The sequence below is a fragment of the Gymnogyps californianus genome, chromosome 1 (assembly GCF_018139145.2).
Source record: "Gymnogyps californianus isolate 813 chromosome 1, ASM1813914v2, whole genome shotgun sequence".
In the NCBI taxonomy this organism is placed as follows: domain Eukaryota; kingdom Metazoa; phylum Chordata; class Aves; order Accipitriformes; family Cathartidae; genus Gymnogyps; species Gymnogyps californianus.
In genome coordinates, this window is record NC_059471.1 from 196,653,266 (window position 1) to 196,714,213 (window position 60,948).

A 60,948-nucleotide genomic window follows, 5' to 3' on the forward strand; every position below is an offset into this window, starting at 1 on the left:
AGTCTAGCCCTTCTCCTACGGGTTTCAGCTGCCTGCAATCCAAGACCTAGTTCAGGTAGCACCAGCTCTGAGAAACTTCTGAAAAAATCGCTCCATTGTGGGGAAGTACACAGAGTCATGCGAGAGAAGAAAGGCAAAACAGCAGCGGCTAGTTTTGAGATGTGGATAGTTAGCAGTGCAAGGATTCAAAAGGAAAAAACACTGCTATGACAAGGTGTAAAATCCTAAGAGAAAAAACAGGTGGTTGGAAGATGGCAACGCAGCAATGATCAGCCCATTCCAAGGACAGCAAGGACTTTTCCCCGCATGGCCGACAACTGCCTGGCCAGCAGAGACTCGCTGCTTCAGAAGAAACATAGCTTCATGAATGTCACCTTCAGAGCCTCCCAACACTGTATGTTCACTTAGGTGTGAAACCGTGAAAACCATTACCTTTTAGCCATTGCTTATGAAATTCCACACCTGCAGACCTCTAGTTTGTCTTTGACATGAGCTTTTATTCTTCACTGTGGATATTAGTCATACGATTTAGTGCTAAAATGGGTAATATAATGCAATGTAGTGGGGAGTGTTTCTAGAGCATGGAAATCATCATTTCTAAATCATCTTGACATGAAGATCTGATAATCAAAGGAACTAGCTCAGACTTGGTCTGTCAAGAAAGTGATGAAGAGCTTAATGTTGTAAAAAGGCAAAAGAAGAGAATCTGTAAAATGCAGGAATGATAACTGTCTCCTGCTAATTATATTATTAAGGCCTCTAATAAAGAACAGATGATGTTTCAATGATGATTATGCTATATTAATGTTTTGACAACTATGAGTTTCTGGTTGTATATTAAACGGATGTGTTAAAATGTGATACATAAAGCACCTCCTTTCCTTCCATGATTCTGTAACAGAAAGTAACCAACAAAATGTTTTTCTCAAACTTCCACACAAAAATTACCATTGGAACACAATTAAACCTCAGAATTCAGTCCCAAAGGAGTTTGATAAAGATGTGAACAACGGGGTACTCTGACCTGATTTTTTGGTATGACTATTGCATATACAAACTAAAACCCCCAATTTCACTCAAAGTTATATCAGTGAAAATTCAAACGAGAATAGTATTGTCCCAGGATAAGGAATTATAGAAGAAAAAAAAAAGACTGACAGTTTGAAGTGCACAGTGATCCAGTAAACTGCACAGGTTAAAGATCTTTCACCAACTAATGAAACTGTAATAATAAACATTTTATTAAAACATTTTTAAAAAGCAATATAAACATTTTATAGAAGTCTGATAATATGTTAGTATATAACAAATTTCATTTCTTGAGCACCTGAAGACATATGAAAGTCAACTCCGTGTCTCGCAATGCCGTTGAGTAGTTCCTGTATTCAGTGCAAAGACCCATAGTAATGAAGATGGTACAAAATCTTGAACTGAAGAGTACTACATACCTCTTGTGGTGCTGTCAAGAAATGCTAAAGAGAAATTGGTCACCTAGCATGGTCAAAGACTGACTAAGCAATGAATTACCGCTGGGGATGCTATTTCTACCTCTGCCTGAGATCCTGCCTCATTTATGGTTTCCTTTTCATCTTTTTCTTATCTGGAGTAGCTTATCTTTTGCAATGAGACTGTACGGATGGTGGGATCTCATAGCAGACCTTCCTGGGCCACTTGTTATATAACAGTATCTATCCGTGGACATTCCTGCACGGCCGTTTAATGCCTTCTCTGTGGCTCAGTGTTATCATGGGCTAAATCAAGTGAATATTTAACAGAGTCGGGTCACTTGCAAAATAGTTTCCAGCTGGGAAAATCAAGACTGACGGACTGACTGACTGACTGAGTAGTTAGTTAATATATAAATAAAAATAAAACCTCTCATTTAATAGATTTCTTATGCTTCCTGTGGATTATTTGTGGGGTTTTTAGGTGCTGCTCCTAATGCTCACAAGAAAAAGTTCAGTCCCTTGCCCAGGGTAAACCTGGGCTGCAGCATATTCCAGTAAAAGTTAACCTCGAGCTTTCAGCTTGCTGAACCTTTTCACCTGAGGGCCCGCAGTGCCGCGGACAGCGGGAACTGCCGGTCCACACGCACTCACCCGTTTACTACGCCCCAACCCTCGGAACAGAGCGCTAAGGAGTGTATGGATGTGCTTCTCCCTCCGGGTATCGCAGTTCGCTGGACAGGCGCTAACGTGAGGCGGCTGCTCGTTTAGAAGCGGACGGCCCGGGGAGAGGGGAGGGGACCCCCGGCCCGGCCCGGCCCGGCCCGGCCCGGCCTCTGGGGGCCGGCTCGTCCCGTCCCGCCGAGCCCCGCAGGGCGGACAAGCGCCGCCGCCGCCGGCCGCGCCCCCGCGCCGGGCACTGAAAAAGGGGACGGGGCGGAAGAGCGGCGCGACTCGCACCGGCTGCCGCGGGGGGGAACGCTGCTGCCGGGTTCCGCACCGAGGGCTGCCCCGGAGACCCGGCGGGACCCGCCCGCACCCCGAGCACCGCCAAGGCGCCCTGTCCTCCCCGCCGAGCGCCGCGGCCGCGGACCGGCACCCTCGGGGAGCGGTGGCACCGACGGCCGCGGGACTCCCCCCCCCCCCCCCCCTCACCGCCCGGCGGCAGCGACGGCCGCGGCACCCCCTCACCGCGACCGCCACAACCCACCTGCCGGGGCCTGAGGGCACCATGACCGTGCTCAAGCTGTCTCTCATGGCCTTCAGCTTCGTCTTCTGGGCAGCGGGGCTGACCATGCTCATCATCGGCCTCTGGGCCAAGGTGTCTCTGGGGAGCTACCTGGCACTGTCGGCCAACGACTACCCCAGTGCCCCCGCCATCCTCTTGGCCACCGGCGCTGCGGTCATCATCTGGGGCTTCCTGGGCTGCTTCGGCGCTGCCACGGAGCACCAGGGCCTCCTGCGCGCCTACAGCACCTTCCTGATCGCCGTGCTGGCGGCTGGGCTGACGGCGGGGCTCTCGGCGCTCTTCTACCGCCAGAACATTGCGCAGGGTTTCCAGGATGGGCTACGCCAGGCCCTGCTTGCCTACGGGGAGGACGAGGGGATGGCGGACACCCTGGACGCTTTGCAGCGTGCCTTGTCCTGCTGCGGTGTGGAGAGCTACCGTGACTGGCTCACCTCGCCCTGGGGGCTGCAGCAAAACGGCTCGGTGCCCCTCAGCTGCTGCCGGGCCCGCCAGGGTTGCCAGCACAGCCCACCCAACGCACGCGGGCTGCACCGCGATGGTTGCTTCAGCAAGGTGACAGCCTTCGTCAGCAGCAACATGTTTTATGTTGCCACGGCTGCCCTGGGGCTGGCACTGCTGCAGCTCATCGGCATTGTGCTGGCCTGCATGCTGGCTGCCCGCATCCCTGACCACCTGCTGGCCATCGCCACCCCTCGCTGAGATCCCCCCCCGGTCCTACCCCTTATGCCCTCCAGCTCCCTTCTTTCCCCCAGACCTGGGTGCACCCCATTGGGAAAATCCTCCCTTCATATTCCCCACTTCCACCTGTGCTTCCTCCTCCAGACTCCATTCCTCCTCTGGAGCCTGTGTCAGGTGTGTCAATGCCACAGACATCTCCACAGCCCCTCAGAGCTGGGAAAGTGCCTCCTGGCCTGGCCGTGCTCCCTGCAGGGCAGCAGGTCCCCACTGCCCCCCTGGAGCCTCTGGACAGCTTCTGCGGAGAGTGGTGGCAGCATGGACAGACATCACCCTCTGGGGCAGCAGGGACACCTGGGTCAAGGCTGACCAGTTTTCTGGGTGATGGAAACATCCCGAGGCACTGAAATGGGGTCCAGGAAACAGGAGAGGGTCTGGGAGAGCAAGAGCGGTGTCTCTCAGCATTACAGCGGGTGAGTGTTCTTCTGAGACTGGAAAATTATGTTACTGGAAAATGATGTTACTGGAAAACTGTTGGAGTGCACAAGGGGCAGGTCTGGTCCGGGGACACCCAGGTAGCCATGCCAGCAGCTGCCGTTGGGGGCTGCTTGAGGGACTGCCCAGCGGCGTGCACCCCTCCGCCGCAAAGATTTCCTCCCTTCGCTGTGTGCAGATTCAAGCTGTCCGGCTGCCGCGGGTGCCTTTCCCGCTGTGGCGTTTCCGATGCTGATCTCCATCTAAAGGTGGAGCTGCAGCTCTAAGTCCTACTCCTTCCCTCAGGATGCGCCTGTCGTCTTAGCCAGCGCGTCGCTGGTTGTGTCTTTGCAGGGCTGAGAAGACCTTAAACCTGGGTCCCTCTCATACAAGAGGATGGCAAAAGCTGTGGGATCAGACCTGACTAGGGATGGCAAGGGGAGGGAAGGGCGCATTGCCCTTCAGAAGTTTCTTTTGGACTTTCACTGTTAACTTCAGGGTGAGCGGAACAGACTCTTTTTTATAGAAGGGTTTCTCAAAACCCGCCCTCAGACTCTTTGACACATTTTTCCTTTCTCAAAGGATCTGTCTCTGAAGTGTGCCCCCACCTACGTTTTTGAAGCCAGATCTATACAACCTGAGAGTAAACAGAGGACCCCAAGACTTGCTGTGTAGTCCTGGGTGTGTGCAGGTCAGACAGCAGTGTAAATCTACAGGATTTTGTTTTTCCCAACAGTTCTGGGCTTGCATTTGGAGCTTTAGGAAAAGCAAGCCCTGCACTTTAGAGGGTCCTGAACTTTCAGAGCTTCACCCCTGCTTCTTCCCACTTCCTTAAAACCTGTGAACTGGACTTTTACATGTTTCTCTGCCTCACAGCACAAAGACATGCTGAATACCCCCGTTACCCAGCAAACTGGGGAGGGAGGATTTCAGAAAAGAACCAAGAACCACAAAGGAACTCCAGGACGTGGTGTCTTTTAGGAACGTGACTAGCAAAGCTGTGGAGAATGGTCAAATGCCAACAAATATGAGCAGGACAGGAAATCTTGAACGAAGAAGATGACTGATAGCTTCATGGGAAGAGTGGAGTACCCTTGGGGGAAAGGGGATTAGCAGTGAAGCTCTGGTGCCCGGGCAATGAATGCATGGGGTGAGGGGCGAGGAAGGCCTGGCCCATTTTCTTCCTTGCTTGCCTTTACTACTTTTGACTACCTTTGTGGCTTTCTCTTTTCCTCCCACCGAAGAGCAACTGCTTGGCTGCAAGGATGAGCCAGGCAGAGCCTCCGTCCCACCGGTGTGGGAGGCGAGAGCCTCTCCTCCCGCTCACTTTGGGAGATGGAGCTTTCCCCCTGCTGAAAATAAGCTTCTAGGGTTTTGTTTGACAATGCTCCTGGGGGTGAAAACAGGGCAAAATGTGTATTCACTTTGAAAGATTCTGATTTCAGGTATCTTTACTGCTTTTAATGGTTTATACCATTTAAAAATACCTAGAAATGCTACCACTTCCTTGTCTTTTGTGATAGTGAAGCCCTTTTTTTTTTTTTTTTCTTCTCCCATCAGTCTTCTTTTTTTGGGAGAGGGATTGCTCAGTTCTATGGTGCATTTGTTCCACCTGCAGGATTGGAACTATTTCTGACCTGGGGATAGTGCTGCAATTTGACCTGCTACTAAAAGCCCCCGACTTGTTGGACTGCCCTCAGAAAGGTGCTGTACTCCTGCAGAGCGAAGCAGGCTTGTCCAGGGAACATAAAAGGAATTCCCTCAACTTATATTAACAATTGCACAAGCTTGATGGTAGTTGAGAATGTAAAAAAACCCAACAGACCAAAACAATGTAAATAGGTGTTTCCATGGAAAAGTGTCATTTTACTCTCCAGATATGCAAAGTAGTCTAAAGTTTAAATCAAGTTTCAGCTGAGGACTGCTGAATCCAGAATGGTATTTACAGGCAAAAACCTGCAAGGACCAGCAGGGAGTATCCAGCACTCACTGGAGTCCAGCCACACAGACTGATTTTACTGAATTTATAAAAATGATCTTTGCTCATGGAAATAATTCCCTCGGGGTCAGTTCTCTCAACCAAAACTCACAAGATCAAAAGTATAAAAAGAGAAACTGGGGTTTCATTTTTGGAGAGCGACTCCAGTCCACATGGATGGAACTTCAGATTCTGGATTAACAGTTGTGTTGTGCTTGGGTGTTAGCTGTGGCTTTATCTTAACTGTCTCCTTTTGCAGATAGTAGGTGGCTATGTAACTATGATAATTGCATTCCAGGTGAAGAGTGCAATGTAAACAGGCTTCTTGGTCATTTGACTATTCATCTGCATAGGTGAACTCTGCAAATGTATTGGGAATCTCTCTTTATAGAGAAAACAATGCTTCATTTTTTAGCAATGATGTTTATTGTTTTACGTAATATTTTTTATCTTTGTTTGCAAATGTCTCTGTAATAACACCACTTTTTTGGAGTTATGTACTAGTGGAACTCCTGTTATTTTCTGGAAATCAACGTCAGTTACAGTTGTAACAGTGGGCAAAAAGTGTAGTTTGTATTGGAAATGATACTTCAGAAATAAAGTTTAGCAAGTGCTACAACCAAAACAGGTGATTGTTTTGAGTCCAACTCAATATTTGTATTTCTGTATGATGTCTCCACATGGTTCAACTAAGTGCAAGTGAAACGAAGTGTACACTGAAATGTAAAGACAGAAACATATTGTGGGTTTTTATTCAGAAGATCCATTAAAGAAGCAATAGAATAGGTGTTGTGGAGTGTGTGGGAAAGGGACATGGAGTTGCACTGGGTTTATCACAACGATCTTCTTTATTGGAATCAATAAGCTCTGAAAATTTACAAGAATATGGCATTGCTCCTTTTTTGCTCTGCTGATTACTAAAATTATTTCTGATCCTGACCCTGATTACTTTATATGACACATAGTCGGTTAGTCAGAATGAACGATGCTGTTAAAACACATTCAACCAAAAACCTTGCGTAGATACTCACTTCAGTGGATTTGTTGTGTTTTTAAGTTGCTAGGAATATCAAAATAGGAATGATAAGACCAAGTTTTAAGCATACCAGTGCATGTTTGTATGGTGGCCAGGCCTGAATCTCAGGACATCAACTTAATGTAATGAATAATTCAAAATGTAAACCATCACTCTGCACGCTTGACCTACACTCACTGAAACAGGATAAACCTTGGCAATGACCATGTAAATGTTAAGTATACTTACATCACCGAAGATTTCATGGACTCATGACTGTGAGTTTTAGTTGAATGTTTATTGCCAGTTCCTAGAATAATAATTAACAACATTAACTTTTGTAGATGTATGGAAGAAATGTCATTCTTCTCTAATTAATTCCCAGATCAGCAGATTCCCAGTAGCTGTTTCAGTTGTCTTGAATTCTTTGTGCTCAGTGACCAAATTTTTATTTAATTTTTAGAATTATCTAGATTCAATGTTAATTTTGTTCTGGATGGTCAGAATGGCTGTAACTGGAAAATGTTACACCGGACAGCACCATCTACCCCTTGCTGGAACAGGTATTTGTTTTCTGTCATCCTCTTCAGTGTAAAGTCACTTATATAGTATACTTTAATAAAAGCTGATCCCATCTTTTACAAAAAGCTAATCTCAATTTTAACATCGCTGGTTATTTAATCAATTAAAAACCACACCAAATTAAGTATAGGAGCAAGCTGTGTTGCAGTTGTAGAAACAATAGCTCTGTTGTTTGGACAAACTGAGATTTACAGGGTGGTAAGATTAGGCCCTTGTTATGAAACAAGGACTATTTTATAACATTGATCTAGAATGCCAAGAATATAACTCTTTCAAACTTCAAAAGTGTTTTGATATTTTGTCCAACGTCAATTATTTACTCTGCTTGTGTGTAGCTGAACTTCACATTACAGATAACCAGAACTAAAAATGACCTTTATAATGGATTGTGAATTTTTAGAGAAGAGATGGCTTTCCTGGGGTCAGAAAACTTAAACAATAGCAGTAAGATTGGGTAAATCAGAGAAGAAAAAAGATTTATTTTGTTAAAAAGTAGTTTTCACGTTTATTTATTTCTTTCTCTTATTATAACATGGTCTTCTTTCTTCTGGAGAAAATACAATCACTTACTACCTCGGTGGCTTCCACTGATAGCAGCTGATATTGTATAAAGCCCTTGACAAGAAGAGTACTCATCTATTATTTCCACAGATAAATTACAGTAAAGATGCCCTTTTTGATAAATCCAGCAACCTACAGGAGATTTTGATAAATCAGATGATAGCATGGGAACAGAGCTGGAAATGCAGTGTTTTCCCAATTAAATATTTTGGGTTCCAATAAAAAAGGCATGTCCATGGAAAGTTTGGGTGGTCGAGTTAAGAAGTCTTACCATAGGCTTGTTCTGAAGCACCACAAAATATTGGTCAGAAACTTAAAACATAAGTCACACAACTAACAGAGTCTGAGACTTCTTTTTCATCTGAAATCTCTCCAGCCCAGAAGACAGCAGGTATTGTCAGGAAGGTAGCACTGGTTTTGATATTATATTCATTTGAGCTGTGCTGGCATCAGCATGGAACAGAGCAAGTCAAAGGATACTCCTAAGTTAAAAAGATCTCTGTAGTTTCTAAAGGTTTCTGTAAGGATCAGGGGAACATCTGTAAAGATGTTACATGTCCAGTCCTTTCCCTTCATCCAGCCACACATCTCTACCTCAGGGAGCTTATCAAAGCCACAGTCACTTCCCCATAACATCCCAAATTCTATCTGTCTCAAACAGTTAAAGTATTTATTTGTGGGAAGAGATTTTTTTTCACTAGGAAAGCAGTTCACATTCGTTTATTTTGCACCCATGTTGTTTCTTGGGCTTTTTGGTCCAGTGCCAGGGCATGAAGGAATAGCTCCAGACAGAAGTACAGCTAAAAGAATTTAGATCTGATTAGAGACCTGAAGGAGGAGGAAAAAAAAAAAAAAAGAAAATGCCCAAAGGTGAAGGCAGATGTGGTGACAGTGAGACTGCAAAGGAAGAGAAAACAGTGGTAAAAGTTCTGCACTGCCATAAATAAACTATTTTCTGAGCAGAATTTAAGCATGAACTGTGAAAAGGATTTAACTGTGGGTGAATCCCTTTTGCCATTAGCCTTCTGATACACGTCGTGTTTACTTTTTAATGCCACTTTTTACTTTGTGCAAGTTGAAAAGTTAACGGGAGTCACATCACATCCTTGAATTTTAAGCTTTTCAGGATGGTATTATGGGAAGACATGCAAAGCAAACTAGAGTGCAAAACAACCTAGTGGTAGGATCTCCTGTGGTTCTTCTGTTTCCTTCTGTTTCAGAGGCTGACCATCTTTGTAAGCTAAGATTTTTGACACTGCTATGTTAATTGGCTAAACATATCTATCTGTGTAATTTTACTTCAGTTTATACTTCATTGGTTGTGTACTTATGCTTCAAAGTAGTAAAAATACATGCTTCTACCCAAATAGATTTGATTGAAGACCATAAATTTCAATCTGTTCAATATGCCATTGTAGTTTGCTGAGAAACCGATTAAAGTATCACAATTTAGCCTTGTTTTCTTGTGCCCTCTACTGTCCTGATCTACTTTCTGGGCCAGTAAAATTCAAATATCAAAGGATATAGTGTTCCCATGTTATCAAAGAGAACACAAACACACACTTTTCAGAAGCTCTGTATTAATTGGTCAGATATGTGGATTTGCTTGTGGATGAGACAGTGACAGAAAAAAAACGGAGCTATCTAAGGAACATATTGTTCTGTCCTTGACATAAGCTTTCATTTGCGATGAACACTCAGTACTGTCTATTGTAGAGGGGAAATCTTTTGTTAATGATTTTAATCCATGTAATAGAATTTAGTAGAGAATCTTATCTGGGCTACAGGATTAAAATTATCAAATTAAACATTATTTCAAATGCTCTAATTCTATAAAGATTTCTCTAATCTGCTTCAAGTGATTTCTGTGAAGCCTTGCTTCTCCTATTCTCCCTTCCTGCTAGAGTCACTTTTAGGCTGGGTTCACAACAGCAAAGTTTTGAGTTAAGTAGTGTTTGAAGCTTGAATCTTAGACTATTCCCATTTTGTAAATATTACTCCTGTTTTATCATATTAGAGTACTCAGACTGATACATTATGACATTTGTGTTTGTTGGTTTTGAACAATACCTTGAGTGTTACGCAAGACCACAGCAAAATAAAGGGAGGTGCAATGCTCATATTGACCAAGACAGGCAACTCCTTGGAACTGGAGATTCTTGGAAAAGTATCATATTACATCCTAACATTGCAACAAATAGGTGAAATACTGCTTGGTGATTCACATTATTAGCTTGCCCAAAACAACAGTTCTACAGCTCTACTCTGTCTACACAAGATGCATGCATCTTAAGGTATCAGCATTTTAAAGCAGTGATGTGGTCTTATACTAAAACCTAAGAAAAGGGATCTTTTGTGCTTAGTATAATCATTTCTGATAGCTCCACTTCTTCTAGGTCACAAAGATGGGGTGCTGGGAGTATCCCTGGTCAGTTCTAGGACTGAGTGGAGAGTTAGGATTGATAATATCTTGGTTAAAATGTCAGCATCAATTGGAGTAGTCCTACTGCTTTACTGCTGTTCTGAGTGCATCTTCCAGGGCTGTTTCTCTGCTGTTTGGTTTCCTGACCTTGCAGACAGCACTATGTAGGGTGCCTGCTACCTTTTAGTAATTTACAGGCAAAGTAACTATAGTGGTAGCATTGGGAAAATGACCTGTGCAATACAGTGCTCTACTTTCTGAGCCTTCAACATCCCTGCCACGATATAAAGGAAACCTCTCCAGGTAGTGGATGTCTTTTACATTGTTTTTGAAATTCGTTGTTGTTTATTGAAAGGGTAATAAATACGTCTTTTTTCATGAAAGCTTTTCCACATGATGAAGCTTCCCTTGGAGAACTGGAGTGATGGTGTCCCTTCTGCTCGTGTCAGCCTCTGCTGTGCTGAAGTTTGCAGCAGGAATCTCTTCTCGCATAGCAGCTCACTGCTGATAGGGGACTGCCTTGAGTAGCCTTTGGAGTTCATCAGCACTTCAGTTTCCTGAAACCACCTTTTGACAAGATGCTTTTCTCAGTAGTTGTGCTGGAGTATTATGTCATGTTCCTTGACGTAGTGTACTTCTCTCCCAGTAATCTCAGTTACTGTCATTCTTGCCTAGGAACTCTCAGAAGTGGTAGAGGTGGAGGTTTGCCATCTGCAGTAGCACCTTGAGTTTCAGTGGAGTTCAGCCAAAATAATCATGAAAGAAAAACACAAATCCAACAGCTAAATATACCTATCTCATGATTTGGAATAGATCTGTTCACTGAAACTGGTAAAGAAAACACCAGGATGGCTAGGTAATAAGCAGAATTGGAAACTCATTAATATTGTAAAATTTCCCACCACTGTAGCGTGTTCACACTTTCTTGTCCATTTTGCCCTTCCAAGACCTGTCTCTGTAACTCCACTTCTTATTCACAGAGTGTTATTATCTGTACAGCTCATCTCAGCTGGTAGTTTTCTGCTGCCTTCTGGGTCCCTTGAACCAACTCCTCTTTCTTTTCTAGCTTCCCACCCCAGGAGTCAGGCAGTCCTTCCAGGTTTTTGAAAAGAAGCCTCTTGATCTGGCTGGCTTCAGTAACAGCAGCTTTCTAGCACTAGTAGTCACCTTTATGTTTTTTAATCATATGAAAAATATGGCAGAAAGTCGTAATTAAACAATAATTTGAGATAGCTATTTTTCTGTTAGATAATATTTGTTTCTTACCAAAGCAAACACCACCACCACCCACCTCTCATATATCTTCTTTGTCGGCTTGATGATATTGTTTGTTGTTGCTGTTGGTTGTTAGAATGATAATACTCTGGGAAACTTAGGTAGAAGCTAAACTAATTATTTTACAAGGAAAATAAGTGGTTCTGGACCAGCTCTAGTGATTATGTTAATAATTTAATTAATGAAGTTTACAAGGTACCATTGAGCAAACTCATCAGAAAATAAACGTGTCATCAGATACTTCCTGGAGAAAGTAGAGGTAGAATTCAGGTCTCTCTTCCAGACAGACTCCCAGAAAATGAGCTTCACAGTTTGAAAGCAGCATAGAGATTAATTTTAAGTCTCCTGATAGAGGGCATTGAGACATATACCTGGTTAATAAATCTCTCCCTAACAAGTAGAAATGGAGATGTGAGTGCTGTTTTGAAGCTTGCTTTCTAGCATATGTTGCATATGTCATGCTTCCGGTGTGTCAGGGATGTCATCCTTTATTTCCATTCTGTATGATGTTCCTTGTGTGCTTATGACATTGACATTTATTTATTACTCAATTTTTGGCTCAAGACACTTTTCATCATGTTCTTTTCCTTTTGAAGGAGGCTTAGCAGCAGTGTTGAAACACCATTCTGTCCCTGCAAGTGGATCCACTAAGATTTCTCCAGTGCTTCCTACATATTTCACCCCTTAAAAAAAAGACAGTACTATTTTTCACTGAGTTTACACTGTGCAATATCTTGTTTGCTTCTGATTTATAATATGAAACACAGATTAATCTTCTTGCCCACAGAGTCTTCTATCATATAAAAAGCATTGCTTGCCTTTAAGCCATTTATTTTTCTGTGTTTGCTCAATGGTAACATCTAAGCTTTATTAATGTAATTCCCCTGATGCCGCTTCCTCTCCAGCTTTTAATTATGACATTGCAGTACAATCAGCAGACTGCTGGTCAGCTCCTTAGTTGTTACATTTTTGGGAACTGCATTTCCTTTGTTCTTCACCCTGGCTTTTATCATGTTGATTATTTCTGTCTGGTATTTACATGTTTCCAGGACGTACTGTTCTGCTTCAAATGAGATTTAAAAAGCATTTGACACCCTAAATGTCAGATCAGTTATTTCATATTTAATTTGATCCAAATTATTGCAATACTGAGTCCTGGGACTCTTTTCCAGAGCTGGTTGGCACAAAGCTGGAAGCCATCGGGAACTTAAAATAAAACTTAATTCCACAAAAGTAGGGTACTTAGGTTCTTTTGGTTTATAGCACTATTGATGGAGACCTATATACATGAGCAGAAAGCATGATTGTGCAACCTATACAGTAGTGTGTGCACATATCCATGTATCATTTGGCCCAGGCCCAGCCATTAGACATGACTGGGCTTGCAGAAACAGAGATATCACTTTCAAGGGTTTCAACCAGGTCTGCCCTTTTTCCACAGTAGGGCCAGGACAACCACTAGAAACAGAACAATTTCACCAAAAGGACAGTGTTAATTCAGATTAAAACACAAGGAATCAGCCGCTGTTGCTCTGTGTTTTCTTTGAGGGCATTCATCCTCCCAGAGCCTGGAAGGGCCATGCAGACCAGCCCAACGCAGTGAAGGGTGTGTGGTCGGGGCGGCTGGCACTAACCCATCAGATAGCAGCCCACAGAAAGTTTGCGGTATGCCCTGTTATCAGTGGCTTGTGCACTGCTGATGGCAGAAAGGTCAGGCACAGCTTAATGAAACCATGAAGCCCAAAGCCCATGTGAAACTGTAAACTTGGGTATGGGAATGGAGAAGACGTCATTGCTGCTGATACGTGTGCATACATAGAATGCTGTGGAAATCTCTCTGCGAGCTCTGTGCTCTCCTTGCTCAGACAGAAGCCTTATTATGGAAAGCAGCATCTTTCTGTGGCATTTGCTGCCTGGCTCCATTAAGGTGCCTGCTTCTGATCAGGGCCTAGACTGTGACTGAAAGGAGGTTGTAGCAAGGTAAGTGTCAGTCTCTTTTCCCAAGTAACAAGTGATAGCATGAGGGGAAACGGCCTCAAGTTGCGCCAGGGGAGGTTTAGATTGGATATTAGGAAAAATTTCTTCACCAAAAGGGTTGTCAAGCATTGGACCAGGCTGCCCAGCGAAATGGTTGAGTCACCATCCCTGGAGGTATTTAAAAGACGTGTAGATGTGGCACTTAGGGACATGATTTAGTGGTGGACTTGGCAGTGTTAGGTTAATGGTTGGCCTTGATGATCTTAAAGGTCTTTTCCAACCTAAATGGTTCTATGATTCTATGATTACAGCCAAGGTGTTTATCAGAGGATGGTTTCATTCAGTGCTGAGTTCCCAAGAACTAACATAGCTTAGCACAAACCCCTGTGCGACATAAGCAGCTGAAACAAATTTTTCTTGTGTTCTGACCCAAAAGGAAAAAAAGCTTAATGTTTAATACAGAATTTCAAATATCTATATCCAATCTGTTAATAGCACTAGTTCCTGCAGTTTATGAGATGTCTTGCAAGTCTCATCCTTAGCTATAGTACACCTCCCATCTGAGATAAGACAAGTTTGGATTTTTTTCAGTTTTGTTTAAGATTGAACAATCTATATAAAATATAGGTCTAGGGTTTACTCTACCTTTGTTTTGTCAGTCATTACACAAAACTTAACTACAGCATCAAATCTTCTCTTTTATGCAACTGGTTTGTAAATCATCCCTTTGTAGATCTAAAGGATACTCTGTTCCCAAAAGTAGTTGCCTTGTGGAAATGACACTATGAACTTTCTGCTAAGGCTGTACTCTTAAAAAATGCCTTGTGCTTTAAACATACATTAACTGAGGCCAAAGCCTTCATTTCTTTTGGACCTCAATATTGTTGTATTAATGCTTATGATCCAGAAGTCATTAGTTGACGATACTAAGAGTACTGCCCCAGTCCTTTTCAAAGGCACTTGAGGTTTGCACTTTCTGTGGAAGACCTAGACATGATGTTATTGCTTTTTCTTCCACAAGTTAGTATAGATTTGCAAGCCATTGAGTAAAGGAAGAGGTAAAAAGGCAATTTTGAGGAGTGGGTGTATTTTTAGTAAGTAAAGAGTATCTTGATGTCCCATTCCCCATCTGGCATTTTTCATTAGTGTTTCACAACGCTGTGGTTCTTCCATGACATACCACTATCCCACTCAGAGACAGGAAGATGCTTTTAAATCCACTGTTGGGGAGGGTCAGAGGTCCCTGTGCAGGGTAGAAACTGAACAGGGACGGAGGCAAGTCAGTAGGGTTAAGCATATGGCAGCAGTGGTCGGTAAAAACTGCAACAGAGTTTAAGGGAGACGGCTGAGTGCAGGATGTAGAAAGGCGAACTCTAGGACTCTGGTTGTGACGCATGGCATTTCCTGGGATGCTGACTCCAAGCAAGCCACTTATGAGAGCAGATGTCAATCTGATTGACTGGCCTAAACTGGGGATTTTTCTTCTCAGGGCAAATTTTTTACAGTTCAAAGTGGGGGGAGTTTTCCTACGTGCTTCCTGACACCTTCTCATTCAACAAAGCTGGTCTGACAAAACATCTGGCATCTCTAAAAGCAGCCAGCTGTGATACAATGTAGTAGCAGGAGAAGAAGAAAAAGAAGGAAAAGGAGAAACACCCTCTCCTTATTCTGTCACTGTCAGTGCTGGTCAAAGCAAAGTGCTCTTCTCCGGTCATTCTTCCTAATTTAATCAGCGCAGTGCAGTGCTGCTGAGCTGTACATAGGTGGCAACAGGGAAAATGAAGTGTTTGCATTTGTCTTGCTGTGGAGCAATTGCCTTGGACAGAAACCTTCTGTGAAGAACACATCCGCATCTGCTGGACAGCAAGGAGAAAGCAGACCTCACTGTCCATTCCACCATAGCTGCCCAAATCCATGCTGATTTATGCAGGGTTTGTGGGAGCTGTATCCTCCTGGTGATTTTACAGCTTTTGGTGCTGTATTTTTATAGTCCATATAAACAGATAATTCCATATAGAATGAGTCAATGCAACGTTAGCTGTGCTGTGCTGGCACCGTGAGTGATCACAGCTGATATAGGGGCTGTTTGCTGACATGGGTGAGCATATGTTCAGAAATAAGGAGCTAATGTGAAATGGGAATGTTAACTGAGGATATCAGTTCATCAAAGCGTAGACACTAGAGACAAGAAGAAAATACTAAATCATTCTCCTTGGGATTACTTTTGAAGTCCACTGCTCTAGAAGTTTGTTCCATTTTCAGCTTTGCAGAAAAGGACCTGGCAGCTGTGGAGGATGAGCTGAACAAGAGTCAGCAGGGTGCTCTTGCGGCAAAGGTGGTCAACCACATTCTGGGCTGTATTAACAAAACTGTAGCCAGCAGGACCAGAGAAAAGATTAATTCTCTGTCTCTGGCACTTGTGAGGTTGTGTCTGGAGTACTGTGTCCAGTTTTGGACAAGAGTTGACCAGCTGGAACTCATCCAGCCGAGGGCCACCAAGCCTGTTTGGGAGCTGGAGAGCATGATATATGATGAGAGGCTGAGGAAGCTGGGTTTGTTCAGCCTGGAGAAGAAAAGGCTTGGTGGGGCATCAAATTGCTGTCTTCGCCTGTCTTGTGGCATGATTTTAGGATGCCCAGTATGCAGTTCCCTGGATGTCAGAGCTGTCTACATTTGCAGATCCAGCACTCCTGTGTTTAATCACACAGCGGTCACTCGTAGGAACCGAGACACTTGACAGTCACACTTTAGGTTTGAGGCAAATCTGAGGGGGAAAGAACAACCGTTACCTGAGCAAACACAGTGTGTAGGATATTGCCACTGGGCAGTCACTGCATCGCACCTCCAGATAGATCCTGGCAATCTGTCTTTACTTGCAAGGAAGATGAATGCTTAATTTCAGTCCCACTATGTCAGAGACAAGAAGCAGTGACTTTTTTCACTACCTTATCCAGCCATTTCAGGACAACTCAGTTAATATTTACGTCCAGATATTTTGTACATCATTCATCATCTCCTATTCCTATTCTCAAGCTGGGCTGACTGATTTGAAACTGTGCTGAGTGGAGGCACTTGGGATGAAGTGGTATGAGTTCCTATTGTGCAGTTGTCCTTCCCTCACCCGTTCTTGAGGAGGTTTCCACTTAGAAGGGACTGAAGAACCATGGCATAGCCCGGAGCAGAAACTGAGAGGAACCCAGGACAGGCATCCCAGCTGTTGAGTCCCTATGGCTCAGCAGAGCACCATGTAAATCTGCCAGCCTGGGTTGCGAAGCTTCCTGGCAGGTCTGTCCAGCTGGGGCAGAGCACACGCTGGCGTAGCTAGCCCTGCTTCTGGTTGCAGTGATGGCTCCCACAGAGCTAACTGAAGGATCTCTGCATGCCGCTTCTGGGGTTTACTCACTGTGGTTACCAGCTTGGATGAGTCTGTACTCATTGTGTACACCAGTCAAACCGCTGATTCACAGAAGGATTGAATGAAACCTCTTGAAAAATGTCACCAAATGTTGAACAATAGTCACTGAGTAGTAACAGATGTGACTAGACCAGTCAAGTGTTCTTGAGGCCTTGCCTCGGCATGCAGCAGCTTTTGGACTAGCATATGGCTAAACACAGTCCTGCATTTTTATTTTCTGCATGATGGGAATGTGTTACACACTCTGAAGAGGCCAGGATAAATGCTGATTACAAATGCACTATATATTCTAACCTGATAAGAGAAACTTGATCTTGAAAATATGCTACAATGCTTTTTGGCACATTTCAGCTACATTTTGTTTACAATAAGCTCCAGTAGAATGACTGGATGCTCACATCATGGTACTGTACTTACTAAACAGTATGCCTTGAGGTTATAGTTGGGTACTTTTATTCATGTGGGCACATTTTAGAAAGCAGGAGACCAAAGGTATCATCTCAGGAGGTAACCCTTAGGCACTCTGCTGAAGTACACTGCCTGCTGGGACAATGCTTTTTTGGAAATAGGAATTTTACAGACACAGCAGGAAGGTTTCCTTTCCTTTAACTCCTTTGTGCAGCAGTAGGCTGCAAGCAAATTCAGGTAGTAACATTATTGTTGAACACTGACATTAAGCTTGGTCCTGTGAGAGCAAATGTTGCTCCAAAGAGATTCATACCTTTCATGTATACATTTGTGTACACGTACAAAATAGGAGGCAGTGATACAGTCACCTTTTCTCATATGTTCAGTGCTAGGCACTTTAGCTGGCTGTCAAATGCTCAGTGAAGATTATTGACTTTAGAATGGCAGTAAATTAAAAAAAAAAAAAAAATCACTGATGTCCAGAATTGATCAGTCATTTCCAAACAAGTTTTCATCTGGCAAAAGAATGTGCAATGTGAGAATGGCAGCCTGCACGCTCCTAATCTTGCTGTTTGTCTAGTGATGCAAGTGGCAGAGCTTTATCTCTAACACAAATAAAATGAGATCGGTATCTAGAGGTCTTTGTGAATTGACAAATACTTGGAAAGACAGTAAGTACTAAGTTACTGGTACATTGTTGGCTAGTAGTATCTCAAGTCCCTATTAGGAAAAGGGATTGGTAATATGGACATTTTCTACCTCACTCACAGGTCTATGCCAGAGGCATAAAGGACACAGGAAGAGCAGCAAGAGACATTTTCTATGTCAGAAATAGCAGAAGACCAGGCACGTGCCCACATCTCCTGTACACTTCAACTGTTGTGGACTACAAAGAAGGTGCTGAGAATGCAAGAGGGAATGGTTTGGCTGTTCTGGGCCACAGATCCCCCTGGGAGTGATGAAGAAGTTCCTGAAAATCAGAGTTGTTCTGATGATAGACTTATTCTCATTGATGACATGTCATCTGACACAGTGCTTGAAAATCTGGGATGCTCAAAAATGAAACCAGCTCAAAGTAAAGGCACCATATTCCTAATTTTTTTAATGTCTGGCAGTGCCCTGTTGCATTCACTGAGCTAAATCATGAAATCCAGTTAGCACTTTTTTGGTAGGAAATAAGAAGTAGGAGAAGATAAATACTTAAGCTCACTATTTAAAATTTGGAACAAATGGAGTAACTCAATAGGTTAGTGGAACATCTCTCTGAAAACATGATTATAGAACACTAGAGAAAACATCAATATTGTGTAACTTAAGTTTATCTTATTAATGCCAGAAACCTTTTCATAATGCCCTTATGTAATGATTTCTTGATTTATTGCTTGTATTTTAAACAAACTTCTGCATTTAAAACATGCAATTAGCAGCTTCAAAATCCATATTATTTTTTTTTTAATAAGTAGGGCACATAAAGCCCCTTATGTAAAGAATAGACAAGACGTCAGTTGTTCACCTTACTCCTACGCATCTCATTTCTGGGCAGATTATCTTATGTGTTTTATAAAGATGACTGTAAGAAAATGTTTGCACTTTGACAAGGCAGGTATGTCACTACTATTAATGCCATTTCTGGCAACAAGAACTGTACTATACAGTTTCATGCTAAGCTGTTTTTTCCTTCTCCTGCAGATCTCCACCTTGTACCCTGTGGTGATACCATGAATATCATAGAATCATAGAATCATAGAATGGTTTGGATTGGAAGGGACCTTAAAGATCATCTAGTTCCAACCCCACTGTCATGGGCAGGGACACCTTCCACTACACCAGGTTGCTCAAAGCCCCATCCAGCCTGGCCTTGAACACTTCCAGGGAGGGGGCATCCACAACTTCTCTGGGCAACCTGTTCCAGTGCCTCACCACCCTCACAGTGAAGAACTTCTTCCTTACATCTAATCTAAATCTACCCTCTTTCAGTTTAAAGCCATTATCTCTTGTCCTGTCACTGCATGCCCTTGTAAAAAGTCCCTCTCCAGCTTTCTTGTAGGCCCCATTTAGGTACTGGAAGGCTACTATATGGTCTCCATCGAGCCTTCTCTTCTCCAGGCTGAACAACCCCAACTCTCTCAGCCTGTCTTCGTAGGAGAGGTACTCCAGCCTTCTGATCATCTTCGTGGCCCTCCTCTGGACTTGCTCCAAATACCAAGCAGGTGTGGTAGGTTGGAGAAATCACTGCAATGCCTGGCAACGCTGCTTGTCGTTCAGATTAAAATGGTGCACGGGCGCGTTTTCAAAGAGGGCCCTTTTCACACGATAAAAAAAAGTCAGTGCTCGACATAATTATATTAGATATTAGAAAGCTGACATGAATTTTTTGCTTGATGCAAACATCAGTTGTCTCCTGCAGATTTTGTGTTTGAAAAGTAATTCTTGTCTCCCTTTTTAGAGACCATCAGGCTGAGCAAATTTAGTCACCCAGTGACTGCACAACTTTTGGTGTTTGTCTAATGGGCAAGATTGGGCTGTTACAGCTTGATGCTGTTATATTGATTTTCTGAAAATGTATTTATTATTCTTATTAAAAAGACAGAAATGCCTATATGGGTGTAGGCACTCCAGCAAGTTTTTAACAATGCAATGGACATCATAATGAAATCCAAAAGGTAGTGGATATCAAGCTAGCAAGTTAGTTTTCAAGGGGCAGATCAGGTGGCTGGATGCCATGTTGTATCCTTTGGGAGTTGTGGGAAGCCCCTCCAAAGCCCTGTAGAACAGAGGCAGACCTTAGCTGTCTTATGTAGACCCTCGCTCAGTGCATCACCAAATCTAGACTGTTTCAGATTCGGAGGGCAGCAGACTTGTATGTCTCTGAGACCTCACAGTAAACAGTCTTGGACCATATAATGAGGGGAAGTATCAGAGTGTCGTGGTTTAACCCCAGTCAGCAACTCAGCACCACGCAGCTGCTTCCCCCTCCCCCCTCCCAGTGGGGTGAGCAGGAGGAAAGGAAAAAAAAAAGTAAAACTCGTGGGTTGAGATAAGAACAGTTTAATAACTAAATTAAAATATAATACTAACAATAGTAATAATGAACTATAATAATAATAATAGTAATGAAAAGGAATATAACAAAAAAAGGAAGGGGGGGGGAAGGAAAAAAAAAACCAGTGATGCACAATGCAATTGCTCACCACCCGCTGACCGATGCCAGAGCCGTGATCCGCGCCTCCCGGCCAACTGCCCCCTGTTTATATACTGGAAATTTGGGGATCAAACCCATGACCTTTTTGCGTTATTAGCACCAGTGGGATGGGGAGGAGGATCGGGAAAGAAGGCAGAACTCATGGGTTGAGATAAGAAAGGTTTAATAACTAAAGTAAAATATAATACTAACAGTAATAATAATTAAATACAATAATAATAATAATAATAATAGCAATGAATAATAATGAAAAGGGAATATAAAAACAAAAAAAGAGAAGAGGGGGAAAGAAAAAAAGAAAAATGCAATTGCTCACCAGTGATCTGCCCCTCCAGGCCAACTCCCCCCTGTTTACATACTGGGCATGATGTTCCATGGTATGGAATACCCCTTTGGCTAGTTCAGGTCAGCTGCCCCGGCTCTGCTCCCTCCCAGCTTCTTGTACACCTGCTTGCTGGCAGAGCACGGGAAACTGAAAAGTCCTTGGCTTAAGATAAGCGCTACTTAGCAACAACTAAAAAATCAGAGTGTTATCAACATCATTCTCACCCTAAATCCAAAACACAGCACTGTACCAGCTACTGAGAAGAGAGTTAACTCTGTCCCAGCCCAAACCAGGACACAGAGGCGCTCCTCTGTGACCACAGCTGTGGTAAGAGGCGATTCCTGACAGGCTGGTCCCTCCTCACAGAGACTTGGATGACTGAAATTCTTGCCAAAGCCTAGGCAGCAGCCAGATCCTTGCAGATCCCGCAGTGCTGTTGTTCAATGCTCCCTATAAGCTGCCCTAATCACTGATGTTATACGGTATCAGTTCCCTAAAGATTTTAAGATACAGCACACCTATAGAATTATTTTTCTTTCTTTGTTTTCTATTTTGTTATCTGATGTGACACCCCCCCCCCCCCCCCCCCCTTTCTGTTTCATTGGACTCAAGTTAGACTCTTCCTGTTTGTGTATTTTTACTTCAGGTATTTCTTCCACCTAGAGATGAATATCTTTTCTTTGTTGCTAGGACTTTCCAGGCTGATCTACCCTTGGGAAACTTGAGCTGTCCTGAGTGAATGCCAGAAAATGTCCTTTAATTTCATGGGTCACTTACGCTTGTGTTCAGGCGTGACATGATCCAATACCCGTAATTTTAGAGACTGACCTTGCCCATCAGAAAATATACAAGTAAAAAATAGTTAATCCTTCTTGCAGTGAGAGACACTGAGACCTGAGGGAAAGACTGGCTCCAGCAGTAACGTGTTTGCTGCACACTGCAGATGCATCCTGCGCATGGGCTGAGCAGCCAGCCACGCTCAGTTACCTTACCTGGAGCCACGTATGCCAGTTGTGAAACTGCTCTCCTAGCACATTGGTATAAATTTGGCTTATACAAAGTCAATATTTTCCAAAAAGGAGTTTAGCTTTAGACTGACTCAACAAAGCCTGCCTAGAAAAAGCTCTTTAATTTCCCTGGGAACTGTTGGGGTCCCTGGATATCTATAAATGTACTTATTCAGATACTTTAGAGCACAAGAATATGACAGACTGTACGGAGATGCTGAAACTCCTGAGTAAGCACTGGCTTGGGCTGATGTGAACAAGCAGGGACCTGTGGGGCCACACAGAGATGGGCTGGGGCCTCAAAGCAGCCCAACCCACAGTTGCAGTATCGTGCCTCAGCGAGCAGTTACCCTGCTTGGCATTTTGGAGGTAGCTCACACAGAGCCAGCCTCAGCACCTGCGCTGTGACTGCCCAAATCCTTTACATCATCTCTGGTCCTTCAGCAGATCTGCTCTTGTCTGTCTGTTCCACCTCATCCACTCCTGTCCCATGATGGGAATTCTCTGCTGCCTTCAGTCCCTTAAGCATTCCTGTGGGACTTAAAAAGAGATGCTCTATTAGCCTTCAATCCCGGGTAATTTTCACCAGGTGTAATTACAGCCTGACTTCTCTCCATTCCCCCTGAAATTTTGCTTTGAAATTGTCTGTCACTGCTTCCTATTAGAAAAGCCATTTCACTTCACTTGGGGTGATGGCACTTCAGAAATGAGTAAAGTGATTTTTAAATGCAGCTTGAAAATGCTTTCAGCTGAGGGTTACTCTGGCTTTTTTTTTTTCAGACAGAATGCAGTAAAATTGTTAGTCAACAAGGGAGATGGAAATTGAAGCTTTATGTGTATATGTCGGAGAGGAGTCTGGCTGATGAAGGGAAAGGTAAAATAATTCCTTCTTCTTTGAAAGTTGACCTTTCCTCCGGCAAGGTAAATCCAATTACAATAACTGCACTGATTTCATTGCAGTACCACTGGGAGCACTCTAAATCCATAAAATAGATTAGCATAAACACAAAGCACATATGATAGGTATATGGAAAACTGTTCCAAGTTCTTTCTGTGCAATATTAATATGTTATTTATCAAAGCTGTGAGTGAAGGCTCACAAGTGAGAGATGAATGTTTTTAGCTACATATGACTTGTGATAGTAAAAGAATAAACATTGCTGCTTACTGCTAGGAGCATGTCTCTTTGCAGAAGGCTTAGTAAAAGAAGAATTTCTACTCCCTGTCCATCACTGAGATTAATTCAGATCCTATTACATGAGCTTTGTGGAAACATATTTTCTCTATTTCTGTCATCTGCAGTTGTGATAATTTTGGATTTAATGTTGCAATTTAAAAATTTTAATTTCTTCCTGACAAACTGATTATAAACCTCTTGATAGACAGGATTGTACAACATGTGCAAAGATGTGTAAGTACATTGGATGATAACAAATGGATAATAACAAAAAATGGGTATGTATGAAAAAAAATTCAGATAAATGACAATGTCTGCAAGTTACTTGCAAGTCCAATGTCATGATTATCTCTTAATAAGCAATTACATAAAAGCAGATTTTAGGTTTAAGCTGTTAAAAATATATTTGTTGATTCTTAAGTCTACCTTCAGGCAAGGCTTGAATTTTAATTGCTGTCACTGGGTGAATGTATAATTAATGCAATATGCAATTAAGGTATTGTCTGATTAATTGTTCTTATAGTTAATTTAGGAAGGCTGTTATTGATACTAGTTACCAGAATAACAGCTGAGATATTGTTACAAATGCTTGTACTAAACATTAAAATCACTCATAATCAAGTTAATGAATTACAATATTTTATCTCCTCTTATGACATTAGTAATGGATTCTGTGGGAATATTAACCAACAAAACTGGACATTTAGTGAGTCTATTCAGGACTAGTTAAATCACATATGAAATGTCAGCTTTTGGATTAATTTATCAGAGGGAATAGAAAGTGGCTCCTTTCTGAACCTTTCATTTCCACCTCAGCCCATGATTGTGATCAACAGCAATTTTGAAGTTAATGGAGACATTTCCATGCGTGTACTGAAGGTAGCTGCTGTCGACACTATTAAAGTCTCCTGGGGAGAGGGGAGGAGCGGGAGGAGCTGGTGTAAGCTAATTAGAAATGCTTGTTGTGTACTGTATGTAGAAATGCTACGTTACCTATACTTACCACATGTACAGAGCACTGGCCAGTCAGCCTCCGGCTGAGCAGACCTGTCAGGCAGCAAGTGAATATTGAACAGCACCTTTTAGCTCCATACAATTCATACTGTAGATCCTCAGCTTGCTCTCCAGTTTAGTAAGGTATCAGACTTACCGACTAGAAAATCTTTCTTATTGCAAGATTCTTAATGATCAGGAGAGTTTTAACAGTAAAGCAGAGCTGGTGCTGGGAGAAAGAACCCCACCCTACTTCAAAACACTGGACTCTCAGAAAAGGGGAGACAATCCCTCTACTTCAATGTTTTTATCCAGTGATCCAAAATTGCCAAGTACATTTTAATTGTATCATTTTCTAGGAAATGTAAGAACTGAGCTGAATTCCTTGCTTCCGCTGAATAAATCAGTGTACCTGCCTATACTTATATAGTCCAACCTAAAAGTCTCAGAGGTGGAGAACTGTCTTTTTTTTTTAATGCAGCCCCAGATAGTGGCCAGAACATTGTTGGAGTAGCTCCTGCAGGTAAGATAGGTATCTAATCCTTGTTTGAGAGCCCCAAAGCAGCCTGGCAGGGGCCTGATTTCTGCAGGCTTGCACATGCCATTGGCTGAACGAGATGCTTCAAGGACGGGGTTGTAGAGCATAGGTATGCCTCAGCCTGCACTCCTGCCTTTGAATTAAAAAATGTTAGCCCCCTCAGAGAACGAGCAGTTATGCTTGCCCAGATGAATCTCTTTGTGTATGGTAACTCAGGTGGCAACAGACAGGTTCATAATAAAACCAGGCAGGCGACAATCTTAATATCCCAACAAAACCCATTGAGGCCTCCACCCCCCAAACCCCTTTCCCAAAAGCAGCATCTATTATCCATGCTGTTCAGCACTGTGTTGAAAGGGGGGAGAAAAGAGAGGTGATGCAGGAAGATCAATAAAAACTTATTTCATAGAGGAGGTAAACACACAATTTTGCACAGGCTGCTTTTATGACAGGAAAATGCAAGCTGGTTTTGTTATCACTGAGTTTTCATTTAGTAATTTCATGCATGTACCTGCTGTCCTCTCTCCTTCAGTCGTGTACATCCCTTTTTCTGTATACATGTCAGGTGTTTTCATCCCAACATTTTTGCAGGAGACAGAGAAAGAGCACTACTTGAGAAAATATTTCACAACTGTGTTTTTATTTATTTTCTTTTTCTCCTGACATACTAAAGTAATGAGCTCTTAGATCTCTCTGGCTAACCTTAATAAATAAATTATGAGAATAATTTAGATTACGAAAAATGTCCTGTGCCAGTTGTGTCTGAATAAAGCAGTTTATATTAAATTCCATCTGAATTTCTATGGCCTGGGAGGAGTGGTTCAGTTATGTCACTGAAGTACAGGCTTCAGCTGACCAAGTTTGCTGTGGTGAAGGGCACTCAACAGGTAGGTGGCCTTCCAGTCACAGCCTTTCTGAGGACAAGGGCCAAGACATTTGCTGCCTCTGTCTTGCTGAAGACGAGTGAGCCCATCCTGCCTGCCCAGCAGGACTCACGCTTGGCAAGACAGCGGGAACAGCTCCTGGGCCAACCCAAGTGATTGCAAAATAAATGGTCCAGGCTAACGTAGAGGAGAGTTGACTCCATATAATTTGTAAAGCTTTTGTCTTTGAACTCTCTAATTAAAAGAAAAGAAAAGGATTTAATATATCAACACAAGGGCAGATACACGTTAACATTTCAGAAGGCAATTAAGGGAGCTAGCAAGAGAAAGATATTTTAACAGAAACATTTGGAGGTAATGTATCATTGGAATAACAATTCTGCTAAATATTAGGAATTATTTCTCCAGGAGTAAGAGATAATTGGACCAGCATATACACATTACCTAGTGCACAGAGAAGGTCGATTAGCTGATTGCCAGCCTGCTAACAGAATCAATGTTATCTTATTCATACATTTGCTGCTTGATTAACATGCAAGGGGAAGAAAATGCAAATGATACCATAAAATCCTCAGTTTGCATTCAGATATAGCAACTTCTATGACATAAAATCTGTATGTATCAGCCATCCATGCTAAACAAGTCTTGTCAGTGCTCCTCAGAAGCCAAATGCTTTGGGGCTTTATTTGTGCTATAAATCTGCAGAGGAAACATCATTAAAGCTAGCTATTTGTGTAGTCATTTATTACTCTGAACCTGATAGATTGCTCAGCACAATCATAGCTTATTTGGACACATTTGGTATCACTTATCACATGGTCTTTGGCTTCCTAAGCAAAACCAACAAATGAACATTTAAAATTTCAACATTGCAATGGAGACATCAGTGTTCCTGTCTCTAAGGAATTTCCTAATGGAGTGAACTCCACAGAACACAAGAAGCTGGTGAGGAAGGCTAGGACATGGATTTAGGAGGTGTTAGGTACTCTGGGGTAACAAGTCTTGTATATCTGTCCATAAAGCAAAGTAAAGCAAAGCTTGCTCTTCAGTGAGAATGGGGGATTTATTTAACATTTAGCATGGGGCAAGAGTAAGCACACACATAGTTGCCACACAGAGGTAGTTAATACACTATGTATTCATAGTCTAATTTTACTTCATGGTAGCTGAACGTTACCACATTCAACGGGCAAAGCTGAACATCACGATGGCTCATATGCATAATTTTACCCTCCGAGCAGAATTCACTTTGCACATGAACCAGTAAATTCCACTGAGTTTGGCTCTCCAGATCTGGTGAACAGTATTAGCACCTGCTGGTCCTCCCCATTTTCTTCATTACTGGTAGGGGAACCAGTTCTGCAGCCTCTTCTGTGCCAGCTGTGGTGGTGTGCTGCGGCCGGGTGGGTGCTCAGGTGAGGCAGAGGCAGAGCAAGGTGCTGCACAGCCAATATATGATCTGTAGCTCTAGGAGTAAGGTGTCATGAGGATGGCTGGGGGACGGACAACATGGGAGAAGAGAGTAGAACAACAGCATCAGCTTTGGCATTTTGGCTGGGGGGAGTAGTGTGGTTTTGGAGAAAATTCCCTGATGGACCTGCCAGCTGCGCACTGGTTCAGTTTGCAGAGCGGCTCTGTTGTGATTGCAGCTCCTCTAGGAGAAAACAGCCCTAGAGGCTCCACCTGAGGTACAAACCAGCCCCGATAGAGGAATAAGGGTCCAGACCCATGGCAGGTCTCACATGCATGCCTGGCAGGAATGTTTGGTCCAGGGCAGCACACTAAATGTTGGCTGAATTTAAACTCCCAGACTGCATATACTGGAGCAGTGAGGAAATCAGCACTGGCTGCTTCAATTTACTGATCTGCTCCTATGGCACTGCATTACTGGCTAATGAAGAAGTAGCCAGTGAAACCTAGGCACAGTCTCTGTAAGAATTGGCTTTAGAAGAACAGTTTTTATGTGCAAAGAGGTATATGGTAGAGAAAGAGGGCAGAATTTCAGAGGAGGGCTCAGCAGGCAGGGACGTTGCAGATTGTGGACTTTGGGTGAAGGGGAGGAGAGCAGAAATAAGTTAGTGACCTGCCCAATAAAGGACAAGCACTGGCTGCATGGCCTTTGGCTGTGTCTGACTTCCCGGAGGATGACCATTGCCTTTGGTAGCTCTGGGCCCTGACTCGCCCGCTTTCTGTTCATCACCTGCTCTCTTGCGAAAGCCAGAAGGTCAAGCGATCTCTCCCCATGCATTGTATAGCCAAGGCAGCAGATCCATGGGCTTTCCTTTCTCAGTGGGTAATGTTTTGGCCTGCAGAAACAAAGAAGGAGGCAACCCTCCCGAATAGAGGGCGCGTTTTAATGACTAAAAAGTTGAGGCTGCTCAGTGCTTTCCCAGGAGCCCTCCCAGTAGGGGCAGCTCTAAGCCCAGGCAAGCAGGCAAAGCTGCCTGCGCAGGAGCAGTACAATGGCTGTAGGCTTGCTGGCTTCTTGGCCGGAGCTGCCGTTATATTACTGGTCTATGACAGCAGCTCCCAAGTGTTACTGCTGCCCAAACACTAGGTAGTAACATATAATAAATTAGCAAGTTATCTCATCAGAAGTCTCCTGCCTTGATTTTGCACATGAAACCTGTCATCAAGTATCTTGCAATTTACTATTAGTCCAAACAAGAAACATTTTAAAAAAACCTAGTGATTTACACATCTTAATTCACTACACAACTTACAAAACTTAATTATACAACTTAAAACTTGCAGAAATTAGATAATCTTTTATGGATTTTGGTTTCAATGCTTAGGGTAAAAATCAAAAAGCAAATTCCCATTTGCAGTGAAAACAACATTCCTGTTTTAATATGTATTTGCTGAGGAAGTCAGTACAATATAAAACCATAAAGTTTTAATTATACCTGCGTAAAGCCCAGGACAAGAACCTCCAGAGGAGATACTTGGTCTGCTGGGAAAAAGAGGAGCGTGCCTGCCGAGGACATTTCATTTGCCAGCCCACATTTCCTCTAGTGTTTCCCAGAGATTCAGCGTAACATAAACCTGCATTTAGATGGTAAAAGGGAAAATAAGGAAAAGAAATAGCCTTGCTTGAGGTCCAAGTGTCTCTTTCCAAGACTTTGCTCTTGGATCTGCCCTCAGTTCCCATCCTGTGGTTACTTTAATATGAGACTTTGTTTAAACAAAAGGACTTATGGCAGGAGACCAGGCCTCCCCAGCACTTGACTAGAAACTGATGATTTAGAGCAAATTAGGTAGTGGCAGGCGAAGCCAGCAACTCTTATAAGTAAAGACAGGCTTGCAGAGAAATACTTTGACTGCTGCTGTGGGACATTCTGACAAATCTGTGGGAAAAAAGAGTTAAACAGACTTTTGCAAAGATCCTGGAATATAGAGGGAAAAATACATACCTGCATATATATTTTATTGCGGGCTTTTCCCAGGCTGATGCTCTCTTTCCACAACAGACAGTCCCTTGATTTCACATGGTCTGAGAGGAGTTTCCAGGAGAGCAGTCAGGCTGCTAGAGAGCCTGGAGTCAGGGGTCTGCATGACGGCAGAGACCTTAGGTGTGTTGAATGCCGTTCCTTTTACAGCCACCACCTGCCTAGCTGAAAGGTTATATACATTGTCCCAGCTCTCTCAACTTTTCCTCATAGGAGAGGTGCTCCAGTACCTCCATCATCTTTGTGGCCTTTCACTCAATGTCTTCTTCCCAGGTGTTACGATATTCTCTGCCACTGCCTTGGAGTCATTCTCATGATATTTAAAGCTTCTCCCAGAAGCTCCTTTGACTCTTCTGCCACTCCTGTTGTCATGTGAAGCATCCCTTTGCTCTGCTGGGATACCTGGTTCCTCAGGCTCTCAGCTCTGTTGTTTTGGACTATTTCTTCCTTATATCTACTCTGAATCTACCCTCTTTTAGTTTAAAACCATTACCCCTTGTCTTATCGCTACAGACCCTATTAAAAAGTCTGTCTCCATCTTTCTTATAAGTCCCCTTTAACTGTTGAAAGGCTGCAATAAGGTCTCCCCAGAGCCTTCCTTTCTCCAGGCTATTCATTTCTTCTATACATCTAGTTACTCCTTTACATTGTTTAGGCGTTTCCAATAACAGGATAAATCTGTCAACGTGAAGTCCGCAGGACTGTACATAGAGGACAAATAGTACAGAGTTTTCTTAGCCCCCATTGTGGCACATCCTTTTTCCAAGTTTGTGTGGATGAACACATCCATCACTTTGCAAAAGAAGTTCCTGAACTGCTCTCAGAAGCTCTTTCCCTCAGCAACAAAATGTACCCATCTGTCTCCTCTGCTGTGCGCCCCAGGGTCTGGGCACAGGCTTGTTATCCCAGAGCAGTGACTGCCATGATAAATTGCCATGGCTTTATTGACATAGTATAAAAGCTCTAAGAGCAAAAACTGGTATAATCTTTTAAGCATGTAATTTTTCTTTACAGGCAGGCATCTGCAGTGGAGGATATGGCGTGGTTTTCCGTCTCATTTCATGCAAGACATCAGATTTTGCTTGTGAATCATGCATTCCTCTTCCAGGGATTTACTGTATTCTGTGCACTCCCTGGATGTGTTTTTGGAAAGCTAGACTGGTGAATGCCATGAGCCCTGAGATTATAAAGCAAAATTATTTCTAGTTAACCAAAAGAGTCAGTAAACTTCTTTGCTCTCGAGCCCAGCAGGAGGCCCAACAACTTCTTCTTTCAGCTTAAGCTGGCTCTGACTCCGGGGAAATTTATTCTGTGAACAAATAGCAAGTCAATAAAGCATTAAGTCAGAAGCATCAATAACCACTGAGGACAACAGGATTGGCGGGCCAGCATTTCCTTGAATCTGACCTGCAGAGCTTTGAGATCCTCATTGGTGTGGCAGAGTCATTCACAAATTTTTCTGTTTGTACAATCTTGCAAAACAGCTAAGAAATGCTTTAAAACTGTTCAGAGAATAGCAAAAGCTGAAAATTTGTTGCTTGTAAATAATGTACATAGAATGTTTTCCCATTAGTTACAGTCTGTTTACAGACGGAGTGGAATATTCCTCATTAAAAGCCAGAAAATATTGGAAGGTGTCTGAAAAAAAATTGTCCTGTTTAAAACTCTCAGTGTGCTCTGTGGCTTGTATTTTAGTGGAATGATTTTCCACTAATAATGAGAAAACCCATTGTTTCTTTAAAGCAAAACATTCCTTGATCAATATTCCACAATGTTTCTGGTAGAATTAAAAAAAGCGTTTTCTGCTAGGAGAAGAATTCAGAGAGCTTTCCTACAGCACCCAAAACCATCCTAACTTGCTTACGCTGGCAGGTAAGGCAGTGCCCTACCTATGGCATGTTCTCAGCTTTAGATTAGATAGTTTAAACACAGCCTAAGTAGCTTTGGGACAAATTGTTTCACTTTCCTGTGCTTCAGTGTCTGCATCCATAAGCTGGGGATGACGATGATGAGCTCTTCCAGAGCTCCTTGAACCCTCTGACTGAAAGGTTAAAGCTGGGTTTTCACTATTCCTATTAATACTCTTCTATGACTGTGATATGAAGGGAAGAATTTTCCCCTGCACAGCACTAGGTCAAGTGTGTTTAAGGCTGTCTTCAGTTTTCACTGAGTCAGTGGCTTTGGGATCCTGGGCTCATGCTCTCAGACTTCGCTTTTCATCAGTGCTCCTTTGGATGCAAGCCTGAGAGGGCAGTGACAAGCTTTCTTAAAGCTAGAGATGAAATACCCTCAGTGCAGCATCTCTCTCTTACAGACATAGAGCCTACAAGCACTATCCCTGCTGTACTTTTAACTGGCAGATAACCTGGTGGCTGGTAACCAGGGACAAGCGAGAGGAACTTCAGCTGGGCTTTGCTTGCCTCAGGGTCCAACACTGGTGCTGGGAGCCAGCTCTGAAGATACAAAGGATGTGCAAAATAGCTGTCAGCTATACTAACTGTATCCCCGGCACAGATAAATTCTGTCCTGTGTTTTGGTGCCAAGGAGTCATAGGAAGCACCGCGCAGAAAAGGGCTCCCAAGATCAGGGCCTGACTCACTGTGAATATCAAAATATAAACCACCCAGCACACCTAACTCTGCAGGGAACAGAGCATCCTCACCAGCATGCCGAGCATCAGAAAATCCCAGCGGAGTCAGAAAGACACGTAACATGTTGCTGGGTTGGGCCTAATGCATAATGGGAAATAAAGAGAAAAGAAATGACTAAGTATAGCTTATTTACAAAGCAAAGTAGAGAAGATGAACATTCCTATGCAACAGATACATATTTACGTGTATATATAGAATTTGTAGGTATACAGTTGATATATATAAATCTCTGTGTGTGTATGCATACATTTACTCAGTACAGCTAAATGTTAGTAACATCAATACTAAAAAGCATTATTGCACTAAAAAAACTCCAACAGAAGCACTTCTCTAGCTGGCTGTGAGACAGAAATGGCTGATCTCCTGCTGGGTTTAGACAGCCCAAATATAGCTCAAAAGATGCTTCTGATACACTTGTCTCTCCTGTTTGGTTGTCAAACGTGCTCTGAATAAGAGTACCCTAAAGAAAGGGGTTTCTCTGCTCTCAACATGCGGTCCTTTTCCCAGTGAAGTAAATGGGAAAGCAGCCTCGGAGAATGTGAGTCATCTGATCTGTCAAGCTGAAACCATTAGGCAGAGACAAGGCAGATGGAGATGCTAACGCGATTCAGGCTAAAGAGACATTTAAAAATGAGGCTGTGTCTCATCTTTCTCATCTTTGGTCATTCAGTTTAAGTAAGTTCCTCTCAGTAGGTAGGACACTAACATTTTCCTTTCAGTTCAGCAAGGCAGTGTTTGCTATGTGCCTGAATCAGTTATCTACCCCACATCAGCCAAGACGAAGCTGCACTTGCTCTCTGCTTGCTTGGTTAGTGAAATACCATGTCTGGGCCACCATCCTGCCCTTAGCAAGCAGTTAGCGTGTTAACACTCAGGGCTGGGCACCCGACATCCACAGCCTCCAGCTTGTGAAAGAGGATGGTGCAACGCTCTTCTAACACAACAGGTAAAGATGAGTAAAGTGGGTGTTCTCTGAGTTTAGCTTGTCCCAGGGATAAGGAAAGCTATATACTTTCCCTTCTTTCTTTAAGTTGGTCCAGTCAAGTCTGATATTGATTCCTACAAGGGCACCAACAGTTCCTAAATGAAAAGAAACCAGCAGTATCACGGAGAATGACAGTGTGTCCACACAGACTTGAGTCCTGCTATTGAATGAATAGGGGACGTGCACCTTAGCAGGCAACACTTCCTAGGAAACACCTCCCTCATTACATCGGTACGTGTACCTACCTGAGAACCCAGCTGTGCATTTTCTGCATAATGGAAATCCCTCTAGTTACTGAATGTTGCTATTTTCAATGTACTACACAAAGTTCGGATCCTTAGTTTTTAGACATAGTCTGCTTTGCCTGACACTGGTATATACGTATATTGGTATATCGCTTCAGCTACAGACCCATACGGTTGACTTATTGCTCAATGTGTGATACCAAGTGGAGAGCGAACAGGCAACCCCAAGGATTTCCCCATGCATTTGTAACATTGTCAGCTGAGCTGCTGCAACCAGGAAGAAATTCAGCACGGTGCCTTCCAGCAATTGAAACTACAGTGGCATAAGGGAGTTGCATCTCTTTAAATCTGGCCTCAGGGTCCTGTTCTTTCACTCTGCTTTTATTAACAGGTTCCTGATTTTCTTAAGGCAATTTTCCGTATTTTTTCTAATTATTTATTGGTGTTTAACAAGTACTGAACTATAATGGTTTTAATTTGCCTGAAAAATTAATTCTAACTAACTACAGTATTCATCTGAGTGAATAGGATATAGTGGGGCATTTGGCTCACCTCCAAAGTCTCTACGTGCCATTGCTTTCAGGTGACTCTGAGTGGATGGCAGTTACCCATCAGGCCAGGCAGAGACCTTGCTTGCAGTCCCATCACGGGTGATGCTCCACTCCTAGGCTGCCTCGCTGCAGAAAGCTTCCTCCTGTACCTGGGGTAGAATGAGGCCCTGGCTATGCAGGTGTTATTTAAAAAGTCACGGCAGTTTATCAGTCACGCAGGCAGTGATGATGAACACCCTGCAGCTCGTGTTCGAGCGGGTTAGAAGAGGGGTGACCAACCTACGGCCCTGGAGCCACAGGCAGCGTATAAACTGCTCACATCCCTGCTCATCCCACGGCTGCCTCACGCAGACAGCTCTACTGCGGGCTGTGAGGGAACATCGATGTCCCCAGGGCTGGAAGGAGACAAGCCAGCATGAGCCATTGCAGCCATCGTCTCCCAGCTGCCCTGGACCGAGCTCCATGTCCTCCATCAGCTCCATGCTGCCCCGTGCCGAGATCTCAGGATGTTACAGCCACGTCCTTCAGCTGTCCCCAACGCCCCCTCCCCTGTCTGTGGTACGTGTCCTGTGGCTTGCCGCCTTTTTGGTATTTGGCTGTTCAGGCCAAAAAGGTTGGGCATAACTGAAGTAATGTAGCGGGGAATGGTGGCTTTACATGTCCCGCCTACTGCTTATAATAAAATCCCACTTGTACGTAACTAAGCTAGGAAGTAGTACACATTAAGCTATTCAGAATAATAGGTATTTATTTTCAGTGCTATTTTCATTAAATATTGGTATAATATATCCATGTCTGAGGTAATAAATTAAAAATAAATTCAAGATTTCAGTCCCATATTTGTGCTGCATATTTTTTCTACCATTATACACAATTTTGAAGCAAACACACATAGTCCATAATTCTGAATGCAGCTAGGAATATTATTTTAACGCAGTCACTTTTTGTTTCACTATAACTTTGCTGAGAATGGTTATTGCATGATACATTTTTAATAGATGTTTTAGTTATACTAGAGTTTTCTATTAAATCACACATACCGTAGTTATAGGAGGATGGGCATGAAGATGTGCTTTGAGCCAAGGAAGGCAAATATGGAATCAGAGTGATAGCACATACTGCAGGATTATTCTCTGCCTGCACTAGAACCCAGATCCAGCAAAGCCATTTCAGTGTGTGCTTAGCTTTAGACATATGTCGTTTTAATGCCATCCATGGCCTTAAGTGTTTGCTGAATCAAGGACTAGCCAAGTCTGCAGACCTAAATTCACAGACTTCTTTAACTGTGTGTTATTTGAAAACAGTTTTGCTGGTTTCATATTTTGTAAGATATTTTGTAACGACCTTCGTAAGATTTTTCGTATCAGTGAAGCACCCATGAAAGTTTCTAACCTGGTTCATAAATACACTATGAAGAACTAAGGAGCTACAATGACTCTCTTCGACACATTTTGTTAAAAGCAACACCTGGTTTGAAAAGTTATTAAAGTAATTTTTCCCATGGTAAAATATATTTAAAAAAATAAACTCTTCATTTCATCATCTTCCATCAAACATATAAGCTTGTTAAAGGGCGGGGCATACCTCAGGTATTTTCATTTATAAATGCGAGAGACTGAGTGTATCAATCTTTTTGCACTTAAATGCTGGTGGTAGTAAGGCCCTTTCAGCTAAGTCTCCATCAAGCCCAACATTAGTGAGCTAAAGAAACAAACAAACAAAAATTTTGCTTGCATATAACTTTTTCATAATCCTGAATTGAAAAAAAACCCTCTCTGCTTAGAAAAAAACTCTTATTTAACTGCTGCCATTAAAAAAGTATACCTCACCTCCATGTTGTTTTAACTTTAATCAGTGATTCTGAATGCAAAGGATTTAAACACTCACTAAAATTACTGTGGCATGCCATCAGACACTTAATGTTCATAAATTGTGCTAATCCCCACTTAAATCAGGAAGCTATAGTTTAGAGCTAGAGCTAATGGTTGTCTTGGTGTTAAAGGTCTATTTCCACCAGATTTTCTTTATTCTATTCTGCAAATGACTGACAGTGCTCATGATGTGATCCTGAAAAACCATTTGCTGTTATTACCAAAAGCTATAGTCTGTGTGAAAACTCTCCATGCTCATGCAGTGAATCGCATCGTTGGGGGGACCATGGTCCACACAGCAGTGGTCCTGGGGCCTGGCCGCGAGGGCGCAGCCGTGCAGCCCGGGGTCTTCAGTACTCCACTGAGCTGACGATTGCCATTGGTTCATCAAATGTTGCCAACCTTATCTGCTTTGGAGTAGGGATGGAGAGAATTTCCGCAGTGTCAGTCGGTGAGTGAATACCATTGTCTATTATGTTTGAAACTTCCTCCTCGTGATCCTCATAGAGCGTGTTGATGTGCAGCAAAGGGTGGGCTGGGTTGCAGTTCAGTGCAGGCGTCGGCTCTGGCTTGACTTGGTTCAAAGTCATACTCGTTGCAGCAGCGGTTGTGGCTATATGGTTGTGGTTACATGTGACAAAAGCCCCAGCAGCAGGCACAGTTCTGCATGTCTCAGATGAGTATAGGATCTCTTTTGCAGGATGAGGGGTGTCTAAAAGAAAACAAAACAGCCAGTTAAAAGACAGGTAGTCTTTCACCCTTCCAGTGCATCAGAGGAGTGTCCTGAACCAATAAAAGTCATTGGCAGTTTTGCCACTGATTTCAGTGGGAGCAGGAGTGGACCCAAAAATGAATTTTCTTGGGATCCTTTGAGAAATCCAACAGGACTGTTTCAAAACAATGGGGTTGTAAGCTCAGGGAAATAGGACAAACAACAAATGGGTTTTGTAAATCTCGCTCTTTTTTACGCATGCTCATGCTTCCTTATGTGAATGGTACTTTTGTAAAATGAACCAAAAACAACTGAAAAGTATCTTTTATTCTCCTCTACAGTCTGGCAGGTGTTTTATAAATGTTATGATTTAATGTTTTGACAAATGTTATGACTGTTGAAATCCACAGGATGGAATACAAAAAGCACTGATATTTTCAATGGGAAAAACTAGTGGTTACACATTGTAAGCCACTTGTCTTTAGAAAGAACTCAGCAATTTGACATTAACTGATGTCTCTTTCCAGAAATTATAAGTCTACCTTACCTGATGGATTGCAATGTAGGTCTAACTCAAAAGCAAAGCTGAAAATTTTTGATGGGAATGGGGAGTAACAGAGCCCCAAAACTACAGTAATTATTTTTTGCCCTTAAAATATTCAAGCACTAGTTTAGATGAAGGTAACTGAGACCAGAAAACCCCAGTAGTTTTGAGGAGTTGAAATCAGAGCAGGTGACTGGATAAGGAATGCTGTAGAATAGCTCACATGCACATTGGGGAGTTGGAGGGCTCTAAGGAGCATAGGGATTTGGAAGTGACAGAAACTTTTATACCTCAAATCACTTCTTTGCTGGGCAGTGGGGTGACGGTAGCTGTCAGTCTGTCGAAGCCCAGAGGGAGGTCTTAGCTTGTAATGAGATGAGAGCCATTGCTTTAAGTACGTACAAATCTTTCTGTAACTTCAACTGCATAGTGCTTCTTTCTTATGTCAGTAGCTTACAAAAATAAACAAGAAGATATCTATCTGTCTATCAGTTTATCTACTGATCTATCACTTTTCTTAATGCTCACATGGCTTTCCCCATCGCTCTAGCACCTAACAATTACTGATATATTTGAAACACTCCTTTCAGGTAAGAAAGGGACAGGATTTCCAAGACACACACAGGAAACTGAGGCACAGAGAGAGCATCTCCTGCGAGGCCACATGGGAAGGGAATGGCAGAATTCCTGAATCCCTGACCACCATGCACACTTCAGACCATCCATCCTCTGGTCCACATGAGACAAAGGGCAATTTAAAACATCTCTTGCGTGAAGAACAGTATCAATGATCTGAGTTGTGATTTCCTAGGTGACAAACACATGCCAACCCCTAAGAATTGGCAGTTAAAGAGAATTTTTTCTACAGGGAGCTGTAACTGCCATTAGCACAGTTTCTCACACACTCCTAAGTGGCTATTACTGGTCAGAGTACTGGTCAGCTACCATGGCAGTTTCCATATGACTTGAAAATAAGGCAGGTTTGAAACGTGCCAGGTGCTGGTGGAGCAGGAAGGGTATCATGGAGACCAAACTCTCCTTGTTTCCTTGGCAAGGCATGACCACATTCGTAACTGTGAAAATCTGCTTACACATGAAAAATTACCTGTACCAACAGCCTGCAGGCTGTTTCGTACAGCTCTACCTGTAATAATCCTTATCCTCGATATAGCTGTTAAAGAGAGAGAACCTCTGTTTCTGAGGCCTGCAAGCCCTAAGATTATTAGCTATCCCAAAATCTAGCAAGGTAGGTCACACAGTTCTGATAAGCTTTGCATTCCTGAAGATTGCTATGCAAATTATGGTCTGTGGAGGTGATACGGGCATTATGGCATACTGTACCTTTGAGAGAGGAGGTAACATGTACTACGACATTCTCTTCCTGGTTTAAAAATCCACCCTCTTGGCTTTTTGACGTAGGCATCGAGGGGATGGCTTGAATCTCTGGCTTGGGTTTTTTGCTACTAAGTATATACGGATGAACATCCAAGGAAAAGTGCCGTGTGTGTTTTTTTTCACTGCTTGCACTTGGGATGGCGTTTGGCTCAGTTTTATGAGCTGACGATTGCTGTGAGGTTTTTGCAGCAGACTCTAACAAAGGAGCTATAAGGCTGTCTGTTGCTGTTTTTCTCCGCACAGGCTTCGGTTTTTCAGGTTTATGGTTTTCAACCTTCATAATGGCTAACTGTTCCTTGAATGGCTGAGGAAGAGGATTGGTAGTTGGGATCCATTTCATCTTCTTCCTCGGTCTCTTAATGATGAGCTGCTCATTAGCATCAATGTCTGCTGGATCAACGCTTGGGTCTATTGTTTGGATCCCTGAATCACGCATGGTTGGAGTGGCATCATGATTGGACTGGGCCAACGCTGCAAGCAGCTGGCGTACCACATTGTCATACATCAGATCACTTTCATTTGTAATAAAATCCAGACGGTTCAATGATTTTATGTGGTCCCGATTTTCATTACAAAACATGGCCAAAATATTGATATCACAAAACTGGGACTTCTGCCACTGTTTCTTGGTCTTTATTCCAACTTTGTTCAGTTTATCAAATATGAAGTTAGACTTGCGAAATATGAAGAGGTGAATTAAGTTGATGAGGATTATCAAGTTCATGAAGCAGAGGAGAACGATATCTACACCAGCAATAATCCGCTGGAGCTGGACAGATGGCAGTTTACAGTTCACTCTGATGTGCAATTTGGAGCTGCTTGTTTTGTCTGGAGGCTCTCCTAGTGCACATGTAAATTCATTTTGCTTCTGTGTAGCATAGTAGGTGGATAAGTATGTTATTGGTATGATGCTTAAAAAGATGATGAACAAATGTCTTGCAAGATAAAGCTTAGCTAAAAAGTTACTTCGTCCTCTTCTTTCCAGGTATTTCTCAAACAAGTTCTGTTCAGGGCTTTTTTCCTTCTCTGCATTCTCAATGATTTCTCTCTTCTCTCTCTCGGTGATCCCCGGGCCTTTGGACTGAATCTGTTTCTCTATTTTTGGTGCCCGCCCTTCAGCTGCACGGTGGTAGCAGTTATCGATCTCCTGAAGTAAAAAATTAAGCTCTGAAGTCAGTCGGGTGGAGGCCAGAAATTCCCAGCCCAAAGCTGGAATGTACATTATCCCAGCAAAAGCCAGCAGTGCATAAGGTAGGAACTTATGCTCAAACAAGGAGGGCCAGTGGCTGGCATCAACTCCTGGCAAGGCATCTTTTAATTCTGTCCAACAATATCCTCTGGCATACAAGGCTTGATCGCGGGTGAAGTTGTGTGGTGTGTAACAGTATATTGGCTCCTCTGTATAACAGAGAGAAAAGTCACTGCTGTGCATTTAACCTACAAAAGGAGCTCTGGAAAATAAACATTTCCAATTATAACAATTTTATTTTACTGTATCTTTATATGACCGTTAAGCCCTCCATGTCTATTAGACAGCTCAGTCTACACACATCTTCACAAGCCCCCAGGCAAAACTATTTACCTGGAAGTTTTAGAATGAACCTGAGCTAGAAATGTCAGCAAGAAATACGTATTTTGGTTTAATTACCTCTCTGAGAATAATATCCTAAGCAACTGTGACCTAACTTTAACCTAAAGTTAAAAGACCTGACATCCGCTATACAGTAGCTGAGGATGTTATGTGCAAATGCCGAAAGGCTCATTTAGGTGAAAATTAAGGTTCATCCCAGCTAAATATTCTTCTAAATAGAAAAAAGTTAGATGTAGATGAAGACAATGTTTTTAATCCTTATTAACAAAGTCTACTCATTGGATATGGTAGAAAAAATTGAAACTTAAAGACACAGAAGCATTTAGTCAACTGTATCCCTCCCAGCTAACACTCTTGAATTAAAGTGTGACTGACCAGGACAGAATCTGGTGTGTTAACTGTATTTATCACTATGAAAATTTAATTCTACATTTGAAACTGTAACATTGTTTTTTACACAATGTGCAATTAAATGGTGGAACTCGCTGTCATACAGTATTATGGAAGAAACAAATACTGTGGATTAAGAAAGCAATCAGACAAAGTAATGGAAGAAAAAGTATAGCAAGGATTATGAAATACACAGATAGTGATGCAATTTATCTCTCAGAACATGTTTAAGCCACAGGCTGCTGGAGGGTGGAAAGCTTTATCAAAGGAAGTAACACCACATACTTGTCTATTTTAAGACTCCTTCCTAAGCATTTGCTTTTTCCCATCATCAGAGACAGGATCTTGGGCTAAAAGGACTTTTGTCTTGACCCAGTAGATAAATTATGTTCTTATACAATTACATTTTTCTAGCAATACATGAAAGTAAGATAGAAAAACTTGTGACAGCTAGAACAGTATTAATTGCCCAAAGAACAATGACCATTATCAAAACACCCTCTTCAAAGAGGAAGACCATTTTTTCATGTTTTGGCAGGTAGAACAAAGGGAATATATTTTACAGTGTTCTGGTATACCTTTAAAAAACTTCCTAAAATGAGACCCATAGGAAGAAGCCATGTTCTCTTGAATTGAGAATCGCTCAGGAACACCAAGCTTGCTTCAGTTCTGAATGCAGTCTATAATTCAGATCGAGAACAGCTCACTGGAAGAGAGTGGTGGTACTGTTCTCTTAATAATACAAATAATGAAGAGAAATAATAAAATATTATGTTGTTTGATAACAATAAATAAAATATTAAAAATTAATAGGCAGACAAAAAACCCTAATCCTTTTGGCTTAACAGAGGACTCCTTACTTGACCAACTACTTCTCATATGCGAGCAAATCAAAAGCATTTACTAGTTCTTTGGTAAAATGTTCAGGTGTAAACCTCTTCTGTGACCTACAGAGATCTACATGTTGAGGACTGCACAAAATTTTTTTCTTTTTTAAAGTGATTCAGTGAGGGTTCTTTTCTAAAAATACAACCAATTTAAACAGAGTTAATAGAATACACGATGCTACCCAAGACAGCATGTAAAGTGAGTAAGCCCTGCAAATTCTTTAAAATAATTTTTGAAGACTATTTTAAAATGATCTAACTTCAACCTCAGAGGAGAGCTTAAAGCACTCTAATGTTACACACCTTCCCATTTAGACTATTTTTGTGTATTTACAGCCATGTGTTAAAAGAAAAATGCTCAGTGACTCTCTTGGTTTCGGTAATTACATGCCCTCCCAACCCTATCCATGAAGGGATGCATACAAAAAATTTCAACTCCTACTATCAAAGAGTTACTGTATGATTTCCCAGGAGATAAAAGTAGATTCCTATGTGAAAACGTTTCCATTGGGAAAAAAAAAGGCAAAGAAGTGTGCTGCGTTTCTCATAAGCAGAAATGTTTTGAATTGGGTGTCCCTAAGCTCAGTAGAACCTGCCAATATGAAACCTAGTTTCCTGTGACATACATGGGTTCATTTCTCCTAGGTCCCAACACCACGAATACTTGGGAAGACAGCAACAAGTATTCATACAAATCATCCGTAAGGATTATTTTTGGATTCGTGTATCAGTTGCTACTACCAAATAAACTGTGAACAGTTCTCTTCAGTTCTCTTCACTGAGACCTGAAAGCTAAGGTGACTTCTGGCAAAATTGTATATACACAACAAAAATCAAATATATAATTATTTTATAAATAAAGGAAACAAATCAAAATGTCTTAACATTTACATTTATGTTGGACAGATCACTTAGAGACTAACTCTGCACTCTACCCATTTGTCGTGGTTTAACCCCAGCCAGCAACTAAGCACCACACAGCCTATCGCTCACTCCCCCTGCGTCGGGATAGGGGAGAGACTCGGAAGGGTAAAAGTGAGAAAACTTGTGGGTTGAAATAAAGACAGTTTAATAGGTAAAGCAAAAGCCATGCATGCAAGCAAAGCAAAACAAGGAATTCATTCACTACTTCCCATCAGCAGACAGGTGTTCAGCCATCTCCAGGAAAGCAGGGCTCCAGCACGCGTAACTGTTACTTGGGAAGACAAAACGCCATCACTCTGAACGTCCCCCCTTCCTTCTTCTTCCCCCAGCTTTATATGCTGAGCATGACATCATATGGTATGGAATATCCCTTTGGTCAGTTGGGGTCAGCTGCCCCAGCTGTGTCCCCTCCCAGCTCCTTGTGCACCCCCAGCCCACTCACTGGTGGGGTGGTGTGAGAAGCAGAAAAGGCCTTGACTCTGTGTAAGCACTGCTCAGCAATTACTAAAACATCCCTGTATTATCAACACTGTTTTCAGCACAAATCCAAAACATAGCCTCATACTAGCTACTGTGAAGAAAATTAACTCTATCCCAGCCAAAACCAGCACACCATTGCCACTGCTTCAGTGAAAAAAGTCTGAAGAGCTTTACAACTCCAGTTTGGACTAAACAGCTTCATTAGAGGCTACTTCAAAAATGGGGCTGCCCTGCCCAGTAAAGAAAGCAAATGTCATTTTACAGGAACCTGTTTGCTTTTCCTCTGTTAAACACTTTTTTTAGCAGCTCCCATTGCCTGGTAAGTTGTGAGAGATCTCTGACTTACTGGGATAGCTGAGCATGGTGTCCCATTCTTATTCAATGTTTTGTTATTTGTTGATGCTAGTCTAGTATTTGCTTTGCATATTTGTTAAATTGACATGATTTTCATTATATGCCATGTAAATCCCAAGACCCTTCAGATGAAACCCAATCCTCAGTGAAGTCAGTGGGACTTCTGATAACTGACTGAAGTGGGGGCAGTGGGGTTACAATGCAATTTTATTCAAACGGTATTTTCTAGTATGTTTGAGCCATGCTCACTGTCAGTGAATGCCACTAATTTTGGTGAAGTCATTCCACAGGGGAATTTAGCTTAACCTTCTCAGCACAGGACTTGACTCACAAAGCAATTCGGCTAGAAAATGGTCCAGACGACAATGGAGAAGAGCGGAATACCTTTCCAGACAATGATTCAAAGCAAAAGACTAATTTAGCTGTTGCCTGGAGGAGCCTGTCTCTCTTCATTGACAAGAGGCTGCAATCTGAAGCAAGATTGTCACTAGGTTTGAGTCAGCTTTTGTGAATGTTACTTCTTAGGCGATGGCAGCATTTAACCTGGCATTTAACACCATGAAGGTGTTTGATCCCATCGTAGTATGGTATGGACCTGTTTATCCTCTACTGCAATCTGTGTCAATCAGGAATAAATGAAAAAGGAAAAGCACCACGTCAATAACTAATCTTGTTTGTTATGAAAGATGGCAGTAATATACAGCTGGATCTCAACATGCAGATCTGATGAGGATAGGGAAGTAACAAGTTGTTCTCACACATACAGCTCACTCTAGCTGTGAGAGCCCTACTTAATGCAGTTTCAAGAAGGCACAGCAGATGTATTTTTTTATTTTACAATGTTCTCCTGATAGGTAAGTAGCACTAAAAAAAAGGCTGTAACAGTGTCAAAATCATAGCTCTGACATTGGATCATGCAATGTAAAAAAATGTATTTGCTTTTAACTTTATATTCATAAATATAGAAAGTTTCTACTGATATTCTTATTTCACCCTGAAAATCCTCGAGCAGTTTAGGAAGTTTCTTTTTTGTACAAGCACGCCAGCCACTATGAAACGCAGCTTTTTCCCAAGAGTCTGCAGTTTAATTGCATATGGCGTAACCATTCAATTATGTAGGAAAAGACAATAGAGTAAGATGCTGTAAAGAAAATTTTTTTAAAAGCTTAGGGGACATGAAGACAGGCTGAGAGAGTTGGGATTGTTCAGCCTCGAGAGGAGAAGGCTCGACAGAGACCTTAGAGCAGCCTTCCAGTACCTAAATGGGGCCTACAAGAAAGCTGGAGAGGGACTTTTTACAAGGGCATGCAGTGATAGGACAAGAGGTAATGGCTTTAAACTGAAAGAGGGTAGCTTTAGATTGGACATAAGGAAGAAATTCTTTACGATGAGGGTGGTGAGACACTGGAACTGCTTGCCCAGAGAAGTTGTGGATGCCCCCTCCCTGGAAGTGTTCAAGGCCAGGTTGGATGGGGCTTTGAGCAACCTGATCTAGCAGAAGGTGGCCCTGCCCATGGCAGGGAGGTTGGAACTACATGGTCTTTAAGGTCCCTTCCAACCCAAACCATTCTATGATTCTATGACATTATCATGGCTGAGTGGATTGGTCGTCTTCTCAATGTGGTCTAGGGTTAAGCCCATAAATACAATCTGTCCCTCCACTCTCCTTGATAGCTACATTCTTGTGAGCCCAAGAGACAGAAATTCCTACCAAAAAAATGGAGAGCAAGGTCATCATGTCCAAAATAATCTCTTGCCAGTTCCAAGCAATAATGAAAAGGTGGTTCAGGGTGGACGTGTATCTGTGATTTGCACACGTGTGCATCTGTAGCAAAGGCAAAAAAAAAGTAAGATAACTAAGCCACCATCGTTATTGGTGTCTGGAATACTGAACTCCACTTTCCTGCATTAAATGTGATGGCTTACTGCAAGATTTTTAGTTCTGATGCTCAGAGTAAAATCTCAGTAAGTTCAAAGTCTGAAGGTCTGCCCTTAGGTGCACCTACACAAACGTGTTAACTGCATGCCAGAATACGAAGTTCAACACAGTTTCAGAAAACATCACTAGGAATACCTAAGAATAAATCCTGTCTTCAGTAATACTTTCCTACAGTCACTGTCATTCCCAGGAAATGTTCTGTTTGAATAATTTTTGAGACTAAGTAACCCTGTGCTAATGCTGTGCAGAAATAATTACTACCTTGGAAAAAAAGTCCTTGATGTTAATATACTATAAAGTATATTATACTTTATCTTATAATGACTTGAGTATAAAGATGCAAACTAAGAAGCTTAGCTTCCCTTTTTTCGATACTACTAGATGATCACAGGAGCACTACATCAGATGTTTTCAACAGTTGTACATAAATACATTTTATCCTGCTCACTATGCATGCAAGTAGTTTCTAGAAGTCCACAAAACTATTCTCATGGATAAGGTATGAGAGACATCTCACTGAATTTTTGGACATGCAAACAAGATGAAATAATCAACACAAAATTACTTAGTTGTGTAATATAATTGTGTTATGCCACTTGAAAAATTAAAATTCCTTGGCAGCTAAGTTTTTTCCCATGCTCAATTCTGTACCATCTCATCCCATCGGTTTAAGTACTACTAAAATGGAGAAAAATGACTTGCAGGAAGTATGTGGTACAAAAGGCATACTTTAGGGGAATGAAAGAGAGTGCATGGTTGCGAGAAGATAGCCAAGGTAGGGAGAGGGATGAAGGAAGGGGCTGTGCTGAAAAAATTCTTCACAAAGAACCTAAACAGACAGTATGGAAAGGAGTGAAGGCAAATTATGGCAGCTTGGAGCTGCCGAGTCTGCTGCCTGTTAGTAAAGGCTCCAAGAAATGCCTGTGGGCTTCCTGCAGGCACAGGCTCCCACTCCTCCTGTTCCAAATCCAAGGTCAGCCACATCCTTTCAGTGGTTCCCCGACCTCCATACACTTTAGTATACATTCAACTGCCCCCTTGAAGAGGCCCTGAATTAAACACTGTTTGTCAGGCTGCAAGGGCTAGGCATGAAAATATGTTACATAAATAAATCTCCTGCTTAATTTCAACCAGGAGATACAATACTCTAAGTTCTGAAATTCCTCAAGCAAGGGGCTGGGGTGCTGAGGTTTGGGGTTGGAATCCCTGCTGAAACTTACCAATGGAAAAATCTGATAACTGCTGTTCTAGACCATTCCCTGAAGTTATACCCCAATGCAGAATCGTGGAAACGCTGGAAGGAACCTCAGAAGTTACAAAGTCCCATGTCCCGCTCAAAGCAGGGTCAAGACTGAGTTCAGACCAGCTTGATTAAGGCTTTGTCAGTCTGAAAACCTCCAAAGATGGAGACTACACAAGCTGCCTGTGCAACCTGCTCCAATGCTTGATTGTCCTCAAGGTGAACTTTTTTTTCTTTAGGTCACGTCCAGCAAGAATGGCTGATTCATGCAGGAGTAATTTTTTTCACTTTTGAGAAATGACCATTTCCAAAGATGAATGCAATGGCCAGCTGCACTAGGAACATATTAGGTAAAATATGGCTAGAAGGCTATCATTGAAATACAAGTGGCTACAGCTCAGGCCTCAATCGAAGGAAGAGATATCAACAACATAGTTCACCAAGGAGGCTGTGCGTGTGTGTGCACGCGCATGAGCGCGCAAGCATGTGTGTGTATTTGCCTATCTATAAAAAAAAAAACCTTGCAAAAAAATGTGAGCTGGTATATGGTAGGCAGAAGCGACACCGTCAAGAAAACATGGGGAAGCTGTAGATAGGTATCATTCTCCATTACCTTTGCCAAGTTAAGTTTTTACAAGTCTTCCTGGGAAAGTGAGTGAATTGCACCTAACACAAACATCCACTTGCCCCTTGAAAATAAAGATAACAATGCCAATCTCTTAGTATTCAACACTGTAAAAAATCAGACCTGCTCCTAAAAAGACTTAAGTGACTTCATGCATTGGGCAGTTCTTTTGAAGCCAATGGGATTACTCACAGTGCATAAAATTTGGCATGTGCATCTCTCTTTGAAGAACTCATGCTGTAGGGGGGTCAATTTCAAGCTTCTAAAATATTATTATGAGCAAAAGTTATTTAAATTAGTATGGACAACACATTTACAATGCTTTTGGTAGACATTAAAAATTAAGAAAGGAAAATACTATAATAAACAGTATATGTCCCTATATAAAAGGGCAGATGACTTTTCACAACTATTGTATTCCCAGTGAAATAAAGTATATTCACCCAAAGCAAAATATAAACCATAATAATAAATTGTGTACATCTCCTGTGACCTCCAGCTTTTAGAATCTACTCTGGAAAAAGAAATCACACCTCATTAATCTTCCAACTGAATTGCATGATTTCAGCATTCTAGTGCAATAATTCAGTAATGCAGAAGGAATAGCACAATTTTCTAACAGCAGACAGAAAAAAAAGAAAAAAAGGAATGCAGTTTTCAGAAAATACAGTTAAAAACCAAAAAAAGATGAAAATTCTTGTGCTTGCTACACCAAGACAAAGATAAGTATGCCTCTTGTGCAAAAAATTCTTTGAGGATCTAGAACTAAACATACAGCCTGACCACCATGACCCTACATTGGGTACAGGCAGCAGAAGCGATGCTTAGGTGCTGCCGAACAGGCTGGATCTCCCAGCTCCTGGACAAGTGCCTAAACCCTCATGCTGGAGACCCGAGTTAATTATCAGGTAAGTATATATATATATACACTTACTGACTTAAATATACTACAGACTCACCCTGGGCCTAGTGCTGCCTAGCAATTGGCTTTCTGCCCTCTTGAAGAGGGCTGCTAAATCATCCTCACGCTGGTGGCCCAACCTGCCTATGAAGAAAAGCTGGCATTCCAGTCAAGTTCTCTGAAGCACTCCTTGTATGGTCCTGTCCACTTGACTCTAAGGAGAAATTCAGTGTTTAGGTAGAATCTCTGAGTCTCCCTGCCCATCAGATGCCAGAACACAAGTTTCTAACAGTCAAGATAAATGAGAAACTCCCTGAATTCAGCAATAAATGCCAGTACTTGACAAGGGTAGTCCTTATCATACTGCTCTCCTCACACTGTGTCACATACGTGTAAGCAATCAGACATACACGCCTCATTCATCTTGGGTACTAAAAGGATTGCACAAGAAAGCAGGTAGCAAACTGTTTATTTTGAGAAACAGAAATAATTTATTTAGTAGTTTTTCAGCAATTTTTAAATGGAAAAGAAGAAATGTCCTGGATCCTCTTCTCTCTGGAAAAAAAGAACAAAAACCATTCATGTTACTGAGGTTGAAAATGTAGTCTAAGGAAGTATAACATTATCTAAACAGTATACAGGTTTTCCATCTGTCACACAGTCCACAAGGAATATGTAACTCTCAGCTTTGAATGTGATTTTAACAAATGCTGGCTAATACCCAAAGTAATTCACAGCCAAAGGAAAAACTGCCTTAATTTAACTGGTTTATTTCAACTACTTTATTTAAAGGGTATTTAAAGGTTAGAAATCAGTACAGCGTGAGGACGGATTCCTGAAATTACTTTTGTGTACCAACACAAAATACACTTGTGTATCAGTCCTATTTAACTCACTGAGTTTACTCATATGAATAAGAAAAGAAAACATTCATCAAACTAAGCCTTAACTTAGCAAGCTAATTATTAAGAATTACTACTTTTATCAAAACAAAAAGACAATACCTTTACCTTTCTTAGGGAATATTCTTTCCAAATCTGAATATAGGTTCCATGCCCATGAAGTCTTCCTAAGGTACAAATTTCTCCATGATCAACAAGGTAAGGTATAGCCTTTTTTGCCCACTCTCTGAAACCACTTGTCCTGTTTAAGAAAAAGATCTTGAAAAGAAAGTCCCTAAAGAAATGAGACAGGAAACCACTGCTGCTAGTAAGTTTCACTGGCCCATACTCTACAAGGATTAGTTGTAATGGGTGAGATGTAGATAAGCAGTTTCAAAGACTCATAGGTAATGGGTTCCCCACAGGGGTAACTGCAATGTAAGGGCAGCAGCAGGTGTCCCCGTATTTACAATTTGGGTCTTTTTTCCTTGCAGGACTGCTGCTTGAACTGCATATATTTTGGATCTGCAGAATCAATAAATTAGTAATGCACTTTCCTAGTGTATATATAAATTTACAGAACTATATTCCCTGTATGTAATAAACATTGGCTCTTCCAAAATTAGCTGGTATGCTGAAGTTCACTTACCAGCAATTTGAGGCTTAAAGACTTGTAACGCCTGCCCAGGTTATTCAGGAGACAAAGATACCTACTCCTACTTGGTTGATATGTTGAAATCTGTTGGAGAAGGTTATTCCAGAAATGGCAACTGTTATGGAGAAGGTGCAGAAACACCTAAATGAAATCCCTTAGGCTGCTCCTATAAAGGAATGTTTCCTCAATAATGAGCTACCACCCACCATGTGATGGCCGTGCAGTATGGTGGTAACATTATTGGAAAGAGACCTTATTTATAGTGACTGTACTGTTAAGCATCACTAGGAGCATTTCTTCCTGTGCTCAAGAGAGCTCTGTGAGAAAACAGAAAACACCTGCAAGGAAATTACAATGCTTGTATTTGTAACTAGAGGTATGTTTCTGTATTATAATGTTGCTTTGTATTATGTTAAGATTTGAGGGAAGGTTAGATCTGAATTTAAAGGAATGTATTCATCAAAATATAATAAATGAAATTCAGCCATGCAGATAGTCCTACAAAAGAGATCTGAATAATAGTTACTTCCAAATTTAGCCCTTACATGAGGAGGTGAGTGGAATTTTGGTGATGTACAGATCATCTGCATAGGAGAAGAAGTAATGTGTGAAAATAATTGTTTTAATGTTTTACAAAGACCAAAAAAATACTTTGGGGCAACTCAAAAATTCCCCTCTAGAGATGGAACCCCAAAGCAACTACACAAGCACCTGGATACTATGATAATGCGGACCAGAGTAATAGCTAAAGCAAACTGCAAGAACATGTAAACGCCAAAGTGAAATGAATTATGAAAATCCAGTGAAACTGATAATACATAGACAAGGGTGGCTTCTTAATTTAAGGGTCAAGTGCAAAATATAAACACAGGAAGCAACAGGAAACATCACGTTTGTTCTACTGCATTATTGTTATTTAATGATTAGAAATGAACAAGATGGCTTGTATTAAGTACCTCTTGGCATAAACACAGCACCTGGAAAACTTTGCATTGAAAAAGAAAAAAACCACAATAGTTAGCTCATTAGGTAATTATGTTATTTTAATAACATAGTATTTTGGAGGCAGAGATGGCTGGTCTACTGCTTTTTGGAAAACTCGTTCCTCCATGTGTAGAGAAATTAGGTTTTGTGAAGTATCAGAACTGTTCTGATCTGTCACGACAGAGCCAGGAGAATCAGCCTCCCAAGGCTCCCAGGGGCTCTGCCAGTTCCAGTGTGGAGGTCTCCTGCTCTCCTGAACGGGTCATGGATCCCACAGAAGATAAGGCACCTCAATCTCAAAATGCTGAAATAATTACTTCAGCATATAACTAAGATGTTCCAGAAATAGTCACTGAGCTCTTAAGCTGCAAAAAACGCACCATGCATCTCAGCACCTGGCTGCATCGCTGCTCTGGTAACTTAGAATCTGCAGGACAGGTGTGGTGCCCTAAAGAAAAGCAAACAAATCCCCAAACCTTGCTATTATAATGAACTGTTGTATTTCCCAGTTCAAATGCAAGAGTATAATACAGGCCTGGGACAAAATCCCTGATGATGGAGATACCTGCACTGATTTCAGTGTTTTTCTCAGAATAAATCCTGTATCATAGGAAACAGAGGGAACCTCTACAAGAATCGTGCCAGTCTACTGTGAAATTATTCAGCTTTTGTAATTAAATGTGTATACCTACTGAACGTGCCCGCTGCAGTCATTTTTAATGCTGCAGAACCCAAGGAACTCAGTGATGATGCGGATTCTTCCTGAAGAGTTTTACAGTTCTAAGAAACAGTACAAGCTTAGATTTTTGCTAGATCATGGATGCATAATTTCTACCCAGTTTAGGGAGAAAAAAGCTTCAAAATGCTTCAGAATAGCTTTGAAAAACAGTCTTGACCTTAGTCTTATTTATTCACAAGGTTTCCTCCTGACTAACATGAATGAATTAAGTAGCTCTTCAATAAAAATATTTTTGACCATCTGTTCAAATTGTTGAAGTTATCTGAAAGCATGTACTAAGCTAAATCTCATCCATATTTTGGACCTCTTCACATACCTGACACTTGGGAAGATGAAGGGTTTAATAGTGCAAACAGGGTCATTAAATTTCATATGAAAAAAAAGATGATGTATATGTGTTAATGAAGTTCAAGAAATGGAATTCATGACAGAAAAATATCTGTAGCTGCTAGGAACAGCAGTGGAATGATTACACGGGAGGCTCATGCATTTCCTCAAGATTACCTTTCTGTTTAACATTCAACTGTGTAACTGCAAATCTTTAAATGACCAAAACTCACGGAAAGCATACCTTGTGTTTGTGTGTGTGTGTGAATTGCTCTTAGACTTTGGGAAAAATTCCACCAGCAGTGCAAACAGCCAGCGGCTGAACTGCAGCCAGCCTGTGGTTGCTTGTACTATTTCAGTTCTGTTTAAAAATACATGATTAGAAAGCACCTAAACACAAGTGGTACGGAGACACTCCTTAAATTCTCTTATCATATCTAATACCACCTCAGAACCAATTTCTGCACTGGTGTCGTCATGTACATAAAACAATCTGGCCCTGTACTCTTAGCACGAACAATAATCACTTGGAAAAATGTCATCTTCACTTTCTTACTGTATGTGGCTTTAAGTGCGGTTAAAGAGAAAAAATGGAAAAGAAGCTCAAAAGCCATCTAATAGATAAATCACGTAAGTGAGCATGTGTAAATACGCTGCCCATAACTTGAAACAGAAAAACAAATTAGAAAAGTTGACCAGAAATAAAAAATATAACTCCATCTTATAATAGAGAAATCTTCAACATATACTATTTTAAGCATACTGTAGGGTGAAATGCATAAAAAGACATTGAACTCACGCATATACTGTACTACACAGTGAAGTAAGCATTGCTTATGCAAAATGATTACAAATCAGAAAAGAAAACATAAAAACTTGAACTGACCCTTCAGTCATTTAACTTACTGTCTCCTTCCATTACTTCCTCATGAGAATTTTCTAGCAGAAGGGTGGTAGAGGGCTGAGCTACGTAACTGCTAAGAGACATAGAAATACAGTATTTATGAGCAACTTCTTGGTATTTTGTAGGCACTGTTTTATAAACCTAGCAAGAAAATCAATGCCAAAGCTTGGCTTTTGACTAAAATATAAAAATCAGCTGGATGACTGTTTTGCTTTATTTTAATAAAGTATTGGTATTTAACAGCTTCTGAGGGAAAAGCAAACATGACTGCAATACAGAAAGAATAATTCACTGTGAATAGAAAGCATGAGGCACTATACAAGAGGGACATGACTTAGCAATCACTGTAATTGACCACATCAGTCCTAAAGCTTTTGAAAGTTTGGAAACCAAAATATTTCAATATCGTGAAGATAACACGTAACAGAAACAGCAACATATTCTCCTTTGGGGCCCACCACTCTCTGGGCCCCTACACAGAGAACCTTCCAAAGATACAACTGATAGCATTGCTTCTGAACACAGCACAACACTGAACTGGAATATTTAAACGACTTAGTAAAAACATTAAACAATACAAACTAAGCAGCACATCATGAAAGCCAAGTATCTCTTAGTCTACTGGACTGTAGAACAGTGTCTTGGAAGTTCAGCAAATGCCATGAGATGTTTCACTACAAAAGGCTGCCACTCGCTGCCAGTAGCATCGTTGCCGTTCACGGGGGACAGAATACAGCACTTGCTGGTGAAGACCAGTATTAAGTACCCAACAGCATCCTACTCATGGCTGTGGTCTGTGTGTACTAGTTCCATGGTAAAAACAGGGAGGGTAGAGGAAAGGATGAAAATCACACGGAACACCAAACAGACCCACTTCAAACTGATAATGAATGCTGCAGTCTAATAATACTCTGCTTTCTGTGCATTTTAGAAAGGAAGTGAAAATGGAAAGGCGGTGTGTTAAAGGATCAGTCCCTTTTTATCTAGATCCATACCTCCCCAGACTGACCATGCCTTGATAGGAGATACTGAAACATCATCCCTAAAAACAACTGCTGAACATTGACACAGGCTGTAGCCGGACTAGAACTACGTATCTTAGAGCCTTACCTACTAACATTCAATTAAAGCTTGGTGTTTTACCATTTTTTTCACTAAATATTAATCTAAGGCTAGTCTGCTTCAACATGAAAACACTTTAAATGCTTTCTTTAAAAATAAATAGATAAATAAAAAGAACACCAAACCCTTTATTGTGGGAAAGGGAATAATCCAGCAGGCTCCAACACAGATAAAATGGAAGGACAAAAGTGACAACCTATACTTACAGGCTTACAATTTGCTTCTCCACCAGCCAGTACTTGGTATAGTCACCTATTCCTGCACTGGGACAGTGCAGTACTACCAAATCTGAACTCTCCATTCATATTGGTTGTATTTTACTTCTGGTTTGTGCAGGAATAATTAAATAACTGTTCAAGCTGCTAGGGAATGAAAGTCAGGCTTCTTGATCTTCAGGTATGAGAACTCAAACCTCTAATGAGTCAAATACAAGCACGGACCTTTGCAAAGCACTGCATATACATTTGCATGAGTGCTCCAGCAGATGCCCAAGAATATATAGGGTATAATGGGGGTCATGTCACTGTTCTGACAGAAATTCGAATGCACTGATATTCATATTTAAATAAAAAAAATAATTTCTATCTTTAAAGCAGTAATTTCCAAATGAAAACAGAGCAAACTGAAGTAAGTTCCCTTGGGAATACCAACTGTGCGCATTGTTATTCTCAACAAGAACATTGCTACGGGAGAGGTTTCCTTTAGCCTATGCTGCCTTCTGTAGGCACCTTCACCAGGGTTGAGAGCCCTGTGACTCCAGAAAACCAATTCCACTTAAATACAGATCCATCCACTGGGTAAGAGAAACATACCTCCAAAACTTCCCTTATTATCTTCAAGGTCAACATATGCTGGCCCCTAAATACAGGATGTCCTGGTTTTATATGAAGTCTGTCCACAGGCAAGTTTTAGAAAGGGAAACAATATTCATTCTTCTCTTGTGGGTACTCGTGTGTGCTTTGTGTGGGGTAGCTGACTATTGCTCCTAAATGACTTTATGATGATCTTATGCCCAGTATAAATACAGCACATGGGTTGATTTTATTTAACTTTCTAGGGGTCTCCTTTCTGGAATCATACTGGTTTGCTTGAAAAACATTAAAGGAGAACCGGGAGACTCAGAAATTATAATGTACGAGGTTAGCTGAGTGACCTTCTTTTCTCTTATGAAAGAAAGTTTAGGAAGTGCAAAGAAAGGCTGTATGCATTTCTTCGCAGAGGGGCCAATGCAAGAATTGTATCTTACTTCAGCTGTCAGAGTGAAGTCCTGTCCCCATTGAAATCAAACTCTTACTGACTCCTTTGCAGCCTGAATTTAACTCTCAGGAGCACATCCTAGCAGTGTGTATGCCCTACACCTTCCCTCTGCTGAGAGCTCAATTTCACTCAAAATGCACTGCCATCTAGTAGTGAAGTCTGGAAACAAAATTTTATGTCCCAATAAATTTTGGTTATGTTACAGATTCATTTATAGGGCAAAAGCGAACGAAGGATGACAGCCCATTTTTTCACACTGAGTCAGACTGTAAGGACACTAAGCATCCAGGGCTGCATACCAAGGAGTGTGGCCAGCAGGTCGGGGGAGGTGATTCTTCCCCTCTACTCCAGTCTTGTGAGACCCCACCTGGAGTACTGCATCCAGCTCTGGGGTCCCCAGTACAAGAAAGATCTGCTAGAATGAGTCCAGAGGAGGGCCACGAAAATGATCAGCGGACTGGAACACCTCTCTTATGAAGAAAGGCTGAGAGAGTTGGGGTTGTTCAGCCTCGAGAAGAGAAGCAGCCTTTCTATACTTAAAGGGGGCTTATAAGAAAGATGGAGAGAGACTTTTTATCAAGGCCTGTAGGGACTGGACAAAGGGCAATGGTTTTAAACTGAGAGTGGGTAGCTTTAGATTGGACATAAGGAAGAAATTCTTTACGATGAGGGTGGTGAGACACTGGAACTGCTTGCCCAGAGAAGTTGTGGATGCCCCCTCCCTGGAAGTGTTCAAGGCCAGGTTGGATGGGGCTTTGAGCTACCTGATCTAGTGGAAGGTATCCCTGCCCATGGCAGGGGGGTTGGAACTACATGGTCTTTAAGGTCCCTTCCAACCCAAACCATTCTATGATTCTATGATACATGTAATAGAAGAAAAGCCCAATACCTGATTTAACGCCTTTTGTAACACATTAAGTTCAGCTGGATTGTGATTTATTCAGAAAATTAGCATAGGATCTGCTAATCAATTAGGTCTTGCCTTTTACGCTACTAAAACAGTAATTTGTGATTTAATTTCTCAAAAGTGATTTAAAGATCAGAACACTCCAATATGAGGACAAACAAATCACTTACATGAATAGCAAATGCATTAATCTAAACAACGACTTTGCCCATGGCACTAAAACAACACAATTAACTAAACTTTATCTTCACCCACAGACAAACTACAGTATACAATATATTATACTACAGACATAATGATTTTTAAGGTTGTTAATTATCATCTTTTAAATAAGCAACACACTCTTTCTTTGTCCTGTGTTGTGGGGCTGAACTCAGCTCTCATACATGCTTCACCGCAGCCTCTGTCCCCAGAAAGCTTAGTGCCGCCCTGGGACGCCCAGGCTTCCTGCGATGATGGGGTGCCTTCTGCACACCCCCAGGGCAGGACGCCCACGCTGCTCGGCCACGCAGCTTTCACTACACTTGTTGCACAGACTGTACAGTTGCTTTTGACCACACTTTAAGCTACGTTTGATCCCACACACATAAACTCAAAGGTAGATCAGAGAGCTAGGAGGCTCTTATCTTCTCTGCGCACTCGTCATGCAGATTCTTCCAATCCTCAGCAAAAAGTTTTGTGAGAAACCACTGCTTTTTGATAACTACACTTTTATGTCTTGAGTGCACACACCACTGTTCCAAGAGCTTTATCAACACTGATTAAATAAGATGGTATAGACCCCAGAAAACAGGGTTGTTCTCAGTTTAGTGGCATGACGGTAGCTTTCCATGGCTTGCACTGGCTATCATTAACAGAATGAGGAATAATGGTAAGTATCAGATAAGCACACAAGGGCCCAAAGCAAAGTTTGGGAAGCTACTATGATATTCACAACCAAGGGGCAGCAGGAACCTTACTCAATTTCGTCAAAGTTTGCACTTTCATACCTATTATTTAAATTGCACACAGGGAGCAGTATCCAAAGCAAGCAAATGAAGTTAGATTTTTTCCAAGATCAGTGGCAGTGCATGGGTGAAACATAACACAAACTGCAGAATCAGTAGTAAGCATGTATCCAGCTGGACTATTCTTATTACCAGGGTCAGTGTCTCTGGACAAGCTTGACTTAGTAAAGAAGTCTGAGTAAATACTGTTTTGTTAGCAGAGTAACACCTGATTCAGGTCACATTAAAATTCATAGAAGTTTTGCTCTTGAACTCTTTGTTCAGAGTGGATTCAGAATTGAATCCACTAACCCTGAACTCTTTGACTCCACCCCAAAAAAGAATCTATTTAGTTTCATCAGACCCCTACAGTGTTTCTATTACATTCTCTTGTATCTTTAATTTTTTTCCTTTTTCTCATATTATTTTTCTAACTGCAGACCATCTGAACAAACGCATGACATCGTATGAGAGAAGAGTGTTATCTCACGTTTTTCCAAAGACATAAGGGTGTTTTCTGTGTTGCCTTGTAAGCTTTGCCCTGGCAGGACACAATAGGTTACTGCTCTGTATCTTAACGGGTCAAATCAGCATGCACGGTCCATAAGTAGACACAAGTGACTACAAGACTACAAGCTTTTAGTACTTCTGAAAAACAAATTTGGACCACAACTGTCAGCCTAGAGAATAGCCTTCCACAGCATAAAATAAACTCAATTGCAGAAATATAGGCAGATGCGAGCAAATTCAGTAGGCCCCCTCTCTTCCATGTACTTGTGTGGACCAGAGTTTAGCCTTGCAGAGGGACATCCACTGTATAAATCTGAGTCTCTTAGACTTGAGGCTTCCTCCGCAATCTGCAGTCTCAGAGGACTTGTTCTTGTGGAGCAAGTTACTGCTGTCTGCACAAGCAGTAAGTCATCAAAGGGCTTCTGCTAGGAAACTCGCACTATGTAAAGGAACACACGTGAAGGTGCATGACCTTTCCTGCACCCAAGGTTGTCTTGAGGCCTACTGAGGTTCAAACCTGTACATCTCAAGCAGCATGAAAGCACATACATAAGTATGCGCTCCGGTGAGCTTCTGTAGGATTGCCTTTTTATTAGTTTACTTCTCTACAAACCAAACAGAGGAAGGGATCCCAAAACTTTTGCATTCTACAGAGGATCCCCAAAGGTGACCTTGAATCCTGCCTTTCAGTTGCTATGAAGAGAGAGTTTTCAGATGTTAAGCAAGCTCAGCATGCCCTGAAAATATGGTCTCTCTGAGATACCTCCAGATGACCATCCAAAAAATGAGGCTCTTATCATTAACTGTGGCTAAAGATCTTGAGCTATATAACTGTATGTTTAAAAACTGGGGTAGATTGAAAAAGTTCTAACTATAATTAAGAAAAATCTCAAGACTCCATTTGCAAGCAGTTATTCTTCTAGGTAATTTAACTTTATCTCATAATGAAAACAAGTATTAAGGATATTAAGTGTTGGAAGTCAATCCCAAAGCAGTGTGCAAAGCAAGAGCCTGATTCTGGTCTGTTTAGACTGACTGAATACAGCCAATTCTCACTAACCTTACAAGCTAGAGACTGCCAGGTCAGTTCTGTATATTAAAGCGCTAATAATTTCACGTGGATCTTCAGGGGACCTTAAAAGCAGTCATGCACACTCACCAAGCCTATACTTCACAAAGTAAAACAATGTTTACATGTGCACTAACAGCCCAAAAGGTGTCATAGCGGTTTAGTAGGTCAGTAATTTTCAAGGCTCATCAAAAGTTGACCTTCCTAGACTGGAAGGACTCCACACGGGTGGTGATGGACAATCAAACTGGGCTCTTTAAACTGTTACCGGCTGTACGCAAGATGTAGGCCCTTAACAGAAACAGACACCACTGATTTCCGCTATCACAATACGGCAAAGCACAGTGTGCATGTGTCTCCATATATTGTATCAGTCTCCACAAAAGCATCTGCCTCTCCCTAGCAGGCCAGTTAAACACTCATGTTGTAGACACTTGAATCAACGTCAGGACAAATGCTTGAAGTCAGCCAGGGTCCAGCTCAGGACCTGTCCAGGATCCACCTCAAGGAGCATAAAACCGCACCCTGTGTCACCCACACTAGCTCTGAGCTGCTGCGAGGCAGTGGACACCTCCCTGCGCCATTGCTGCCTGCAGGTCAGCGACCCGGGGCCGCTCACCGAGCGGGGGCGGCAGGGGTCCCCTCCCCACTGGCGGGAAAGGGTGCTCACCCGCCCGCCAAGGCGAGGGCCAGCAGCCGCCCCCTCAGCGCTGGTGGCCGTTAGGAAGTGGCCGCCACCGCGACACCGCTGCCCGCGCCCGCCAAGGTGCGAAGGCGAGGGGCGGCGGCCGCCTCCTCAGCACAGGCGACTGTTAGGGAGCGGCTGCCGCCGCGATGCTGCTGCCCGCGCCTGCCAAGGCACCAAGGCGAGGGGTGGCAGCCGCCCTCTCGGCACCAACGGTCCCGCTCAGCAGCCATTAGGGCGCGGCCCTGCCCGCCCCGCCCGCTGCCGGTGTCCCGCCGCCCTTACCGGCAAAGTTCTTGGTGAAGACGAGGGTGACGAGGAGGATGGGGATGAGGACGGTGCCGATGGTGACCACGCGGTCGAAGGGCAGCTCCAGCTTCAGCTGGAGGAGCAGAGCCGCCAGTGCGCCCGCCTTGTCATCCTGCTGCCCCGGCAGGATGAGCTCCTTCAGCTTCTCGCCCGCCAGCAGCGCGGTGGCCATGTCGGGGTGGTTATCGATGATGTGTTGCATAAGCGGCGGCGGCGGGCGGCCTCACGCCGCCGGGCCTCCCCGGGGACGGGCGGCGCGCTGCGGCGGGCTGGCTGCGGGCGGCGCCCGCCCGGCCTGCGGGGACAACACCGACAGTGGTAACGGCGGGGCCGCGGCCGGGCTCCTCTGCCGCAGCGGCACCATGTTTGGGCCGGCGGGACGCTGCCCCTGCGGGGCCTGCCGCTACCCCCGGCCTCCCGCCGGGCCCTCCGCGCAGCTCTGCCGCCGACAGCCCGGGGGGGGCGTCCCCCCGCCCACCCCCCGCAGCCCTGGGGAGAGCGGTGCAAACGGGCCGGAATAACGATGCAGCCGGGCAACCGCAACCCCAGCAGCAGTGCAGCGGCAGCCGTGCAGTACAAGGCAGCCTCCCTCTCCCCAGAGCCGTGCGGAGAAATGTCACGAGAGGCGGGCAACGACAAGAACTGCCCGGTGACAGCTATGCAATTAAACGCTGCCTCCGCTTTGCAATTCATGCCGTACAATAGCGGTGAAGCAGCCATGCAACAAGACAGATTGGAGCTGCCTCTCTTGAAGTGCTGCAGACAAGGAAGAGGGCATTTACCTGGCAACTTCGGTTCCCTCGGTTCCCAGGGGATGGTGAGCAAAACCGATGACTTGTAAATAATCGGCGGAAGCCGCAAATAAACTTACACTAGACCTTCCTGCCGGAAAAAGGTCCCTGCACCTCCACAAGTAATAAAATCGCTCCGGATTCGGAGCGGGAGGCGAATGATGTGTTGATGCTTGTTATTGCAGCGGGTGGCTGGCGCCTGCATGGAAATGCCCGCCTGCGCCAAGCAGCAGTAACGTGCAGAGCAATTCAAGAAGGGGCTTGCAGCCGCCGTGGGGAGGAGGAAGAGGAGGAGGCGGCGAGAGCAGCAGCGGAATGAACTGCGGGAACGCAGAGGTCCTTTAAGGTTTTAGAGCGAACAGCTGGAGCCTGCTGAGCTGGGAGCAGCAGCAGCAGGGCGGCCGCAGGCAGCCGGTACGGGCACAACACATGCGAGGCTGCAGCGTGCAACACGTTGCGGCGGCGGCCCCGGGCGGCGGCGGCCGCGGCCGCGTCCCTGCCCCTGCAGGAGCCACCGCGCGGCGGCAGCGCGCATGCGCCGGCGCGGCTCTGGGGGCGCGTGGGGCCGGGGGCACGGCGGCCGGTGCCGCCTGCTGAGGGGCGCGGAGGCGGGCGGGGGGAGCAGGAGGAGGAGGAGGAGGAGGGGAGGCCCTGGCGGGGACCTGGAGGCAGCGGGGGCGGGTGGCCCCGGCAGGAGGAGGCCCGCGCTCCCCTCCCCTCTCCTTCCCCCCGGGCCGCCTCGCAGCGCACGCAGGGGAGCTCACCGGGTACGGTGGCGCTTCCCGCAGCCCAGTTGCTTGTGAGAAGGTGTGGGGGGGCGGGGTGGTGAGGGAAAGGGAGACCCTCACCCAAGCAGGCTGTGCCCTGAAGGTCTTGAACCAGCGGGCACGTCAGGATTTAGGTGCTCCCGTTAGAAACCCTTGCAGCTGCTTGCTTTTTAAAGCTCGTGTGGGGTTAGTCATGCCTGATAAAACAGCCTAAGGGGTAGAGAGCTTGCCAGAAATGCAGAGGACAGCTTTCAGCTTGCTTGCCTCAGCCTAATGGGGTTCAGGTCTGTATCTTCACAGAGGTGACCAGACCTTGCTGTCCATCTCTGGAACGGGCTGGGAATGAATCATGTATTACCACTCTTTGGGCAAAAGCTGGACCACACAGCATCAAAGGAGGATGTACGTGCTGCATCATAGCCAGCAGCTATGGCATTCAGACAAAAGCTCCAGGTCACAGTTCCTCCTTCTCAAGTTGTTTATGGATTTTATATTTAGCAGTACTTAGATGAAAACCAGAGATATGCTTAAACAAATATTGCTGACATTTCTCTCAAAGATTTGCAGTTGTCATCTGCAACGCAGCATGAGTAAGGCAGAGATTTTCATCTTTGCCTTGAAATTTCCCTTTCCCCAGTCACTGTGAACAATATGATGGTCCTGCTTGTTATTCAAGTTTAAACATTGGGTGCAGGCTTTAAATAATACTTCTTGGCAGG

At 42.9% G+C, this 60,948-nt stretch overlaps 2 protein-coding genes across 2 annotated transcripts; one reads left to right on the top strand and one right to left on the bottom strand.

Annotated features, from left to right (window-relative positions):
- The first annotated feature begins 2,676 nt into the window (after positions 1-2,676).
- On the top strand, positions 2,677-3,423 carry LOC127029373 (tetraspanin-7-like). Its single transcript, XM_050914968.1, has one exon. It carries the CDS (start codon positions 2,677-2,679, stop codon positions 3,391-3,393), a length of 717 nt encoding a protein of 238 aa, XP_050770925.1. The 3' UTR covers positions 3,394-3,423.
- Positions 3,424-34,509: 31,086 nt separating this feature from the next.
- Positions 34,510-59,870, bottom strand: PANX2 (pannexin 2). The gene is made up of 4 exons (XM_050904029.1): positions 59,454-59,870; positions 58,648-58,966; positions 37,952-39,403; positions 34,510-36,066 (listed from the first exon to the last, which is right to left on the bottom strand). The coding sequence occupies exons 2-4, from the start codon at positions 58,871-58,873 to the stop codon at positions 35,705-35,707; spliced, it is 2,040 nt and encodes a 679-aa protein (XP_050759986.1). The 5' UTR covers positions 58,874-58,966; positions 59,454-59,870; the 3' UTR covers positions 34,510-35,704.
- Positions 59,871-60,948: the final 1,078 nt, after the last annotated feature.

Coding starts and splice junctions, on each gene's coding strand:
- LOC127029373 (XM_050914968.1), top strand. CDS start 2,677: ATGACCGTGCTCAAGCTGTCTCTCATGGCCTTCAGCTTCGTCTTCTGG.
- PANX2 (XM_050904029.1), bottom strand. CDS start 58,873: ATGCAACACATCATCGATAACCACCCCGACATGGCCACCGCGCTGCTG. Junction 39,404..58,647: donor CTTCACCAAGAACTTTGCCG/GTAAGGGCGGCG, acceptor TCTGTTATACAG/AGGAGCCAATATACTGTTAC. Junction 36,067..37,951: donor TGTTACCTCCTCTCTCAAAG/GTACAGTATGCC, acceptor GTTTTCTTTTAG/ACACCCCTCATCCTGCAAAA.